We start from the raw sequence: 62,627 nt of genomic DNA, 5'->3' as shown, positions 1-62,627 counted from the left end.
CTTTCATCTCTTTCACTACTTGAAGCTGAATATTAACATAAGGCTTCGTAATTATTCTTTAAAAGTGTACGATATGTTTACTGGTGTAAAAAAGAACTCGAACACGAGATCGGATTTTCAATATTTTCTTCTAATTTTTTTTAAAAGATTCACAAATCACAGCATTGGCCGTAATTGGGTTTAATTTGTGATGTTAAAAACTCGTAAGAACTATTTTTACATGATTTTAATTATTAAACTAGGTTTTTTTTTTTTTTTTTTTTTTTTTTTTGGGATCAAAGATTAAACTAAGTTATAAAAATATGAATTCATTACCCATATTGGAAGGAAATTAAACATAAAATCTCGTACGCAGGTTCCCTTTTTTTTTTTTTTTAACAAACAATATCATTTACACTAAGGGAGTCGATCCACACTAAGGGAGAGGGATCGACTTAGCCTCATAATAGGTCAGCAATAATGTGGTTTAATCCGCATTTGATGAGAATATAACCTAAAAACCTCTATCTTACAAGTAAAAATGAATACAACTAGATTGTAGTATTAAGTGACTTCCATATCTGTCCAGTTTAGTTTTTATTTAAGATTAAACTACACAAATACAGATTACCATAATCGAGTAAGATTTGATAAGCTGGTTTATTTCAAATATACCCTTATGTTTTTCTCTATTTAAAATTGAATATAACAATTTATTTTCCTCTGTTGGGTTCACAATTCGAACTTCTGACCATAAAGCCCAGCCCACTGTTTCAAAGTTGGCACCGCCTGGCCCATAAAATTCTTAGCATTTGAAAGTAATTACGTGGTCTTCTCTCCAGGTATGGCCCGCTCACAGCCATCCATATTTTTTTCTTGGTCAAAAGTCAAACAAAAATGTTATTCTTATCATGTAATTGTATTATTTTTCTAATAGAGATAGAACTCATATGCGTTGGCGGACTTTATCTTTATTAGGAAGATGATACAATTAGACGGTAAGTATATCATTACTCAAAGCCAAAACCCTCTGTCATATCTGAATCAAAAAATTTATAATGAGTAATCCTGTAGAGATCATCTATTTAATTATATTTTGCTCTATATGACATGATTTTTATTAACGTATTATTTTCTGTGAGTGACACATCACATGATTTACAAATTTGGTCTAAAAAGTTAGTTTACCTAACATTACTCTTTCATAAAATATTTGCTTATACTATTTTCAGGTATTAATATGCATGGCTTGTTTGAAAGTATTTTCAAAATGACTAAAAACGATTTTGATGAGTGTTTTTGAACCAATCATTAGTAAAAATGCAAGTTAATTCTGAAAAAATACTTAAGTGTTTTCTATGAGAAGCACCAATTATGTATTTCTTTTATATTTATATATGTATATATGTGTATATATGTTCTTGTATCCATGCAAGCAGAATGAACTGAGATATCTGCATTCGGTTATATGTTAATTCATGATGGTGGGTATTGGGTAAGAATTAGATGAAAATGTACGTTTGCATGTGCATTTTATTGATCGATTTGGTTGGTTGTTGAGAAAAATATGATGGACAAATAATTACAAACATTTATTTTGATAGGTTTGAGTGCATTGTATTTTCCATTTTCCACAAACATGTATTGTATTAATTAGGGTTTAATGTGTTGGTTGTTTCACTGAAGTTGTATTTTAAATTTTTGGTCGAAATCGGCATTTTTTTTCCATTAAAATTTGTTGTAATTAACGTAATTATTATTGTAAATGGGATTTCAGAATTGAACTGTATCATTTTAGTGGTTTTAAAATGTACCCTAGCAAGGGCATAAGATATGTTCGATCTGATTCCCAGGTAAAAACCATACTCAAGGTCCATAGTGGGAGCTGTTAGACCAAGTCCGAGTTACAAGAATCCAGCTCATGTTTAAACTCTAAAGTCTGTTATTCAGGAATGCAATCCTTATCCTTATCCGATAGTTCTAGATTAGTTTTAAAGGTTTGAAAGTTTGTTTTCACATATGTATTATTCAAATTCAAATAGTACCGTGTAAATAGGGTTGATAAACCTCTGATGTAATCTCAAAATGATTATAAATACATGCAACCCATCAGTTGAAGGGTATGCAGATTCTAAGCTGAAACTGAGAGTTTTACAGTTTTACATGGTATTGAGCCTTTCTGTCTAACGACAAAAGATCCTTGTTTTTTTTTCTTCCCCATCACTGTTTCCATGGCTGTAACTAATAATGTCAACCCTATTCTTCCCCCTCTTGCAACTTCATCTGTCAATCCCTTCTCCTCTTCCATGACTACCATAGTGAATATTAAGCTTGATCGTGCCAACTATCCTCTATGGTTGGCGTAGATTTTGCCAATACTGAAGAGTCGTGACCTGATGGGTTACGTCGACGGCTCTCTGGATTGTCCTCCGAAACACTTGGCTGGACATACTGCTGTCAATCCGGAGTATGTTACATGGGTGCAACGCGATCAAATGGTTCTGAGTTGGATCAATGGCTCGCTGACTGCCTCCGTTCTAGCAACTGTTACCAGCAAACGCACGTCTCGTGCGACATGGGAGGCTCTTGAGCAGCGTTACACATCCACTTCTCAGAATCGCATTCTCTTTCTACGCAATGAATTGCTCCTGACCAAAAAATGCGATCTTTCAGTAGCTGATTACTTGGATCGTGTCAATGCTATTTCCGATAATCTTGCCTTCGCCGGACAACCAGTAAGTGATAATGAACTGGTTCAAATTATTCTTAATAACCTTGGTCCTGCATTCGAGATGACTGTCAATGCAGCTCAGGCACGTGATATCCGATCACGTACCCAACCCTTGAAGCCTTCCTTTTGACCACGGAGATGCGCATGATGGAACAAACTGTACCTGTGGTGGAAGCTACTCCAGTCAATGCTTTTGTAGCTACAAGAGGACGTGGTGGACGTTCTCGTGGAAATGGACGTGGTGGCTTTCCGTCCAATCGAGGTGGTGCTTCTAATATCAACCAGCGAAGTTTCTTTCCCCGCAACAATAATCAGCGTAATCCTGCCGTCAATGGGGAACGCTTCAATACAAGTGGAGAGAGAATCACTTGTCAAATTTGTGGTAAGCCTGGACATCCTACTTTAGATTGTTATCAGCGCATGAATGGTGCTTATGAAGGACGTATTCCAACCAAACGTCTTACTGCTATGGCCTCTTCACCAATTACTTTGAATCGACAACAAAATGGCACCTGGTTATTGGACACAGGAGCTAATGCCCATGTCACTCCTGATATTCAAAATCTGGCAAATCCAAAGGAGTACAATGGTAATGAGAATATTGGTGGTGTAGGTAATGATACTGGCTTTTCCATTACACATTCTGGTTCGAATAAAATCAGTACTAAGTCTTACTCATTTGAACTAAACAATATACTCCATTGTCCATCCGCCTCCACTAGCCTTATTTCTGCCCATAAATTCACTCTTGATAACCATTGCTACCTACTAATATTTCCTCATTTTTTCCTTGTCAAGGACCTCAAGAGCTAGAAGACGCTTTTCCGAGGGAGATGTGAGAATGGGTTATACCCATTTCCAGGTGGCGGTGGATTATCCAAGTATCCTATTTCAACGTTCTTAGGTGTTAGAGTCTCAGCCAAAAAATGGCACTCTCATCTTGGTTATCCTGCGTCTTCAATTATTAAGTTTTTAATTTCAAATAATCAAGTACCAAGTCATGGTACTGCCGATGTAATGTTTTGTGATTCTTGTCCTTTGGGCAAGAGTACCAAACTTCCCTTTAGCAAGTTCGAGTCTGTGTCTCAATCTTCTTTGGAACTTTAGCATTCCGATGTGTGGTGTTCACCAGTTATATCAATTGAAGGTTTTCGTTATTATGTTTTGTTTGTCGATGATTATTCTCGCTATTCTTGGATTTTTCCCCTGAAAAACAAATCTGAAGTATTTGGCATTTTTGTTACATTTAAGGCGCAGGTTGAAAAAATGTTTAACACATTCATTAAAACCCTTCAATGTGATGAAGGTGGTGAGTATAAGAGTCAAGCCTTTAAACAGTTTCTTACGACTCAAGGTATTTCCCAACGGTTTTCATGCCCTAAACACCCTGAGCAAAATGGAATGGCAGAACGAAAACATCGCCACATAGTCGAAACTAGTGTTGTCATGCTTTCCCATGCCCACATCCCTGACAAATATTGGTTTGATGCCTGTTTGACAGCCACATATCTCATTAATAGGTTACCAACTAAGGTTTTGTCAAACAAATCTCCATATGAAAAGCTATTTCATAGAACACCGATTTATGAATCCTTTAAAGTATTTGGGTGTAAATGTTTTCCTTGGTTGACACCCTATGCCAAACACAAACTTCAACCCAAGTCTAAGTCATGTGTTTTCTTAGGATATTCGTTGAATCACCAAGGATACAAGTGTTTGGATTTATCCACGAGACGAGTGTATTTGTCTCGCCATGTATTATTCGATGAGGACTCATTTCCCTTCCAGGAACTTACATTTCTTAAGGAAAACGTCTGCACAAAAGGTATCTCTCCAACCTCTGAGCTTATTTTTGATTTTCATATCATATCCCTGGTCCACCAACTAACCACAGTCTAGCCACACCCAATGTCCAACCCGCCACTACAAATAGGTTCCCAGATACTCAACCACTGAATGAACCACCTGCTCCTACTCCCAATCTTGCCCCCATTTCCAGTCCTAGTGAACCTCTCCCAAACCAAGATGAGCAAGAAATAGTTGCTGCTGTCCTTGTGAACCAGACTCAGTCACAACACTGTGATCCTGTGATGGTTCCTGACCCCCCTCTTATCCATCCTATGACCACTCGGTCTAAAGCTGGGATACAAAAGCCAAACCCGAAATATGCTTTGTATGTTAATACTAACACTATGGGTGACAGAACCAACATGTTTTAGTCAGGCCATAAAGCATAAAGAATGGAGGAATGCAATGGCTCAAGAATTCAGTGCCTTGCAGCGCTGTGGTACGTGGACTCTTGTGCCTTACCATCGTGCCATGAACTTATTGCCAAACAAGTGGGTTTTCAAGATAAAACGGCGTGCAGATGGCTCGATTGAGCGACATAAGGCTAGGCTTGTGGCTAATGGCTTTCATCAACAATCCGGGATCGACTATACGGAGACCTTTAGTCCAGTTGTCAAGCATAGTACCATTAGACTTGTGTTGAGTTTGGCAGTTTCAAAGATGTGGCATGTTCGACAATTGGACGTTCAGAATGCATTTCTACATGGGTATTTGAATGAGGATGTGTACATGAGGCAACCACCAGGTTTTGTTGATAACCAGTATCCTAACTATGTTTGTAAACTGCAACGTAGTTTATATGATTTAAAACAGGCGCCTAGGGCCTGGTTTCAACGATTTTCTGAGTTTCTCCTTCAGTTAGGGTTCCAAGAATCCATGTGTGACTATTCCTTGTTTGTTTTTAATCAAAGAGGAGTTTATTTGATTTTGCTTATTTATGTGGATGACATATTGCTCACAGGAAACAAAAATACTCAAATGGCATGGTTGATCACGAAGCTTAGCACTTTGTTTTCCATGAAAGACTTGGGTCCCCTTAGTTATTTCTAGGGCGTTGAAGCCACTTACGTTGGTCACAACATGCATTTGACTCAATCCAAGTATGCTCTGGACTTGCTTGAGCGAACGAAGTTTAAAGATGCCAAGCCAATTTCCACTCCAGTTTCTGCAGGCCAAAAATTGAGTGCTTATGTTGGTAAACCCTACAAGCATCCTGAACAATATCGCAGTGTCGTTGGTGCGTTGCAATATTTAACCGTCATGAGACCGGATCTCTCATATGCTGTTAACCAGGTGTGCCAATGTATGCACTCACCCAAGGACACTCATTGGATGGCAGTGAAACGTATCCTGCGATATTTAAAGGCCACGTATGATCATGGTCTTGTTTATAAACCTAGAGATATGCAACTGCATGCTTTTTCTGATGCCGACTATGCGGGCAATCCTGATACCCGTCACTCTACAGGAGGTTTTTGTATTTATTTGGGGTCCAATCTGGTGTCTTGGAGCTCAAAGAAACAGAAGACTGTCTCTCGGTCAAGTACAGAAGCTGAATATAGGCAACTAGCCTACACTGCTGCTGAGCTATCTTGGTTCAGGTCATTATTCAAAGACCTTCATCTGCATCTTCTCCTTCCCCACATATGGTGCGACAATGTCTCTTCCATAACCTTAGCTTCCAATCCAGTATTTCATTCGCGGACAAAACACTTGGAGGTCGATTATCACTATGTCCGTGAGAGGGTGGTTCGAAAGCAGCTTCTGGTACATTTTATTTGTTCTCAAGATTAGCTCGCTGATTTGTTTACAAAGGGCTTGTCTTCCTCGCGTTTCAAGCTTTTGGTGTCCAAGCTTCCAGTTGTTTCTCGGCCTGTCAGCTTGCGGGGGGCTGTTAGACCAAGTCCGAGTTACAAGAATCCAGCTCATGTTTAAACTCTAAAGTCTGTTATTCAGGAATGCAATCCTTATCCTTATCCGATAGTTCTAGATTAGTTTTAAAGGTTTGAAAGTGTGTTTTCACAGATGTATTATTCAAATTCAAATAGTGCCGTGTAAATAGGGTTGATAAACCTCTTATGTAATCTCAAAATGATTATAAATACATGCAACCCATCAGTTGAAGGGTATGCAAATTCTAAGCTGAAACTGAGAGTTTTACACTTTTACAGGAGCTACATTGGAGATCGATCATATATAAAAGAAGAAGCGAGAAACTTGAGGTTCGAGATGCTACTTTTAGGTAGGTATATATTTTCCATGTTAAATTATGTCATCGTTAATAAATTTTATAAACAACGCTAGGCTTAATTAAGAAGCAATGAGTAGTAGTTTATAATTATATATATATATATATATATATATATATATATATATATCACTTCATCATGTATGCATTGTGCAGTGAGATTAAGGAGAGAATTAAGGAAACCGAGGACGAAAAGAAGGCAAAGAAGGTAGAAGCAATGGCTAAGTCACAAACGTCTCAAGGCAAAGTGAACTTGCCAAAGGGTGCTGGACCCAAGGGCCCCAAGGCTGGTGGTAGTCGGGCCAAGGGCAGGCGCTGAACATGATCATCTCAGATTCTGCTCAATTTTTCTGTGAGTGGGTTGATGATTGATAATTGATTGTCCTGGATGTAATCTGGTTTGTTCTTTCATCGAACTTTTATCTTTGTTGCAGCTGAGTAAGTAAATAAAGGAGGATTGGCAATTTGTCTGCATTTTTAATTTTTTAGCAGTTTGTTAAAAAATGAATTCGCTTAAGAATGTCGGATAGCATGAAAGCCCTTCTCTTGATTTTAAGATTTGTCGATCTGCAAGTATTCCAGTACCATGAAAGTTCTTCTTATGCTTTAAAATTGTTGATCTTGAAATGATTTAAGGGGTAAAAATAAAAGTAAAAGTTGATGTACAATGATTGGCATGCTTGCAAAGTAAAATTAGTTGGTGATTAGTGTTTGGGACACTTAATTTAGATGCGGTTCCTAACTATCAATATTTTTTTACTGAAACCTTGTTAGTTTTTAGTTTTTTATCGAAATCTTTAACATTAATGTAATAATGTAAGTTACTATATTTTAAAAATTAAAATTTGAAATTTGAAATTGTTTATATTAATGAGATTTTAAATAAAACCCATAATTTGTGGAATTAAAAATAATAAAATATAAATTATACTCTCTATTATATTGTCACATCCCGACCCGGGCGGGACCACTTCTCGGGCTCGACTCCACCGTAGCACGATATTGTCCGTTTTGGGCCCTGTCCGTTTTGGGCCCTCAACACACCCTGATTTCGGACGGGGTGTGTCAGTTTGGTATCAGGGCCTAACCCTGGTCGTGGTGTGCCGATGAGGATGTCGGGCCCCTAAGGGGTGGATTATGACATCCCACATCACCCAGGGGTGTGATCCTTATATGTATATTCCCATCCCTACTTAGCACGAGACCTTTAGGGAGCTCACTAGCTTCGGGTTCCATGGGAACTCCGAAGTTAAGTGAGTAGCGCGCGAGAGCATTCCCAAGATGGGTGACCCATCGGGAAGTTCTCATGTGAGTTCCCAGAAACAAAACTGTGAGGGCGTAGTCGGGGCCCAAAGCGGACAATATAGTGCTACGGTGGTTGAGCGGGCCCGGGAAGTGGTCCGCCTCGGGCCGGGATGTGACAATATTGTGTGTGTGTGTGTGTGTGTGTGCGTGCGTGCGTGCGTGCGTGCGTGCGTGTGTGTGTGTACATACATATATATGGGTACATTCACCAAAATTAACAATCAAAACCATAGGAAAAAAAAAAGATATTAAGCTTAATAATATTAGTAAATTTTTTGGATCAAACTTGATATGGATACATTCTCAAATCAATGAAAAAGAATGTACCCATTTTATATTTTAAAAAATGATACATTTTACATATAACAAATGGTATATTTAAGAATGAGTACATTTAAGATTAAAAAAATGGAAAAATTATATGAAAGGGTACATTTAAGATTAAAAAATTGAGAATTTTTTATAAAAGAAAAAAACTAATAGGTACAAACTTAATCTAATTTTATTTTTTATTATTTTGGAAATATTTGAATTGAAAATTAATTATGAGTTTAACAGAGGTGTGAGTATTAAACCCTAAACTAATTAATAATTTTTATATTAAAAAATTATGTAATAAATATGTAAATTCATTATCACATTAATGCTATGGACTTCAATCAAAATTTAAAAACTAATAAGGTCTTAATCAATAAATATTAAGAACTAGGGCCTGATACTAATTTTTCCTTAGTGTTTCGATCTTAGGCTTAGGGTTTCTTTTGTTGTGGACCCTTTTACAGAAGTCTGTGGAAGAATCAAGAGAGACAGGAAGAATTTCCCAACTGTAGGTATAAAATGTGATGATGGTAGAAGTAGGGTATACATAAGCAAGCAAAGCAACAAAAGAACCTCAGACCAACCCAACAAACTCCACCAGCACATCATTCTGATCGACCAACACAAAATAAATGGTTAGCAGGATTCCTGCAGATTGATGTACCTGCTTCATCTTCCATCGTATGCTCTCGTTTTTAACAATCCTATTCTAATCGAGTTACTAAGATAACAGTACTATTCAAGAATTTTTTGATATATTATCAAGTAACTACGACAATAATACCATTAAATTTTTTTTTTCCTAATATATAACATAAGTATACTCGTACGTCATGAAACGAAAAGAGGAATCATGCAGCACTAGGTAGGGAATAAAGTGAAAAACTTTAGAACCGGCTAATTATAATGGTTTGATGAGATCATTTTCCAAGATAGAGCATATGTATAAGTTATAAATGGTAGGAAAATCATGAAACAACAAACAAGATTACTTTCTTTCCACAAATTTAGAGCATAAACTAATGTTTGAGACAAATATAAACAGAAGGTCTAGCTTGAGAAAATAATTCAGTCTTTTTCTAGAGTTGAAATCCTCTACGGATCACATTGTTTAGAGTTTAAGGACCAGCAAATCCGGACCATTCAAATTGAATCCGATGTACTTATTAACTCATTTCATTGGTCCACCTCACACAAATCAAGAGCCCGATCTCTCTTAAACGGTCCAGATTTGCTAGTCCTTAAGTTTCAAACAGTAAAGTCCAGAGAAGATCTCAATTCATTTTTCCAAATATTTTTCTTCTCTCTATTAAGTTTTTGCTTGGAATTGGACCCCTAGAGGTATATACCATATTCCTTTCCAGTTAAAATGCGTACAAGCAAGCCATCGCATTTAAAAGCAAAGATGAGCCACTTAATACTACTGTCTAGTGGTATTTCTCTTCATTTAGAAGCGAGAGGTCTTAAGTTCAAATCTCATGAACGACGAATTCGATACCAAATTAGACTGCCCATTCTGTGACTATGCTAAAGTCGTATTTCAAGAAAAAAAAGAAAAAGAAAAAAAGAAAGAGTATTCTGCGTCTGTTTCTTTTTTATATGAAAAAGCATAACGAAATGATAGGTGGAAAATTTTAATTTTTAAGTTATTAACATTTTAACACACATAACCTACTATTTATATAGGAACATGTTATGGTGTACCATCTTGTGTGACGGTCACACTGAAAAATTTCTCGATATCAACGTGAGAGGGCACGTGACTATTGACGTGGAGACCACCGATTGACCCCGAAACATGTGCATGCACAGGGCTCAACAGCTTATGTAACAGTAACACCCAACGATGGAGACTGTGGCAGTTAGATACCAGAAAATTGCGAGCCCACCGTTTTCTTCCACTCTCCCACTCCATTAAAACACCTTCCCACCAACTCCATTAAAATCCCAGTTCCCAGAGAGTTTCAGAGAACAAAAAACCACCATTTTTTGTCGCAAAAAACCAAACAAAATGCCTGCAGCTTGTGAAGATGTGGAAAACAGGCGAACGAAAAACAGAGCAAGACAGCAGAGCTACTCGTCGTCCTCGTACGGGGTCGATGATTCGGAAGCCCAGTGGACTTCTTGGTTGGTGCCAATGATTGTTGTCGCCAATCTTGGAGTCTTTCTGTTGGTCATGTACGTCAATAACTGTCCCAAGAACAATTATGCGGCCGCGCAGGGGAAGTGCACGGCGAGGTTTCTCGGGCGGTTGTCGTTTCAGCCTCTGAAGGAGAACCCTCTATTCGGTCCTTCTTCCTCCACGTAATTTTACTTTCTCTGGTTTTCTAATTTAGTAAATTCTTACCCACTTTCCAATTTTCTGTTTTTTGTCTGTTGGTGTTTCTGTTTTGGTGGTTGAAATTCTGGTATTTGCTCTTTTGAATCCACTTGAATTTTTGGTGATCAAATTTTGAATTTTTTGTGGCAATAAATTAGCTTGATTGGAAGAACAGCTTGTCAGCTTGAGAAAACTTTTGAACATCTGGGGCATTTTTTTAATGATTTTTGGTGAAAATTGGGATCGTTACATAGAGAGTTGCTATTAACTTGAGAAATGTTGTCCTGTGCTCTTGGAAGTACAATATGTTTTTATAAGATCGGAGTTCGGGACAACTTCTTTGTAGTGACAATAACAACTTCACCGGCCTTTGAAAAACTCCGATTTCTGAATTTAAGAAGCGGGAGGCCGGTGTTTGTGCAAATTTTTCTTTTTAGATTCAATGTCAAGAGTCCCCTATAGTATGCAAAATTCTTCAAGGGTTGTCGCAAGTTTTAGCAAATTGTATATAAGGTCAAGGTTCTTTTTATTATTTTGGTCTCAAATTAGTAGCCATTGGATGCTCAACCTAGAGCTTGAGAAAGCCAACGGATACAAGATTTCAAGCATAAAAAAATGTCAGTTTCTTACAACATGCATACTAATGTTGTCAGAAGTTTTTGGCTCTTCCAATAGAATTGAGATCCTCTGTGGATCTCTTGTTCGGTGTCAACGGATTCAGAGATTTGGAGCACTTATTTCAAATCATGCGGTCTTCATGAGTCTATTCTACTGATCACTTCACACAAACTAAGAGTCCGGATCTCTCTCTCTTTTCAGTGGCCCGAATCTCCAGGTCCTTTGGCTCCAGACTCCTTCCAATAGAGTTACTGACTAAGTTGCACATATTTTTAGAGCTTATTAGGTCTGTCTTGAATTTAATTTCATGGAACCAATTTACCTTATTATATATCTAATACGTGATCTGTCTTACTTTTAAATGAAGATTAGAGAAGTTAGGGGCTTTGGAGTGGACCAAAGTTGTGCATAAGCATCAGGGATGGAGGCTGGTCACTTGCATTTGGTTGCATGCTGGCATAATCCACCTGGTTGCTAACATGCTCAGCCTTGTCTTCATCGGAATCCGCCTTGAGCAGCAATTCGGATTTGGTATGGCTCGTTTGGGAGTGTTTCTATATAAGTGAATTACTCACCTTATCAATTACTTGATCCTGTATAATCTTAATTTGGCAGTAAGAGTTGGAATTATATATCTGCTGTGTGGATTTGGAGGGAGCATACTTTCCTCGCTTTTTATTCGAAAGAACATCTCCGTTGGTGCCTCTGGTGCGCTTTTCGGGCTTCTCGGAGCAATGCTTTCAGAACTAATTACAAATTGGACCATCTACACCAACAAGGTTTATATGGCCTTGATATTGAATAAGAACGGAAATTGTTATTAGCACTTTAAAATAGTCTTGACGTTTAACCTTCATGTTCGCTAATTTACTCTATTTCGCTTTTGCTTCCGCAGGTTGCAGCCCTTCTCACACTTTTAATCATCGTTGTCATAAACCTTGCCGTTGGAATTTTACCACACGTAGATAACTTTGCTCACATTGGCGGTTTTCTTACGGGTTTCCTCATCGGCTTTGTCTTGATGCCCCGCCCTCGCTTTGGGTGGTTGGAGAACCCGAATCTTCCTGCCGGAGTCAAAGTCGTCAAGTCCAAGTACAAGGGATACCAATATGTGCTATGGATACTCTCTCTCGTTCTGCTCATCGTCGGATTCACATTTGCATTGTTGATGCTCCACCGCGGAGAGAACGGAAATGACCGTTGTCATTGGTGTCACTACCTCAGCTGTGTTCCCACATCTAGATGGCATTGTGAAGAAAATTAACACCGTTATGTAAATTTTAGTTTTTATTTTTTTTTGTTTGAAGGGGAATTATGTACAATATTCATTAATAGTAGTTGAAAACGTACAAAGCTGAATAAGGGTCCATAACATGGGCCTCGATAAAGACATTGCTGGAAAAAAAATTTAGTTGTTTTAGGAAGTGAAAAACTGATTTTTTACATACAATGTATTTGTTGTGGATTTGGACATTCATTTTTTTTTTTTTCTTTCTTTTCATATGGTCCTGTTTGTAATTGCAATTTGTCTTCATTAAATTGTTCTGAATTAATATTTCTAAATGTTAGTATAACAATCACAGAGCTCCATTTTTGTTTGAATTTTGATTACCTAGAAATTGAGAGGGGTGGGACGGAGAATGATTCAGGCTAAAACAGAGCTTTGTGATCTTGCATGTAGCCATCTAGATACCAATGATCTTTAAAATGTTGTACACGTGTCAAACTTTTACTACGGAAATCCGTAGAAATTCTAATACCAAATATAGATGAGCAAAAAATTTGCATTTAAAAAACAACTGTTCTGAAAAAATGTCAAAAACATATAGAAATGGCTTCGCCCGGGTTCGAACCGGAGACCTTCAGTGTGTTAGACTGACGTGATAACCAACTACACCACGAAACCATGTTGTCAATAATCCTCTAACATTTTAGTTTTACAGGATCCCGGTTTAACTGTTTGACTTTTTATTTTTGGTCAACAGTTGTATGGCTCATTGAAAATTCATGAAGATTCTTTATTACACCAATCCAACGCTTACATCAATATAAAAACGCACATGATGCTTTTGGCTACTTCAAACCTAGTGGAGTGAGGTGTAGGTTGATGGAATTGTGCAAAATGGGAGGCCAAAAATTGATGATGATCTGGACGACGTTAACGCTGTTGTTTCCTTCAATGACATTGAAGTCTAGCACCGAAGAATGCACCTCCATGACGTCACTGGTTGCCATGTGCTACACGTTCATCACCTACGGGATGCCGTTTTTGGGGTCTCCGTGCTGCAATGCTATGGCCAGTCTCAAGGTTATTGCTGACACCATTGAAAATCGGAGATTTGCATGTAGATGCTTGATGGCCCTCATCGCCACTTACAACCCAAATGTGCCCATGTCATCTCCACTTTGCCTGACTTTTGTCAAGTCTCTTTGGGCTTCAACATCGATCCTAATACTGATTAATTGCAACTTGTAAGTGTCTCCTGCCTAATTGTCAAGAAGAAATTCCCTGCAACTGAAATGTTATTGTGACGGTATTTCAAGTTAGTCCAAATACTTCTATCCCTAGCTAATTAATTTGGTTGAGATGCCACCACCATGATATCCGGTGTATGCAAGTTTCTCTTCAACTTGTCGTTATGGTTTTGGTTTGTGATGGATGCCTAATGTGTTGGAAAAATTAAGGTCTAATTGCTATATTAAATCACATGAAAAATCAAGAAATAATTAATGCACTTATATATCAAAGTAATGCATGCACATGAGTAACCAATGTTAAATGAACATGATATAATGGATTAGAAAAACCTAGAAAATACAGTTGAGGCAAGTGTTGGACACTTTGTCCTTAAGAAAAGTTTACGCCCCATTACAATACTCATGGTTGTTCGGCGCATGTCTCCCAAGATACAACGACCACATCCTTATAATAGTAGCACTCCAAATCAAGGCTCCATGAACCACGATTGTGTTGAAAACTCTCTCATATGGACTCAATGAGACTCTCTAATATTTAGTGCACTCTATCTATGATTATGTAGATAATGATTTTTTTTTTTTTTTTTTGAGATTATAGGGGACTTCTCTATTTATAGAATGTGAAATATCTCTTTAGAAAGCATGTGACTATTCATAAAGAGTCAAAAGTTGCAACATTTCATTTAAATAGACATATCTTTCTACCAAAAAGCTCTGCTTCTAATTTCCATTCAATTAATAAATTTAATATAATAATAATATTATTAAATTTTCCAACATAATGATGTATACATGATGGTGCAGCATACTATGAGTCACAAATTTGCACCAGTAGGTTCCGGAAACTGTATAAATGGCAGACCAAAATAAAGAGTCGGGATTCAGCTGCAGAGGAGGGAGTTAGGTTCGATTTTTAGGTTGTCAAAGGAACACTTCTCCGTCATGGGGATATATCTTCACTCTCTCTACCTATCAAGTGATGAGTGACAGAGTGAGATGAGGAGAGCGTGATAAATCCCCGATGTAAGTTATTCTTTGGTGCAAGACAACCAAAATTGGTACGAGAAAACAAAAAGGTAATTGTTCTAAGGCTCAAGTGGTCTTACAAGCAATACTAGATTAAAAGTTTGATATGTATACAAGCACACAATCATAATTACATCGTAATGGAGTTTGAATCCGTGAAGGTACAGTCGCAGTTTCGGAAACTATGTTCATCTTTTGACATCCATAGTGCCAAAGTTTGATGGTAACAACAGTGTTTGTACATACAGAAATACGTATATAGGAAAAGAAGACACGCAACATCACCGTGGATTGGAGCTTCGGACTCTATTCAGGCGGCTAGGGCTGAAAAAGGCTCTATTTCGGAGGTCACCATCCTCAGCAAAACTCGTATCTGAATAAGTTCCTGCATCCCAAAACTCCGGAACAGACTTCTTGGACAAACCATATTTATCAAACTCAAGCCTTTGCCTAGGGGCACTTTGTGACCTGACCTTTGCGCGGAATGATTCCGTGTTAGCCATGTAGTTAGGGTAACCGGCATACCCATTAAAGAAACCCCACGAGCACTCACTCCTTGCCTGCGTGAAGGGATGACCTCTTCTACCACTGCTTCCAGGTCTAGAGGAGGCAGAAAATGCTTGTGGGCTGTTCTTGGTGGTCCTAAAAGCTGCTTCATCTGTTGCCAAGGGATATTTCAGAGATCGCAGTGAAACAACATCGATAGGAGCTTGAGGTGTGTTGAAGTTTGATCCTTTTGTCGAGCGTTTTGATGGAGAGTCATATGTCATAAAACCTGGGTTGTAACGATCTGAAGACAGAACGCGATGTGCTGTTTCACAGGTTTGGGGTCTACGCTGGGAGCCCAAGTGAGACTTCCAAGTATCTACTTCAAGAATTTTGTCAACCTTCACATCATCTGAATGCTCATATCTCAGTGAACCATCTCCGCGGTTGTCCCATGCACTTTCTTCCATCCACTGGTCTAACCAACCTGACGCCAGCCGTCGTCTGTCTAGATTTATGGCATCCCTTACAGTTGAATTTGAACCACATCTCTAAAAATAATGGCATGCGGTAATTTGATCAACATCCAAGTTTCATTTAAAGTTAACAAATGAAATCGAGATAAGTATCGAAGAAAGAAAGTTCAACAATGTCTCAAGATTGAATATCATTCAGAGGGGTTGGATTTGATAGAAGGGAATCCCAAAATTACATGAAAAACATCATGTAAGGTAGGAGGCCCGAATCAAATTCTACACAGCGATTGAAGTAAATACCTGCAGTATCGAGGGCCCGTCAACTTTGCTGCTATATACGCGGTGCTGGTATCCAATTTTGTCAGGGCTTTCTGGCAGCTGCAAGTAAACATCAAAGAAAATGAATACCAATTACGTCGCATTAAGCAAAGTTGGACTCGACATATAGTAATCAAATTTGCCCTTGGGATTATTCAATAAAACACTAAGCGCGGATTCATGATACGAGTATAAAATCTGAATCAAATTAAACTTGACAGTGCGGATTCATGATACGAGTATAAAATCTGAATCAAATTAAACTTGACAAAAAGAATCAGTAAATGGAATGTGGTAAAAGGAGAAGTAAGTCTGCTTACCGGGTGATACGATAGGGAGGATTTGCTGCTAGAATGTAGTGATTCAGACATGAGCGATCGAGTTGCACGCGCTCGGGCTTGGACTCGGACCAGTGTCTGCATACGCCTGAGCATGTCTGCCGATTGCTTTCTCACAATGTGGCCTCTCACCAAAGCTTGAAGCTTCACCAGTGATTTGAGTGCTCTTAGGGCCCTTCTTGCCTTTTCACAGTGCCACAAAGTTTCGGGCAATCAGACCATCGATATTGCAGCGTACTACTAATTAACAAAATACAGTACAAATCGAACGTATGAATGAAACAATTTCTTTAAGTTCTTAACCGTGACGTTATTTCCCGCTAATTTGAAAATTAGGTAGGACACACTGACAACTCAACTCTAGCATACAACTTTTACAAAGGGAGAGGCTTGTGGATGAAATCATGATCTCACTCACAAAGGTTCCCTACCAAACAATCAAACAAAATAAAGAACAAGAATATTAAAAAAAAACTCAATCGTTTAAGTACAATAAAGTCACATACTACAGGCATGTTTGATACTGATGCTAAAAAGTGTAAAAACGTTGCTTTCAGGTCCAACATTTCTCACAAATGTGCTTATTAGCAGAAGTGATTTAAACATACACCGTTCCAAACAGGCTCTGAGTAAAAGCATCCTATTGCAATTTCATCAAGTTAACCCATGCTACTTACTCTATTAATTAATGAAAGGTTAAGTTAAATAAATCCCAACTTGATCAAATTCCCACCAGTCGGTTTGAATTTGAACGCAAGTGGAAAAAGGAAAGCATGGGAGCAGTTTTTCTCCAAGTGAAAGCCATCATCATACCACCAGAAAGGGAAGAATATATAATATGGCCATCATATCACCAGAAAGGGTACAATGGGCCCACCAGCCTAGCTGGAAGACCGTACCAAGGTTAAATTTCTACAAAATGACAGTTTTGTCCTTCCGCATGCCATGTGGCAGTGGTAACATTAACAGCAGAATAGAATCGGGGATCGTTCGGAAGAAGAAATTTTTAAGACGGTCGGAATACCCAGTGGTATGTAATGAGTTATTATACAAGTAGACGAAGTTTTTATTTTTCTTCTTTTTTATTTCAAAGTATCTTGCTATTTGTATAATAACGTATGTACTCGTGTTCCAAGCATATGAGAAAATTTCTTGTTTGGAACTGCTTTTAAACTGATATAAATACCTTTCGGTGAATATATTTTTGCAACGATTCTCTATGCAAAAACAAATGAATTTCGAAAAAAAAAAAGAAAAAAAAACACTTCAAATAATTTTAAAATTTTAAAATATTTTTTCTAAAAATATTTTTATTTTTTAAATCTACTTTCAAACAAGCCTCAGATTGTTGACGAAGAAGGATGGTTCTAACTCTCTAATCAGCTGCGCCCACGTCATCTGGGACATTCTAAATACAAGTGGAACGGACGATAGTAACCCTTATGTGACAAAGAAAGAAGAATACTCCAGAACAAGGTAAATACGGATTACGCGTACATTCGGTAAATGTACAGTAAACAACTCTGTGGATACCACAGAGAATCACTGCTTGAACACTCCGACAGTGACCCAGCGAGTTGACACGTCAACTGCAGCAGTGTCGGCGGAAATCTAAATTTGTATTCTTTTTTTTTTGTTTGTGAAAATCTATGTTATGAAGCTTCAAACTTCGAAATTGGGTTGTATAAGAGGAAAGGAAGATCCTTGGAAAAATGAAAAATTGCCATTTCCAAGGTAATTTCAGCTACGGACAGGGGTAGAAACGGAAAAGAATTAAAAAAAAGGCGAAGTCACTAACCAGATATCGCCGGAAAGTGGACTGTATCTTCACCGCGGCGAGATGGCGGCGGAAGGTTGAAGGCGCCGCCACGGGAAGGCTGACTTGCGAGGAGGTCCCTGGTGGAGCGCCATTAGTGAGGCGGACGACCTCAGCCGCCGCATGAGCCGCCGCGAGAGCAGCCTCAGCGACGGCGGCAGTAGCGGCTGCTACGGCAATGGCATGCTCGTTGGCGTCCAGGCCCGCCCATTCCTGAGCAGCAGGTGATGACGTGGAGGCGCCGGGCTTGTGCTTGTTAGACCCAGAAGTAGTCTTCTGACTCTTTTCCTTGGTGGTGTGCTTGTTCGTCGGAGACGGGATGTTTTTGGGCCGTTTGGGGCCGAAGAGTCGCCGGAAAAATCCCATTTCTCATTGCGGTGGGAAGAATAAGCACATGGGACGACGGAGTTGGGGAATTTGTGCCGGGGGGGGTGCGTGAGGGAGAAGCCAAAAGCCAAAAGCAGAAATAAGGAGTGTTGGAGTGACAAGGGAGTGAGCGATAGAGATGAAAGCGAAGATTGTGGACGAGTGTTTGGAGTTTTGGAGAATTTTAAGAGTGGTGGAGGTGGACAAGGATGGGCTTTGTCGCACAGTTAGGTGGGCCCGGCGCATTTAAAATGCAAATGCAAAAAACCTTTGGGACTTGTTATATATTTGAAAGAAAAAAAATACAGTTGTAAGGAGTGTAGAATGAGATTTTTAGAGCGTCAATAACACTTTTCAAAACTTTTGGAGTATTTACAATTTGCATGTTGGGCTTTCCTCCTGGGTTTTACATCTCTAGTTGGGCTACAATATACACATTGATCCATTTGTTAAATGTTGAGCAAATTTCAACTCTGCCATCTAAAGGCAAAATGAGTTTTTAACAACAGAATTTTTACGATGCTTCGGAGTTTTTTTAATCATTATATCTTTGGTTAAAAATATAAAAATTAATATTTATTGGTTAAAATGTCCAAAATATCGGTTTGAGAGAATCGAGTGAGATCATGGGGGACGGGAGAAAAGGCAATACTAGGACATTCTCTCAGTGTTATCCAATAATCTGACACCACTTGATCACTTGCTTGACATGTAGGCTTTCTTTTTAAAAAATAGAGGGGATTGACTGATGGCTGAGTCACGACAGTTCACCTTTCTGGGGTCGGGATGACTCATAAAAGCATTTTAGCTGCCCTCTTATCACTATCGTATGATTCATTAGCACTAAAAATTGAACTCAGAACAAATCATGTGGAGGGACCACCCCATGGTGATTGCTTTACACAGACAAACATATCGACAACTATGTAGTTGAATTATGGTTAATCAATACAACGATAGTCAATGTACTTGTCGAAATTTGATGGTCAGACTAATCAGCTCTCAAGGTAGTCTGCCCCAAGTGTAATCTTCTGAAAACTTGCCGTTTTTAGTTGGAGAATTATGTTTTGCAGTTACCTTGGTTTGGAAAGGGAAAAACAAAAACAGAAAAATGAAAGGATAAATGGAGAAATGATCATATGATGGGTGCCCCTTCAAAATTACATTTAGAAACCAAAAATGGACATTTCAGACATTTGAGACTCTACACTATACAACAGACTTAGTTTAACAGAGGAAAGTCTGAAGTGCTCTATCTGCCATCATTAAAAAAAAAAAAAAAAAAAAAAAAAAGAGCCCAAAGAACGATGGAGTTTGGACATCGAGATCCATAGCCTACAGAAAACCTCCAAAAAAACACATGAACAGTTGAGTGTCAGCAAGATCTTAGGGCAGAGTCAGAATTTTATTCTTGAGTAGGCTAATTGAAATTAGTACCATAAAATTATATTTGCTTATATAAAATTGTATAATTATCAATATAAAAGAACAACACAGAATATAAACTATTCTCAAAATCATAACCCTAATCCAGAAATTCCAGGACCATATAAATAGCTAACCTACTAATTAAACCAAGAATAAGTAAATAAAGAGATTAAGAGCATACCAAATGTGACATTTATTAGAAAATCGCAAAGGAAAGTAAGGAAATACGGAGATAGGGATCTAATTCTGGATTTAAGAAAAAAAATATTTTTCTTTTCTTGAGTAAGAAGCATAGAGGTTAAATTGCATATGATAAATGATCATTTTCTTTTACGAATAGGAAAAAGGAGGACGGAAGATAGGACTAAATCATAACTTTCAGCATAAAACGTATTATTTATTACCTATCCTCTGCTATACATACATTAAATAATGACTTGTATTGAATAGTGCTATTCACACAAAAGAGTAGTGTTATTTACATTCATTTTTACCTCCAACACACCCTTACTAATTTTTTTTCATTGACTATCTTCAATTCATTGGATCCGACAGCCAAAAATTGAAAAACATATGTGAGAAGTAAAAATAAGTGTATGTAAAAATACGTGTACGAATAACACTATTTTTACAGAAAACCTCCCTGAATTACAGCCCACCTTAACCTTGTGGGTGGCTCTGCCATCATCTACGTGCAGTAGTTGAGAATGACCACGTGGATCGTGTTCGTTCGAGAAGAATATGTTAGGATCAGTTTGTTGGTTTATCACCCGGTTTAGCTTGTTCGTGCATGCACTGAACCACCCGGTTCGTTTCAAAGCTGTACAAACCCTGTGTAATGAACATCGAAAGATCCAAACTGGCTAACAAGACATGAACATAAAAGCTTGAGCATACGATGGCGGATTTTTGTAGGGATACATCTATATTCTGAATTCTTAGTGCACTAGAGTACTCGCCATTTGCAGTCAGTGCTACTTGAAGTGAAAGCTTGAGCATCCTCAGGCTTTAATGAGATGATGTAAAAGGGCGACACTGAGTCAACAAGGTTCCTCGCATTACGAGGGTCAGGGAAATGTCTATTGTACGCAGTCTTACTTTTACTTTGCAAATAGACTATTTCTATAACTCAAAGACCTTCCGATAACAAAAAAGTGATATTTCCGTTACGTAAAGGCTCGCCCTTAGTTTCAAAATGATATACCCATGTAAGTAGACCTATAGTCATATCTTCTCGATAAGGTCATATCTTGTTGTCATTATTATCCGTGAAGAATTCAAAAACTTCCTGTTCCCCAAAGTTGAAACATTTTTTCCATTTTATTCAACAACTTTAAGTTCTCTCTCTGATCCCCATATCATCACAGATCAGAGCATACATTCGAGGGAAGAAAAAAACGAAAAAAGACAGCATAAGCAAAATGATGAAACTTGAACATTATTCCCTTGGCAGCGTCGTAGTAGCGCATCAGTTGATATCTGCAAAAGGGATTAAATTATAAAACGATCTTAATTAATCCTACAAATTGTAATTAATGTACGATGATCAATTAAACATATACTTTTAGTTGACTAACCACAAGTGAGGGGGGAGAGATTGCACTGGGCGGGGAGGCGAGCGGCGACCCTGACAGCGTTGCAAATGCATTCAGGATGGACGGCTTGGAGCGCGCTACAACAATCAGAGCTCGGGTTGGTGTTGGTGGAGCCAGGCACCACAAAAGGTGCACACACATTTAGGCTGCTCAGCTCGGCCGAGCAACTGCTGCCCTGAGCATCAGCCTTCTGAGTATGCACTGAGATGCTCAGGGCAATAAACAACACAAGGATTGTAGCAGCTTCGAAGCAGCTGAAAGAGTTGATAAGATACTTGAAGGATGCCATGATTACCACTCCACCGTTTGTGTTAGAAGGTAATTACTACTATTTGTATGGATTAAGATTTCTGATTAACTATGGATTATCTTGTAGGATAATCAAGTCCATTTATAGGTGGCAATTGGGCAAGGAAGAGGTGGCTTCATGTATGAATCACCTAATTACTGCTGGTTAGATGAACAATTTCGTGTAGGGGAAAATCATGTAGGTCTCATGACCCAGTTAAATTTTGTTATTTTTTAAGATACAAACGGGTGTTAAGTACGAAATTCACAAATGATGCATCAGGTGTTATGTATTAGACCAATTAGATAGTGTAGTAAACACTTGAAATCGTGCTACACCGCTCAATGTGTAAATGTGCCGCTTAATGGTCGACATTGATAGTTTTTTCATGTGTACGTATTATGTGTTTGCACAACATCTGAATGGTTAGATTGTAATATAAAATCAGCTGCTGGTGTGAGAAAATTGAGATTTGGATAGAACCCTTTCATTATATGAAAAATCAGCTGCCTTCGGCTGGAAGAGCAAATGCCTTGAAAAAAGAAACATGAATTTGAAGTACCAAGCAGAGCAAAACAAAATGCCAATGCTAGGAGGAAGATTCATCCTCAGCTGCAGCAGGAGCTGTCCAATACTTTTTCACGGTGAACAGCAGTTTTTCCCTCTCGTGAGGACCGTCTTCGTGGTCTACAATCTGACTGTCCCATTCCATGCCGTTGATGATGCTCTTGATTTTTACCAACACATCTACGTCATCTCGAATGATCACGCTCCCCTCTGGCCTCAGAATTCTGTCCATCTCCAGCAAAATGTCATCCGCATTGCATCTGCAACTCGAATGTGACATACATTGGTACATGTTACTAATTGTCACACACAAATTACTAATGCACGTAAAGCGTAGCAAATGTTTTTTAAAATTTGAAGTATATTATGAGTTTCAGGTTTACCTATCCTGATACAGGCTAAACACTGAATCAGCATGAATGAAGCCATAAGTTCTTGGATATGTAGACATTGCTTCACACCTGCAAAATTAATACTACTCCGAGCGTGTTAGCCGGCCTTGAAATTTTTATATATGTCATAAAAAATGTATGATAAAATGTTACTGGATTTACCAATTCTGATATGTTCCAATCAGTCCTCGTTCGTAGATGATTCCTAGTGTGTTAACCTTAACTTCCACCGGAACGACATTCATGACCCAGACAGGTAGATCAACTAGGGCAGCAGCAAATCCACCCGGCTATGCATTCATGTCCAAAATGTTTCTGTACCTTCCAGGGTTTCCGAGCTGATTATTCACCGATTTATAGTACGAAACCCTCTTCTTCCACAGCTCCGAATCTTGCTTAAAAACGTCAGCCGTCACACCTTCCACAGTTCCCTTGCTAATCCTTAGCGGGATTGCATTGAGCCTATGTGGCCGGTTTGCCAATTTTCCTCCTGCAACTTCTTCATTGTCTGAAACTTCTGGCAATGGGGTCAAACGAGTCTCCAACTTTGTGTACCTGCAACATTTTGTACAAGAAAAAGAAGTAGATGAGTTTAAGGAAATAGTTCAGTTATGTTTTTCTTTCTAACCAAATCAACGAAATTCATTAAAAACGTGTGCACGACACTAATCTCAATAAGATCATAACATTTATGACTTTAAAAGGTAAAACTAAAGCGAACACATACCAAGCCGTATCAGGATCATTGGTGGGGCAGAAATTGCTAGCCTTACCGAGCTTACGGTTATTTTGGCAACTCAAATGGTTGGTTGGTTTTTGCCAAATGGCAATGTCGTCCTTCTTCACCAACTTTTTCCAGCAAAGGCTCTTGGCTACATCCTCTATGGAAGTCTGCTCCTCATTCAAATCCTCTTTGGTTCTTTCCCAACCCTTCCAATATTTTGCCCAGAGGATCGGTGGGCCCCATAGATTCCAGTACCTGTCCGGTCGTAGAACTTTGTCCACCTCTGTTAAGTAAACCCTGTCTGTACTTGTTCACCCTAAAAATTACAAAGCCTACGTGGCGCGCAGGTTGAGTAACTAACAAGCTAACTACGTCATTCGATTGAATGCGGGGCGTGCCAACTAGTTGGCCGAGCTTGGCCGAGGAGTAAAATTTGTTGATGTTGTGTTAAGCGCGTTGCTGACTTCTTTATCTTGCGACTGCAGCTGAGGAAGGAACAAATCTCGGCCTTTGGGTTCTCGAGCCTGAAGACAAGGCTGCTAGTTTTGCGAAGTTCACAAATCGTCGGCATCGAATTCGGTCACAGTGGTTATATTCGGGAGAGTATAAGCACGTCGAATCGACACCAGACTGTATGGACACAAGTATTCAAAGGTAATGTGTGTCTTGATGGTAAATGTGATTCGGCTCTCAGAATGCCGAACTCTGAAACTCACTTGGGAGTATCCAATCATAAAACCATTCGGCGTTTAATGTGTCGAATGTCGTAACTTGTAACACCTTACTTCGCCGAAAAGGCTAATAAGATGACCTCTGCTAATAAGGATTCGGAAACCCTTCTCGACCGAGACTTGGATAGGTAACCAGTCGGCCTCGACACAGTGCTGTTTATCCAAACTGAAGGTGCTCCTAGGTCGGCTGATTCTATGGCAACAATGCTGTTTATCCAAACTGAAGGTGTTCGCCGGTTACCTTTACAGTATTGTTTATCCAAACTGAAGATGTGTCGGCGGGAAAAAGAAAATAAAAAATCTCAAGATGTTTGAGAGGTTTTGCGCAGGGCAGTTGTGTGTTGAATTGGAGGTCCTTGAATTGCACCCTAATTTCTCTATTTATAGCAGCAAAACCCAGTCCTAACCATACTCGAACTAGGACTCCTTACCCCAATCCATCTTATCTCGGCCAATCCTACTTCTGTTAAGACTTTGAACTCATCCCCTTTCGAGGCCATATTCATTGTTGGTTGAGAATCCAAATTGCACTAGGACTTCTTTGACCCATTTGCTCATCCAAACTACTCCTTCTTGCAATAGGACTCGACCATCCTTGCTGAATGGCCCGGGACCACCTGGTAGCCCATAGTATGTTTGAAACAGCTTTGGGCCGAATATAAACCTACACTCGGCCCAATAATATTATTTTAGGCCCAAACAGTACCAATTTAGAATGTGCAAAATTACGCAAATATGTAATGACTAATTCACACGTTATGATATAAGCAGATGACAAATGTGAATTTTGGAGTTGATATGAAGTTTACCATGTTGGCCCCAAGGAATGAGGCAGCGAGAGCAATGGGCCATGTCAAAGGCTCTAGAAAGGTAGGGAAGTCTTTTCGACGCAAGGACTCCGATGAGGGCGGGCACTCCTCACTCCAGAGCAAATTGGACTTGCGACACGTGCGTGACCCTCAGCGCAAACGACATGGTGAAGATGTCGGGGGACAACGGGTACACTCCCCAACTTGTGAGAAATTTTTAGTTATGACGGGAATACGAGTGATACACCACGTATTTTTATGTAAGTGGTGGAAAATTTTATTTTTTAAGTTATTAACTTTTTAATACACATATCCCACTATTTATATAGCGACACGTGGTGTACCATATCGTGTGACGATCACACTAAAAAATCTCTCCCAACTTGCAACCTGCATTGCATGCATGTAGAGGAAATAATAAATTAACATCACATGGCTGCCACGTGGACTGTGACCAAGTCAACAGCGTTGACTTTGTTAAAAATAAAAAAAATTATTTTCAATGTGCAGAATGAGAAATAAAGTGTGAAAAATTGTTTCTCGATAAAATTTGTGGCATGAGATCAACTTCAAAATAAGGTGCAGAAAATTATTTCTCGAAAAATATTATAACACATGATCAACTTGATGTCATGATTTGATGTTACAATTAGGTTACAATTAGATTATGTAAAATATAAATGTCATCATGACATTTGATATACAAATTCGTAACTATAGACATTGAAATTTCAGTGAAATAAATGTTAACCAATGCATTAAAATTACAACCTTTATTCATTGCACCTACATCACACACTCATTTTACCTACAAACTCCACTCATTTCACCTACAACAACCACTCACTTCACCAAAAAAAAATGGATGGTGGTGATTCATTCTCAAAGCCTATAAATAGGCTTCTCCATCAAGGGATAAAAAAAAAAAAGGAGACCAATTCATTTCACACCAAAACCTTGAAGCTTTGAAACTCTAAAGCTCTCAAGCAAATCCCGAAGGATCAAGAAAGCCCTATTTGTTCTTCGTCAAATCCACCTTCAAGATCAAGCCTCAGCGGCCCTTGAAGAAACTTCCCTCAATCTTCAAGTTCAAGGCTCGACGGCCCTTGAAGAAAGTGTTCGTCGTTCATCCTAAGATCAAGCCCCAAAGGCCCTTTGGATCAACAACATCAACAAATCCACACACCCATTCTTCAAGATCAAGCCCAAAAGCTCTTGAAGATCTGTTCATCAATCGTTCATCCTAAGATCAAGCCCCAACGGCCCTTTGGATCAACAACATCAACAAATCCACACAACTGTTCATCCTAAGATCAAGCCCCAACGGCCCTTTGGATCAACAACATCAATAAATCCACACAACTGTTCATCCCTAGATCAAGCCCCAAGGGCACTTTGGATCAACAACCCATCCACAGATCTACACTTACGAAGATAGAATCAGATGATCAAATTGTAAAAGAGATTGTAACCCTAAAATCAATACAAAATATATTTTGTACACGTGTTCTTGTTTCAGGAAAATTCATGTTTACAGTAGCTTTCTCTTAAAAATTAACTTGCCGTAAATTACAGATCATCAACACGGTAATTAAGATTTGATGAAATTATTTTCCAAATCGAAATGTTTTATTTCGGATAGAGGAACCAATAATTTAGCCTTCATCGTTGACCAAAATATGCATAGTTAACAATGTATCGTAAAATATTTGCACTTGATATTTGTGCGAGACTCCTTTCTCAAGTTTTGGGGTTAATTCGTAAATTTAAAAAGCAAAAAATTAAGAGGGAGGAAATGTCTTATTTTGGGAAATTAAATCGCCCCTCCCCTTCCTATTTAGTTGTAATCATCAACTACCACGAATTCACCAAAATACTACTTTTATGATCTATTTGTATTATCATGTGTATCATTTCTTTAATGAAGATGAGACTCATATGTATTGGCAGACCCTACCTCTATTAGAAAGATGATACAAATAAGTGATAAGTGTAACATTACTCCTAATCCACGAGAGATTTTGTAGTGTAACTGGTACACCAGTTGGTACACTACATGTCACTATACAAATGGTAGGATATGTGTGTTAAAAAGTTAATAACTTAAAAAATACAATTTCTCACCACTTATATAAAAACACGTGGTGTACTACTCGTGTTCCGGTCATAATGAAAAATTTCTCCTAATCCACGCCTAAGTTCATATTATATCGAAATTTGTCCTAATTCACACGCGGCCACCAATTTTCTTCTAAGAAATAACCATTCAATAATTCGAGTTAAAACTGAATTATTTACCCAAGTGTATATTAATTTAGACTAAACCAGTAATAACTTAGTGCACGATGGGGCCAACTAAGAGTATTAAAAACTAATTATGTTAACGAAGGATAAAATCTGATTATAATTAATTAGTAAATAAACAAATAAGGAAAATGCAAGCTTGCTTACCCCATAGCCTGTATCAATGGCGGTCCGAATCGAGCCATCTTTGAGATTGATCAATTTGCCAATATCATCAATGTACGCGTCCGCACCGTGAGGGAACATGGTGCCTCCCCCAAGGAATTTGAACGTGTCTCCTTCGTATATGATCCAATTCTGTGCAGCCTTCTCCACCGTCAACTCCTTGTGCGGCACATTGGCGTACCACGCCAGATCCCGGCTTCTCGGCCAGGAGAACACGTTTTTGTGGCCGTACGGTGCCGGGATGCGGCACTTAAGGAACTCGCTCTTCTCGGGGCAGTGCCTCTCTCTGTATATGAGCCTGTCCCGGTCGAACTTCAGCGACCTCTTGGAGTCCTCGCACGGCGTGTACTCGCTGTATTTCGCGTTGCAGCACGGGTACTCGTTGGTGGCGGCGGAGTGGGAGGACGTGGTGGCGGTGAAGTTGGGGCTATGGTGGGAGTTGAAATCTAGGGGTAACGTGATTGTTGTTGTGTTGTTTGGATTTCGTTGGAGGATTTGCATGGGAGATTGAAGGTTGGCGAGGTGACGGTTTTGGTGACTGCGGTGGTGTCGTCGTGTTGCCAGAGGCCGAAGAAGTAAAAACAGATGCATAGGAAGAGGATGACGGGTAAGGTGTAGACGTTGCGTTTTATCCAAGGGAATAGTGAGGGTTTGGAGGGCTTGGAGGTTGGGTGGTACGGAAGGCGGTCGCCGTTGGAAGCCATGGATGTATGGTGTGTGGTGGAAGTGCATGATGACTTTCTTTCTATTCCCTGGGAATTTAAAGGGGTTTATTTGAGGGAGGTGGAGGCAGTGAGGGGTTTAAAGAAATAGGGTTATGACGCACGTTGGGGTGGTGTTGTTTGTCTAATTTATATAGACATTGGAATTAAATTTTGAAATAGATCTGCAGGAGTGCTTATTTTATATTGATAATACATTATTTAATTTGTAAATTAAATTTAAAATTTGGTATACCTAACAATTCCTACCTAGTAATGCTACCAAATAACTTGCCGAGTATAGATAGACAAGCTAACCTGCTCTTCTTTCTTTCTTTCTTGGTTAAGCCTTCACCTCTGCACACCAATTCAATTGATCAAAACACCCAAGACTCACCTAGAATCATCTCAACCATACATTGACAACAAGGCTTGGACAGATGTGCATAGATAAAGATGAGCAAGAAAATATTCTTCTAGGGTTTCAAATGCAGCCATGTATATAAACACTACTGTTTTCACTCTTCATGTTTTTAAGTTTTAGTTTTGCCGTTTCTCTTGCTTTTCTCACTCTCTAAAATTGGCTGCAAATTTTTGGTCGAAAAAAAGGTAACGTTCCGCTTGTACAGCTCCCGATTCTTGAGGTCATTTGCGGCCGTGTATTTTTGCTTAAAGTTTTGCAGCTAGTTAGGATTATTCGTTTTGGTTATGTATATATATTAAGCTCTGATCGATCGATCTCTGGAATGCAAAGTGCTCACTGATTTTTTGTTCTACTTGGTCTTCAAAATTTTGACTCTGCTGCTCGATCTTCTTGTTTTTCTGCTTGCTTAAGAGTTTGACTAGTTTAATTTCGTTAATATTTTGTTACTAGTCTGAAATCTCTGTCTCTCTGATAAGAATTTAGTTTATAATTTCTTTATTCCAGTTTTACTTTGTTAAAATTTCAGCTCAATTGAACTGGTTCTGTAGTAATTGGTGGGTTCAGGGTTGATAAGCTTATGTCATTTTTTCAAGCGTAGTTTGGTTACAAGTTAGGCCATCTCCAATGGGGAGGGCTAAAGGTCGTCCAAAAGCCAAACAATGACCTGATTTGCCAAAAAATTCATCTCAAACTAATAGCTGGGCTATAATTCTGTGGAGCCTTCCAGATCATTATTTGGCCAAAGCGGCATCATGCAGACCAAATGTAGCCCTCCACTTAGCCACTTTTTTAGGGGCCAACTTCTCCGTTGCAATAATTGATTCTAATTCAATGCTAGATTTGAAAACATCTGATTGTGTGTTTCGTGCTGGTTGTTAACGTTGAATTTACTTTCTGCCTAATGTTGGTTTGGAAACTAGTTCAATTTCTGTGTTTATTTTTTCTCGTTATGCTGCTGACAGTGTTGTTTCCTTCCTTTTATCTTAGATCCCCATCATAAATTGTTGAAAGCTCATACAGAATATAAACTCTCCACTTTCACGAATTCTCCATTTTCAGAAACGTGCTAGCATCAATACAGAGTTATACTTACGCTTACCAGCACCGGGCATGTAATGCTCTTCCAACAATATTAGCATGACCAGAACTCTCGACATATTCAGCAAAACCAGCAACACCAGAACCAATAGCGGCAAGGGGCATTCAGTGCTACTTCCTTAACAATGTCCCAGCCAGGTTTCATTTTTCTTCTCCTCGCTACATATTGATTTTTGTTTGTTTGTTAGTTATGTAAAACATATTGTAGAAGGATGATGTGTGTGATACAGTGGGCATTGTAGAGCCCTTGTTTCTATTACCTTTTTAACACGTCCTGTCTAGTACTATATCTGCCTCTGCTTACCGTTCAGTGTTCCTTTCATTAAAATTAATTAGTATAGCAGATCTACAATAAAACGCGAGGAAAATCTTGTTGATCCAAATTAATATACGGACTTCAACATGATTTAAGCTTATTGCATGAAATAGTAAACACAAGAGGGTTAATTAATCTTTCCATTTCGATAAAAAAAAATCTATGAATATCTTAACTTGTTAGAGATTAAGGAAAGTTTAGTTAAATAAGACTAATAGAGGGAAAGAGACATTATTTATTAGCTATTAGCTGTCATAAAGAGAGTGATTTCTACTGCTTTGTGTTGCATGCCTTTATTTATAAGAGGCAGCGGCAATTTATCTTTAGTTCGAAAAAAACTTTTGTTTGTGAGTAATTAATTTCCTTAATGCTATAGGAAATCCTGGTACTCCGAGCTATTTGTTTTGGGAAACAAGCATTAGGGACTTATTAGAGAATTGGGTAATTTATTGTTTCCTAGTCCTTAAAATCATCTTCTCCTACTCTTGCAGGGAGGGATTACGATGTTACCACTACCAGGAGGGAAAGAATTTAGTGTATATAAATAAACAGGAGGGGTACGGGTTTTGCTCACCCAAAAAAAAAAAAAAAAAACGAGACAAAGCAAATTCGTGCTTGAAAGTCGAAGCTATGGCTTCAGTAGTTTGGCAAAGTTTGCATAAGCATCTTTTAGATTCCGTCTTGGAGAGATTGGAGTCGCCAAAGGATTATTTGCATTTCAGCATTGTTTGTAAGTGGTGGTATTCTGTGGCAAAGGATAACTACAATCCGCGTGCTAAGGTGACAACTCCAGTGCTCTTGCTGATTCAGACTGCAAAAAGAGGCACATGGTCGTTGTGCGATGTCATGCAGAATAAGGTCCTTGATTTTCACGTACAGGTTCCAAACGTGCGATTCTGCGGCTCTTCAAAGGGATGGTTGATATATGTGGACAAGGATTCTGTAGTAACCCTGGTTAATCCATTCTTTAGGGTTAAAAGGACGAGAAAGAAAGAAAATTCCATCATTCGCCTTCCTCCACTCATCAGCGGTGTTCCACCATTGAAGACTTGGGATTCATCTATCAGCTACTATTTTGCCTACAAAGCCATACTTTCAGCAGACCCTGTATTATGTGCAGACAATTACATTGTTGTGGTGATATGCGAGGTATACTGTCAATTGGCTTTTATTAGACCCGGTAAAGACACAACATGGACCTTTGTTGCTGATAGTCGGCATATAATTGAAGATGTTGTTCCTGTTGAAGATGAATTTTACGGTGTTGATCAAGGAAGACGCAAGCTTGTAGCTTTTGATACTAGTGCTCAGTACAAGTGCAATGTAATATTGGATGTAGGCAACACGGAAGAAGTGCCAGCCAAGAGATACCTTGTGGATTTAAATGAGAAAAGATTTTTAATGGTTGAAAGGTATGGGAATGTTATAGATGGGAGACGAATGACTTATCAGTTCAGAATTTTTGAAATGAAGTCTCACAAGTGTGAGTGGACTGAAATATACGACTTGGGTGATGTTGCTCTCTTCGTTGGTGATAACTCTTCGATAGCTTTGGCGGCTTCGAAATATTCAGGATGTCAACCCAACTGCATATACTTCTACCACGACAACATTAGTCAAGGAGCCTTCCAACCCATGAAATCTCATGATTTTGGTGTGTACACCGTGAAGGATCAAAGCTTTTCGCAACCTTACCCAGAAGATATTATGACCCTTATGCAGATGACCAGTCGACCTCCAATTTGGGTTGAGCGACCTTTTAAGCTCTAAAAGGCTTTACTTTTTTTTCTCATGTTTGCCATATCTTAACTCATGTTCTATCTTGAAAATGTCGCTGCAATTTTCTTTTCCTATTGGCTGTTGGCTCCTCCAATTTTAATGAGAAATGGTATTTTTTTTTTTGTTTTCTTAAACTAATGAATATGGTCATTCAAATTAAAACAACACACACACACACACACACACACACACATATATATATATATATATATTAATTCTTGAGGATTTCACACACACACACACACACACACACACATATATATATATATATATTAATTCTTAAGGATTTCATACACACACACACACAGACACACAGACACAATATCTCTCAATGCATTTTCATATTTTAAAAGTGTTGCATAACAACTTTATTACCAATATCATCCAATCTCTCTGTTATCATTCATCTACTGATCTCCTATTCAATTTCTTAATCGATTCTTCAAAAAATTTTTGATCAAAAATGCTCTATCACATGGAGTTACGATATATATGCAATATGTACATTTTTCCACCCAAAAAGCTTGGGGTACGGAAAAATCTAGTACCCTTACCACACCAAATTTTTGGTATACTGAACTTCGTTGTGCCATAAAATCCGATTGACATGGCATGGGTAATTGTATCACTTTGGTATTAGGCTATTGTTTTTTGGTCCAAAACATTTTTGCTTTGCTAAGCAAGTCGCAAACATATTAAGACGAAACTTAATATCAACGCTAATGTATACTTATAATCTATAATCAAAATTCATCATTTATCATTATTTTATGACGCATTTAGTAAGTCAAACCAAATCAATAAAAAGTACAAAGACTTCAAGTTGCAACTAAATGAATATATCTTCTTGTTTTAGGCCGATTTAACTGAGTAATATAAAAGACAGAGAGAGAGAGGGGGTTATAATTGAGTTAATTGAAAACATAAATAAGAAAACAGACCAAATTGTAAAGTCATTACAATTTAGTTAAGTGCCACAAGCACAAGACTTAGCCTCTATATGTGCATGTTCATTCCACTACACTTGTGCAATCAAATTATTTTGGAAGACAAAGTGGGCTTTTGCATTGTCCAACAGATGATATTAAGATAAGAGAATCTAATATTAAAAACCAAGACCGTATTATCTAATATTAAAAACCAAGACCGTATTTCGTTCAAAAAAAAAAAAAAAAAAAAACCAAGACCATGTAGTCATACCATGTTGAATAAAAGAAACCACACCCCTTATTAATTACATGGAGATGATAAATACATACATTGTTATTCTTTCACACACCCTTGTAACCCTAGCTATTTGTTTTAGGAAACAAGCACTTATTAGAGAATTGGGTAATTTATTGTTTCCTAGTCCTTAAAATCATCATCTTCTCCTAGTCTTGCAGGGAGGGATTACGATGTTACCACTACCAGGAAGGAAGGAAGGAAAGAATTGTGTGTATATAAATAAACATGAAGGGTACGGGGTTTTTCTCACCAAAAAAAAAAAAAGTTATAAAAAAAAAACAAACAAACAAACAAATTCGTGCTTGAAAGTCGAAACTATGGCTTCTGTAGTTTGGCAGAATTTGCATAAGCACCTTTTAGATTCCGTCTTGGAGAGATTGGAGTCGCCAAAGGATTATTTCCGTTTCAGCATTGTTTGTAAGTGGTGGTATTCTGTAGCAAATCATAACTACGATGAACGTGCTAAGGTGACAACTCCAGTGCTCTTGATGATTCAGACTGCAAAAAGAGGAACATGGTCGTTGTGCGACGTCATGCAGAATAAGGTCCTTGCTTTTCACGTACAGGTTCCGAACGTGCGATTCTGCGGCTCTTCAAAGGGATGGTTGATATATGTGGACAAGGATTCTGTGGTAACCCTAGTCAATCCATTCTTTAGGGTTAAAGGGACGAGAAAGAAAGAAAATTCCATCATTCGCCTTCCTCCACTCATCGGCCCCGGCATTGTTCCAGGATTGAAAAAATGGAACTGGTCTTATAGCTACTATTTTGCCTACAAAGCTATAATTTCAGCAGACCCTGTATTATGTGCAGACAATTACATTGTTGCGGTGATATGCGAGGGATATTGTCACATGGCTTTTATTAGACCCAGCAAAGACACAACATGGACCTTTGTTGACGATAGTCGGCATATAATTGAAGTTGTTGTTCCTGTTAAAGATCAAGTTTATGGCGTTGATCAACGCAACCACAATCTTGTCGCTTTTGATACTACACTACAACAAAAATGGCCACTGCGCACAATAAATTATCAGTGCCCTTTGAGGCCAAAAAGCACCAATAATTTTGCCCATAGACCAATAGCAACAATGCAACAAATATATTTGTATCTGTGCCCTCTACGGGCGTCACCTTTGATTAGAGGGCACGATACGCGCATGTGTGCTCGAAAAGTTGAGCACAAATAAGGTTTATATTGTGCCCTGTTCTGACATCTGTGTCAGATGCCATTTCAGATTCATGTTAGCACAATTTTTGTAATTGTGCCCTATCAATTAAATATAAAAAAGAAATAAAAATAACAAATTCGAAATACCCTACAATCTGAAACAAAAATTTGAAAACGTATAATCATCCTTGAAAACGTATATTCACCCTTTCAGGCAGTCATCCTTTTGGTGGAGGCGCCTGTGCTCCACGCGCTATCCATAAAAATGCCACACACAGCGACAGTGCGACCTGTAGCCACGTCAGGGATTTCAGAGTCCATTTTGGTCCAAATCACAACCATTTTCAACAATTCAAAAGCTAAAACAAAGCTACAAAGGTAAGTATTCGAATTTTACCTTCTTCAGAGCCATTGGGTGGCCGATGATATCTTAAAATCAGCCTGAAAATCATAGCCCTCGCTAGAAATCTGGGGAATTTGTCCCCTGAGTTGAAACTGCATCCAAACTTAACCAAATCAAGCATGCAGTGCAAAACGTCTCTAAACAACTTAAAGAACCTAACTAAGGTGTTTTCGAGACTCACTCATACTGGATTCGACGGAAAATCTCGCCGGGGAGTCAAGCCGCGACGAAGCTTGTCATTTTGTCGCGTCGGTTTCGATTTCGAGAAAGTAAAAGGTAATGGGGAGTCTGCGGTGAGGAAAGGAAGGTGACGCTGGTGGTTGCCTCGCCGGAGATCGCCAGCTCCACCGCCGTCATTGCTTATGTGCTTCACTGTGTCAAGGAAGAAGCTGAGAGGGAGAGATAGAAAGATTGTGAGAGTGCGAGGGTGGCAGTGTAGTGTTTGGGTGGTGGCAAGGTTTGCCGGAGTGGCTAGTTAGATGGAGATGGATGCTGCGGTTTTCTGTGCAATGAGCACATAGATGGTGAGGGAGATAACAGAGAAAAATGTAAAGAAGTAAAGAGAGAGGATTGCGTGAAGGAGGGAGACGGAAGAGTGATGGCATGTAGAGAGGAATAGAAGCACAGGGAAGAGTGAAGACCCACGTGGGTGGGTCCCACGGTACACAAAAACCCATCAAAAAATTTATAAACTAATTATATACATAATTAGGAGGGAGATGGAAGAACAAATAATTATATATACATGACCAGGTGGGAAGCGTGAAGACCCACGTGGGTGGGTCCCTGCTACATCAGCTTGCTGGGAAAGTAAAATGGGAGAAGCCTTTGGCTTCTAGAATACTCCCTCCCAAAATTACCATTTTGCCTTCTAACTTTAAAAATTTGTAACTTACTCGTTCTAACTCCGAATTCACATCCGTTTGTGACCACGCGTTAATTAAGATAAATATTATTTAAATAAAATATAATATTTATCACCAAGTGTCTTGAACTTGAAGGTCCCACAAAAGACGAAATTGCCCACCATCTTATTTGTTTTCCAACGAGTTCCACATAATCATATAAAAATGAATAACCAAATCATACATCTAAAAATACGTAAGGTATTACAAATAAATTACGTACATTTGTTTTATAGGTACTATGGGTACATTTTCATAATTTTGTTGACATTTGTACATTGATTTATATGGTAGGATGTGAGAATAAAATTGAAAAAAAAAGAGAGAAAATTGCATGAACAATATGTGACAACTATTAACATGTATGTACAAAACCAAACAAAACGTTCGAAAATATCGATGACTTAAGTAGTTAATTTCCAGAAATATAGAAATATCAATCACTGTTTTTCAAGAATTGTGGTCCATTTATTTAAATGCAATGGCGCCTAATGTAATTTTATAAAAAAAAGGGCTTATGATAATCTAAATGGTGCCACATTTTAAGGAGCTAGTTTGATCAAAGGTCTAAAACACACAAATGTTTAATAAAAGAAATAGTAAAATGAGACATCTCAATCTAAATGCCTCACTAATAATTCAAGTTGATTGCAACTAGATATTTTCACAAATTGTGAATAGGGAAAAATAGTTGGGAATAGGAAAAAGTAAATGTAAAGAACACTAAAACATATTTTTTTTATTTAAATATATTAAAATAGAGGGCACAAAAGCCTTTATTGTGTCTGTGTAAATTAATAAAAAAAAATTTCATCTCTGACATGCAAGCTGGACACAATGTTTTGTGTTCAAATTTTAATAGGCACAAATACCCGACACAAACTAATGTGCTTTTATGTTAGAGGGCACATTTGAGGTATTTTGGTGCTCAATGAAATTTAAAAAGCACAAATATATATTTGTGCTCAATGAAAATGAGAAGGGCACAAATCAATTGTGTTCTTAGCCCATTTCTTGTAATGCTACTGCTCAATACAAGTGCAATCTGATATTGGATGAACGCGAAAAGAATGGACTGCCAGCCAAGAGGTTCCTTGTGGATTTAAACGAGAAAAGATTTTTAATGGTCGAAAGGTATACGGATGATATAGATGGCAAACGCGTGACTGTTCAATTCAGACTTTTTGAACTCAAGTCTCACAAGTGTAAGTGGACTGAAATAGACGAATTGGATAATGTTGCTCTCTTCGTTGGTGATAACTCTTCGATAGCTTTGGTTGCTTAAAAAATTCAGATGTCAACCTAACTGCATATACTTCAACCATGATTACATGAGTCAAGGAGCTTTCCAAACCTTGAAATCACATGATTTTTGTGTGTATAACGTCAAGGATCAAGGCTTCACGCAACCTTACCCAGAAGATATTACGACTCTAATACAAATGACCAACCGACCTCCAATTTGGATTGAGCGATCTTTTAAGCTCTAAAAAGGCTTTATGTTGTTTCTAATGTTTGTCATATTTAACTCATGTTCGATGCCAAAAAATGTCGCTGCATTTTCCTTTCCCTAGTGTCTCATTGTCTGTTGTCTCCTTCAATTTTAATGAGAAATTGTATTCTTTTTTTTTCGAACTAATGAAATATGGTTATTCAATTTATGGACAATCAAGCAAAACAAAAAATAGAAAAATTTGACCTACATTTTGTTCCAAAAATATTCTTATCATGTGCTTCAAATTTCAAATAAATCTAACCCATACTATTTCAATCTCCCTATGGGGGAGTCGGCAGAGAGGTAATCTTCCTCTCCCATCCCATATTTTTTCTTTGATTTTCTAACTTGGATTTGGTTTCCCGACTTGCTTTCATTGGTTTATCTTTGATCCCCATGATTAATTGTTAAAAGGTGGTGATGAATATAAACTACCGAGTAATGCTACCAAATAACTTGCCAAGTATTAGATAGACAAGTTAACCTGGCTCTTCTTTCTTTCTTTGTTGGTTAAGCCTTCACCTCCACACACCAATTCAATTGATCAACACACCCAAGACTCACCTAGAATCATCTCAACCGTGCATTGACAACAAGGTTTGGACAGATGTGCATAGATAAAGATGAGCAAGAAGAATATTATTCTAGGGTTTCAAATGCAACCATGTATATAAACACTACTGTTTTCACACTTCATGTTTTTAAGTTTTAGGTCTGCCGTTTCTCTTGCTTTTCTCACTCTCTCTAAAAGTTGTCTGCATATTTTTGGTCCAAAAAATGGTAACGTTCCGCTTGTACAGCTCCCGATTCTTGAGGTCATTTGCGGCCGGGTATTTTTGCTTAAATTTTTGCTGCTAGCTAAGATTATTCGTTTTGGTTATGTATATTACGCTCTGATCGATCGATCTCTGGAATGCAAAGAGCTCACTGATTTTTCGTTCTACTTGGTCTTCAAAATTTTGTCTCTGCTGCTCCATCTTCTTGTTTTTCTGCTTGCTTAAGAGTTTGACTAGTTTAATTTCGTTAATATTTTGTTACTAGTCTGAAATCTCTGTCTCTCTGATAAGGATTTAGTTTATAATTTCTTTATTCCAATTTTATTTTGTTAAATTTTCAGCTTAATTGAACTGGTTTTGTTTAGGTTCTCTAGTAATTGGTGGGTTCAGGGTTGATAAGCTTATGTCATTTTTTCAAGGGTAGTTTAGTTACAAGTTAGGCCATCTCCAATGGGGAGGGCTAAAGGTCATCCAAAAGGCAAACGATGACTTTATTTGTCAAAAAATCCATCTTCAACCGATAGCTCGGCTATAATTCTGTAGAGCTTACCAGACCATTATTTGGCCAAAAGGGTATGAGTGGCCAAATGTAGCCCTCCACTTAGCCCTTTTTTAGGGGTCAACTCCTCAATTGCAATAATTGGTTCAAATTTAATGACTAGATTTGAAAACATCCAACAATATTTTAATTAAATTAACAAATAAATTTAAAATATAAACTTAAAACTAATAAATTATTGAGAATGCTATGTTTAAATTTAGGCATTTGGTTAGAGATAGTATATAAGTATGACCTAATAATATTCATTTAAAAATAATATTTTACGAGACTATAATTCTGGACAAGACTATATTTAGCCATTTTTCAGCTGAAGATGACCTAAGGCTTAGGTTTGGGCCCGATTGTGTGTTTCGTGCTCGTTGTTAATGTTTAATTTACTTTCTGCCTGTTGTTGGTTTGGAAACTAGTTCAATTTCTGTTTTTTATTTTTTCTCGTTATGCTGCTGATAGTATTGTTTCCTTCCTTTTATCTTAGATCCCCATCATAAATTGTTGAAAGCTCATACAGAATATAAACTCTCTACTTTTACGAAGTCTTCATTTTCAGAAAAGTGCAAGCATCAATACAGTCATACTTACGCTTAGCAGCGCCGGCCATGTCATCCTCTTCCAGCAATATTAGCATGGGGCCATCGGATGGAGCATGACCAGAACTCTCAACAAATTCAGCAAAACCAGCAACACCAGAACCAATAGCGGCAAGGGGCATTCAGTGCTACTTCCTTAACAATGTCCCGGCCAGGTTTCCTTTTTCTTCTCTTCTCGCTATATATTGATTTTTGTTTGTTTGTTAGTTATGTAAAACAAGAGTGAGGAAAACCTTGTTCACCACAATACGGACTTCAACTTCTTTAAACGGGTAATGATTTAAGCTAATTGTATGAAGGAATAGTAAACAGAAAAGGGTTAATTGATCTCTCCATTTGGATGATATAAAGAGAGTGATTTCTACTGCATGCGGGAATGTATGAGAGGCAACGCGGGAATGTATCCTTAGTTCGAAAACTCTAAACACTTAAAGCTTATGTTTAGTCTAATCGAAATCCCACAAGTTAAGGTGTATTTATATTATCTGCATTTCTGATCTTAGATCTTTTCTTTCCCCTTTTTCTCCCATGCCCTTTGTTTTGTTTTTGATAGTTTTCTTGCATATGTCTAGGTGCAACATTTGCAACCTTGTTTTTTCTACTGAAGAGAAATTGGAGAAGGACGATCATCTTACCCATCAAGACTTTGACATAATTGTGTACTTCAATTGCGGAATTTTTTTTCGAAAATAAAGTGTAGTTGATCATGCAGAAAAGCTTCATAAGAAATGGTACGAAGGAAAGTTTGTTTGCCCCACTTACATCCACGTATTCATCACGACTTAGGATCGCGACGCCCACGGTTTTAGCAACGAAAGTGCCATGGTTGCTACGATCTGAAGTCGTGATAACATGTGTTTGCAGGTGTCTCAAACAAATTTGCCCTCGTACTCTTTTGTTGTGAAGCTTTTTTGCATTATCAACAACTCCATTTTTTTCCAAAAAAATCTTTCCACGGTTAAAGCGCACAAAAGCGTCGAAGTCTTGGTGGACAAGAGGATTGTGCTTAATCCAATTCCTCTTTGGTGGAAAAGGCAACGTCGCAAATGATGCACTCAGACATCTGCAACTTTAAGGAAAAAAATATCAGAAAAGAAACATAAAACAAAATGCATGAGGGAAAAGAAATGGAGATCATATAAAGACAAACCACCTTAAACTTGTGGGATTTCTACCGTAAGTAAAAATAAACTCAAGTGTTTGGAGTTTTGGAAATAAAGATATAACGGAAATCACTCTCTTTCTCATAGGTAACAAATAATGTCCTTTCCCCTCTTATTAAATTTGCTCAACTAAACTTTCCATATTGAGAGATTTTTATATATGAAAGGTGAAGAAAATATTAAAGCCAAAGACCGCTTATTATATACAGGGAAATGATAAATACATACATTTTTACTCTTTCACACAATCTTGTATAATCATGTTCATTGTATGCACTAGACTTGTTTAATCGATGGCCACATATAAAAAAGGGTGAGTGACTGGCAGCCGCCAGAAAAAAACTTAGGTTTGTGAGTAATTAATTTCCTTTATGTTATAGGAAATCCTTGTAATCCAAGCTATTTGTTTTACGAAACAAGCATTAGACTTAATGGAGAATTGGGTAATTTATTGTTTCCTAGTCCTTAAACTCATCTTCTCCCACTCTCAATAAGCTACGGGCATTGCATCATGGACTGAATAACCAAAAGAACAACCATCATCAGGTGGAACTACGAGTTCCTTGTTTAATGCACTTCATTGGGCTTCTTTTCTTTTTTTATTCAGTCCCTTCTCAGCTGGGATAATAGACATGGCTTCCTTTCTTTGATAAATATATATTGTTTAGACGTTCTTAATTATTATCTTTTACGTTACCTTTCTTGAACATGTCTTAGTACAATTATCTTAATTAGTATAGGTCTTTTATCTTAATTAGTATAGGTCTTTTAGACTAAATCACTAGAAGGAGAGAGAGAGTAAGGAAAGTTTAGTGACCACTATCAATAAGTGGAGAATGACATCTCAAATTTTACTTCAATGATTTTAAGCATTGCTGCAGCAAATCCCAACATAAAAGGGGATTAGTTAATCAGAACCTTGAACACTTCACTAGAGAGAGGGAGAGAAATGAAAGCTTAGGTGAATAAATTTAATAGATAGAAAGTGACTTTGTTTATTACCTCTTGGCTGATTTCATTATATTGGTAAAAAGATAATGATCTCTCAAAAACCTTGAACACTTCACTACTGGAGGGAGGATAGAGAGGGAAAGGAAAGCTTAGGTGAAGAAATTTAATAAATAGAAAGTGACTTTATTTATTAACTCTTGGCTGATTTCACTATACTGGTTTGCATGTCTGCCTATATAATATGCAAGGCAGCAACATATCATTTATCTTAGGTTCAAAACTCAAAACATCTAGTTTCTTTTTACTTGAATACAAATTCCAAAAGTTCAAGATTGTTTATATGATATGCATTTATTTTCTTTTCCCTCTCTCTCTCATGCATTTTATTTTGTTTTCCTTTTCTGATATTTACCTCTTTGAACTTGCAAATAGCTGAGTGCACTGCATGTGGTCTTATGTTTTGGACAAGCACAATCGGCTTGTCCACGAAGATTTCGAGAAATTTGTGTGTTTCCGTTGTGGAAAAAAAATTTAATAAAGGCTATGGAATTGTAACTCATGCAAAGATGGTTCACAGGGAGGAGTATGAAGGCAAGTTTGTTTGTAATAGTTGCAAACACATCTTCATCACTACTACGGATCGGAGTGACCACGGCTATTGCGGCAACCGTTCTAAGCCTCTCAAAGGTCACCTCCCTCACATCTAGTGACCGATCTAGCAACCGGCGAAACTGCCGCAACAGCCGTGGTCACTATGATCCGCAGTAGTGATGAAGATGTGTTTGCAACTTTTACAAACAAACTTTCCTTCATAGTCCTCCCAGTGAGCCATCTTTGCATGAGTTACAATTCCATCGTCTTTATTAATATTTTTTTTTTTCACAATGCAAACACACAAATTTCTCGAAATCTTCACGGACAAGCAAATTGTGCTCGTCCAAATCATCTTTGGTTGAAAACATAAGACCACAAGTAGTGCACTCAGCCATCTGTAACTTCAAAGAGACAAATATCAAAAAAGGAAAACAAAATAAAATGCATGAGAGAGAGGGAAAAGAAAATAAATGCATATCATATAAACAAAGAACCTTGAACTTTGGAATTTGTATTCAAGTAAAAGGAAACTAGATGTTTAAGTTTTGAACCTAAGGATAAATGATATGTTGCTGCCTTGCCTATTATATAGGCAGGCATACAAACCAATATAGTGAAACCAGTCAAGAGGTAATAAATAAAGTCACTTCCTATTTATTAAATTTCTTTACCTACACTTTCGTTTCTCTCCCCCTCCCTCCAGTGAAGTGTTCAAGGTTTATGAGAGATGTTTATCTTTTTACCAATATAGTGAAATCAGCCATGAGGTAATAAACAAAATCACTTTCTATCTATTAAATTTATTCACCTAAGCTTTCCTTTCTCCCTCTCCCTCCCTCTAGTGAAGTGTTCAAAGTTCTGATTAACTAATCTCTTTTATGTTTGTTGGGACTTGCTGCAGCAATGCTTAAAATCATTAACGTAAAATTTGAGATGTCATTTTCCACTTATTGATAGTGGTCACAAAAACTTTCCTCACTCTCTCTCCCTCTAGTGATTTAATCTAAAAGACCTATACTAATTAAGATAATTGTACTAAGTAAGACATGTTCAAGAAAGGTAATGCAAAGGATAATAACTAAGAACGTCTAAACAATATATATATTTCTCAAAGAAATGAAGCCATGTCTATTATCCCAGCTGAGAAGCGACTGAACAAAAAAAAGGAAAAGAAGCCCAATGAAGTGCATTAAACAAGGAACTCACATAGCTTGTAGTTTCATGACTGACCATCTGATGGTGGTTGTTCTTTTGGTTATTCAGACCATGATGCAATGCCCGTAGCTTATTGAGAGTGTTCGCGTCATTGGGCGAAGCAATCGCTGAGAACTTGCTAATTGATCCATTTCCTGCATCTTTTGCATTTGGAGCTTGCAGATAGTAGACTAAAATCATTGATGCATGAACGCACTGAAATCAGAAAGCACTACTTTATACAAATTTATGCGACATAACCTAATTCATATTTTAGGCATGCACAAGCAACACATTTACAGATCTGGCAAGTTCAGGCTCAAATAATTGCAGTGATGAATTTTACCTTCGAGGGAGTGAGGATCTATGAAATTTTTGGCCTCTGCATCGCTTCTGGGTTGAACCTGCAAGCACAGCATATACAAGTATTAGATCAGAGAATTTCGTCATATCAATGAGCCCATGCATCAAGATCAGAATGGAGTTCATGTGACTTCTGGTCATGAAATCTGTAAGAAAAATGGAGGTATTTACCTTGTTGTGCACTAGGAAATTGACTTGACGGATTGGATCTTCGATTTGCAGAGATGAAGGTTCTTGGCGCTGGGCTCGAGGTTTTGGAGCTTAATGACAAATGCAAGCTGAAACCTGGATTAAACATAGCTGCGAGGGTTTGACACACGTGTGGTCTTACAGGTGTTGGTCAATGAGTCATGATGCTTCCAGGTCTCGAGTTCGACTCCATGTTAGTTCGTTCTTTTTGTTTTTCTATTTTATTTGTTTTATTATATTTTCTGCTGTTTCGTTGCTTATTTTATGTTTTGGTTCATTTCGGTATTTCTTTTATTTATCTCGATTGATTTATGTTTGTGTCTTATTTTTATTTGTTTTCACACCTTGAGGATAATGTGTGAAATAAGTTTGGGAGTGGGAAATAGAAATTTTAGACTTTTAATTTTTGTGTCAGTTTAAAATTTTCATTATTTTTAAGTTAATATTTATAGATTATTTTAAACGTTATAACAAATGGACATGGTGAAGGTTAATCCCACATTAGAGTCTTTTCTGTTTATCGTTACTTAGACACTAATTCATAAGTTATACTTTAAAAATTTGCGCATTCACATCAACATGGTTTGTAGGGAGTGAGATTGAAACACTTACTTTTAGTCTAAGTAATTTTTAATTTTTGTTCTAAATAAAGTAAAGTTAGTTATTATCCTATAAAAAGTAATAATTGTTCCACCCGAGACTTTGCTTAGTAACCGGGCCAGTCATGTCTGATCAACAGTGATTCTCATGTAAAACAATAGAGTTTTGGCATGGAGCATAGTGGTTAGTTGGTTTCGTAGCCTTTTCAGCTCGAGTTAATAAGTCATTAGGGGTGTTCTACACCTGGTGACCTAAAGCCTTTTGTGGTTTGGGAGTCATTGACCTGAAGCTCGCTACATGGGTTGGATCGAAAATTTAAGTGAACTAACATTACACGACCACTACTATTACTAAAAAAAAAAAATGAAAAAGAGCAAAAACCGGAGAAAGAAAAAAAAAAGGTTATGTTTGAAGTTAGTATGTGTGAAATTAAAGGACGAGAGGTAAGAGTTTTAGTCGAGTCTCCTTAACTATGTTGGTCACTTTACACCAAAAGAAGTTTGTGAATTCTTTTCTAATTGATTCTAAATGGCTTAGACTCTATAGTGGGATTAGTTGGAACTTTGGAAAGATGTTCTAATTTTTAACGTTTTCTATGGATTGCAACTTCAAGATAAATTTTTTGTCTTAGTTGAGTTTTAATAAAGATTTTTTTTAGTTTGTTAGTTTTTAATTCGTTTTTGAGTTTTGTTTTGCTTTAGGACAAGCAAAAAGCTAAGTTTGAGGGTATTTGATGAGTCGATATTATATCATATATTTTACCCTAATCTTAGTATATTTTGGTAATTATCTTGGTAGAATTTTGATACTTTGCATTACAATTTCAACATAGGACATTCGACTTCCTCTGGAGCAAAAGATGATGAAACGGACGAATTTTGGAGTGATTCAAATTAGAGGACATTCATATGTCTCTCAACTTATTCATGTCAAAATTTCAGCAATTTCTACCAAGCGGAAGCGGTTTATTTATGGCGATGAAATAAAGGAGCATAGCGTGTTGCTGGAAAAGTAACATTTTTGCGCTTTAGTGCAGTTTTTGGAGGCCAAGATGATCTTAGATGGGTTCGTGGCCTTCTGGAGAAGTGTTCAAAATAGTTCAAGCTTTAAATACAGCTATTTTGGGCTAGTTTTGAAGCTGATATGGGTCCAAAACGTGGCTATGAAGGATTTTGGACGAATTTCCAAGTTAAATTAGGATTACGTTTCCTAATTTATTTCAATTTATTTGCTTTCCTAGTCTTATTCTAAGACCTTTTCTAGGTAGAGTTTTATTTTGTAGTAGTATAAATAAGGCTTTTTAGCCATTAGGGTTTAAGAGGGAGATAAGGAGGAGAACGCACACACTTTGGCTTTAGAGAGCTTTTGACGATTCAAGTTTATTTTCAAGATGTTTTCTATTCATGTTTTTAATAATATTTTGTTATATGATTGTTCTAACTAATTTCCATTTGCTAGGGCGAGGCCACGAGCCTTAGCAAGAATATGTAGTTTCTTTTTAATTTACTTATGATATTATGCATGCAAGTTTTGAATTATTAATCACCGGTTTAAACTATCTAATTGTCTTAATGATTGGCTACCATTAATATGTGTAACTTCTTAGGATGAACTACACGTCTTAAGGGTTATATGGTTTTTCATAAAGTTTTCACAAAACTTAATGAGTCTTGCATGTTTACATTCGATCTGGACACCACGGACGAGTTGCATGTTAGATATACGTTCTATATTGGAGGGTCCAAGTAGGGCATATTTTAGGAAAACCTAACCTTCAAAATATGCATGCGTAAGTCATATATAATTAGAAGAATTATATAGAATTGTTAGGGTGAAGGCGGAACCTTACTACTTTCTTACTTGGAATTCTAAAAAATTGTTTCTTTCTTCTTCTTTAAAGTTGCAAAGTAATCTTTTTAATTAAATTCGTTTTTCTTAATTTAGGTCATTAAACCACCTCTTTCAAAAACTTTGTTTTAATTAATTAGTTGAGAATTGATTTCGCTTTGATCTTTTTAAATTAATCACTGTGGAGAACGATCTTACTTGAGGCAATTATACTACAATAACCTTGTACTTTTGCAAGTATTTTTAAATGTTTTTATCCCTTAGGTGATAAAAATCCTATCAATTTGCATGCCTGATAAAAATCCTATCAGTTTGCATGCCTGCCTATATAATAGGCAAGGTAGCAACATATCATTTATGCTTAGGTTCAAAACTTAAAACATCTAGTTTCTTTTTACTTGAATACAAATTCCAAAAGTTCAAGGTCGTTTGTTTATATGATATGCATTTATTTTCTTTTCCCTCTCTCCCATGCATTTTATTTTGTTTTCCTTTTCTAATATTTGTCTCTTTGAACTTGGCTGAGTGCACTATCTGTGGTCTTCTATGTTCTCAACCAGAGATGATTTGGACAAACACAATCGGCTTGTCCACGAAGATTTTGAGAAATTAATATGTTTCCATTGTGGAAAAAAATTTAATAAAGACGGTGGAATTGCAAATCATGCAAAGGTGGCTCACAGGAAGGAGTACGTAGGCAAGTTTGTTTGTATCAGTTGCAAACACATCTTCATGGTCACTCCGATCCGTAGTAATGATGAAAATTTTCTTTTGAATTTTCAATTGTGTTTCTTTCTTGTAATTTGTCTTTTGTATGAATTTACCTGGTTTCATCAAATTAGCGAGAGAAAAATGTGAACGTTAGTATTTCTCATACTCATCTCACACTCATATTTCTCATACTCAATCTTATACTCACATTTTGATTTGGATCAATTAAAAGATGTTAGATGTTCTTGTTTTCTAAAGCCGAAACTATGGCTTCGGTAGTTTGGCAGAATTTGCATAAGCACCTTTTAGATCCCGTCTTAGAGAGATTGGAGTCGCCAGAAGATTATTTGCGTTTCAGCATTGTTTTTAAGTGGTGGTATTCAGTAGCAAAGCATAACTACGATGAACGCGCTAAGGTGACAACTCCAGTGCTCTTGATGATTCAGACTGCAAAAAGAGGCACACGATCGTTGTGCGATGCCATGCAGAATAAGGTCCTTGATTTTCACGTACAGGTTCCGAACGTGCCATTCTGCGGCTCTTCAAAGGGATGGTTGATATATGTGGACAAGGATTCTGTAGTAACCCTGGTTAATCCCTTCTTTAGGGGTAAGGGGACGAGAAAGAAAGAAAATTCCATCATTCGCCTTCCTCCACTCATCGGCGGTGTTCCACCATTGAAGAATTGGGTTTCGTCTATCAGCTACTATTTTGCCTACAAAGCTATACTTTCAGCAGACCCTGTATGATGTGCAGACAATTACATTGTTGTGGTGATACGCGAGGTATGCTGTCAATTGGCTTTTATTAGACCTGGTAAAGATACAACATGGACCTTTGTCCCCGATGGTATGCATACAATTGGCTTTATCAATTCAGAATTTTTGAACTCAAGTATCACGAGTGTGAGGTGAGCGGACTGAAATATACGACTTGGATGATGTTGCTCTCTTCGTTGGTGATAACTCTTCAATAGCTTTGGCGGCTTCGAAATATTCAAGATGTCAGCCCATATACTTCAACCATGATTACATGAGTCAAGGACCTTTCCAACCCTTGAAATCACATGATTTTGGTGTGTATAACGTCAAGGATCAAAGCTTTTCGCAACCTTACCAAGAAGATATTACGACCCTAATGCACATCGCCAATCGACCTACAATTTGGATTGAGCGACCTTTTAAGCTCTGAAAAGGCTTTATCCAATTTGTTTCTCATGTTTGCCATATTATGTTCTCCCGTCCACTGTATCTTAAGTCATGTTCTAGTCCTAAAAATGTCGCTGCAATTTTCTTTTCCTATTGTGGCTGTTGGCTTCTTCAATTTTAACGAGAAATGATATTCTTTTATTTTTTTTTTTCTAATGAAATATGGTTGTTCAATTTATGGAGAATCAACCAACACGAGAAACGTAGAAATTTGTTCCAAAAATATTCGTAGCTTGTGCTTCCGATTTCAAATATATTCAACATATGCTCTTTGAAGGAGGGTTCAAATTTTGCTTATACTATAACAAGTGATGTGATGTACCGGCTTGTTTTTCAAATAAAGATGAGTTTGTTACTGTTACAGTATCAAAACATTCGTACCAACTTTTGATACGAAAAAAATCTAGTATTGTTGTCATATACTATACCAAATATCTCTGGTTTGGTACAATTACCGTAGTATTATTGTTTGGCTAAAAAAAAAAGCACAAAATCAATATGGTACGGTATGATAATGGTACAGTACGATAGAATGACAAAAAATTTCACACCTTTGAAACTCATAAAAAATTTCTCCTTACATCAGATTGGGCTTTATAACCGATGATTAGATAATAAGAACAAGTAAAGTTTGTTGGGCTGATATTGGGCGCTAGTCTTGACTTTGTTGGGCCTTGAAAAAAGGACACCTCACCTACACTGTCTGGTTTCATTCTTTTTGCAATTACCATGATGTTATGCAATACTACTAAGTAATACGGTATAATAGTATTCTTTTTTATTAAGAAATAAGAGGTCTTATATTCAAATCTCGTGGATGATAAATTCAATACCAAATTAAGATGTCAATTGTGTGACTTAACTGAACTTCTCATTTCTTTAGTAAAAATATCTATGTAGTAAAAAAAATAATGATATTGTGCAAGAAACATCATCTTGAAACATCCTAAGATTTTTTGACAAAAAAAAAAAAAAAAAAAAAATCCTAGGATTCATCATCGCATGTATTTCTGTCCCCGGGGTTAAATTAGTCAATGCATAGTTTTTAACGAAATTAATCAGAACATAAGCCACACGAGGCCTTGTTCTATTGTGCGTGTCAGCCACACGTGGCAGAAGCAGACGGTCTGTCTCTATCCGTAGAAAAGTTTTTTGTTCTGATGAGAATACGAATGGTACAATACGTATTTTTATGTAAGTAGTGAGAAATTTTATTTTTTAAGTTATTAATTTTTTAACACACATATCTACTATTTATATAGTTATACATAGTAAATTACCCATGTAACGGTTACATTGAAAAATCTTTCCAATCCGTTAACCAATATGGTAAAATCACACACAACTGGAAAGGGAAAGATCCACCCAATTCGATTCGCATACGTGTCCCCAATTTCTTTAATTACCGTGCGAATTGTCGCATTTGCCCTCGTTTCCGTTACCGGGAAGGACAAAGACTGTAGACAAACTCACGCACAACCGGGTGCACCGCATCAGAGCTCAACAGGCTAATCCAGGTAATATCCTCATTGCCCTAGAAAACAACCAGTCGGGTTGCGCCACGTGTCTTAATCCTCGCGTTGACATCGCCCGATATCTCACCGACCACAATTCTCAACCGATCACGAAACACGTGTTCCTTGATTCACCGAGCGTAGCCGGTGATGTAGGGCAGGGCACCGATGCAGCCGGTCACTCGTCCTCTGCGATTCCCGCTAGGTATATAACCAGCGCCCTCCGACGCCTTTCCTCTCTCTTTCTCACTCTAAAATTTCTCTGCAAATTTCGGGTTTTTGTTTCCAAAGTAAGGCAGCGTTTCGGATTTTTACAGCTCCCGATTCCTGAGGTCCGTAGCTGCCGTGCATTTATCTAATTCGATTACTTGTTCAATTTTTTGGTTTGATTTTTGCTTCTAGTTCAGATTAATTAATTTGGTTAATTAAATTATGCTCTGATCGATCTCTGGACTGGAAAAAGTTCACTGATTTTTTGTTCTACTTGGTCTTCGAAATTTCGTTTCTGCTGCTCGATCTTCTGTTTTTCTGCTTAATTATGAGTTTTACTAGTTTAATTTTGTTCAAAAATTGAGCTGGAGCTGCTTTAAGTTCGATCTTTAGTCTGTAATTATCAGTTTAATTGATAAAGATTGAGCTAAATGTTTGATTGTTTCAATTGTGTTTTGTTAATTTTCGGTTCGGTTGAACTGGGTTGGGTTTAGATCATCTAGAAATTGCTGGGTTCGGGGCTGATAAGCTTATGTCATTGTTTCATGGGTAGCTTGGTTGGAAATTAGGGTTTTTGTGGGGCTCACTAGAAAATCAACATTTTGGAACCATAGGGGGCTTTAGTTTGGGTTGGATTTCGTGTTTCTTGCTCGTTGTAAGTGTTTAATTTACTTATCTGGATGGTATTGGTTTGGAATTTAGTTTGGTTTATGTTTTTAGTTCTTGTTCTACTGCTGATAGTGTTGTTTCCTCTTGTTTATCTTAGATCCCATGATAAATTGTTGAAAGGTCATACAGAAAATAAATATCGTGCACCTTTTTGGGTCACATATTTATCGGATAACTGGTGAAATTACTGACACAGTGAGGTGAGGGTTCTGAAATTGTATGTATTTGTATTGTTGACTCTGCCCATATTGTATTTTTGAGATATTTTTTTTAAGAGTTCCTTGTTTATTTTGTTTTTGTATCTATTGAGTGGGCTGAGCATATTAAGTATTGTAAAAATACTGTCAGGCCTGGCTCTGGAGAGCTACTTAGACTCTGGCCACCAAAGTGCAGTGCCTCCTATGGTGCCTTCTCGTGTGGCTGGAGGATTAGCTCAGTCTTCACCAAGTTCTGGAATTTTCTTCCAAGGGGATGGGCAGTCTCAGCTTGCAGTTAACTCACACTTGAGCTCATCTTTCGGGAACTCTTCTAATTCCATTCTTGGAACTGGGCGTTCAAATCTCGGTCCGGTTTCTGGGGACATGAATAATGCAGTTTTGAGCGGTGTGGCGAACTCAGGTCCGAGTGTTGGCGCAAGTTCTTTGGTCACAGATGCAAACTCTGTATTTTCTGGAGGTCCCCATTTGCAAAGAAGTGCAAGCATCAATAACGAGTCATACATGCGCTTACCAGCATCGCCCATGTCATTCTCTTCCAACAATATTAGCATGTCGGGGTCATCGATTATGGATGGGTCTTCTGTAGTGCAACAGAATTCTCAGCATGACCAGAATTCTCAACAAATGCAGCAGAATCAGCTGCACCAAAACCAACGGCAGCAAGGGGCTTCAAGTGCTACTTCTTTACCAACGTCCCAAACTGGCCAGGTTTCCCTTCCCATGGGAGCGCGAGTACCTGGAACTTTTATTCAGGATCCAAACAATTTGGCCCATGTCCAGAAAAAACCCCGTCTGGATATCAAGCAGGAAGATATTCTGCAGCAGCAAGTGATACAACAGTTACTGCAAAGACAGGATCCAATGCAATTCCAAGGCCGGAATCCCCAGCAGTTACAAGCCATGCTTCACCAGCAGAGATTACGGCAACAGCAACAGATTTTGCAGTCAATGCCTCAACTGCAGAGAGCCCAGTTGCAGCAGCAGCAACAGCAACAACAACAGCAGCAGTTGAGACAACAGCAATTTCAACAATCAATGCAGCCAGTATCTTCCATTAAGCGTCCCTATGATAGTGGTGTATGTGCTCGTAGGCTGATGCAATATTTATATCATCAGCGGCAACGGCCTGCTGTGAGTTCCCTTGTTTAATGCACTTCATTGTGCTGTTTCTTTTCTCTCTCTTCATTTCCATTTCAACTGGGTTTGTAGATATGCTTTTCTTTTCGTTACAAATATCTTATTTAGACGTTCCTATCCTGTTGAGTATCTATCCGTCAGCATTGTTTATCTAATGATGTGTGAATTTTGTTGACAGGACAATAGTATTGCTTATTGGAGGAAGTTTGTTACAGAGTATTACTCTCCTCGTGCTAAGAAAAGATGGTGCTTGTCATTATATGATAATGTTGGGCATCACGCACTTGGTGTTTTCCCTCAGGCTGCTATGGTTAGTATACGTGTTAATTAACTCTTCTGTCCAGTTATTTAAATTGTTTCTCATATAATCATAAGTGACTCTGTCCCTACAAATGATACTCCTATTTTTATAACTTCATAGTTAATTTGTGTTTGTATTATCTGCCTGATTGAACATATGTCAACGGTTCGCACATGAGAATATTTGCTTTCTTTTTGGTCAGGACGCGTGGCAATGCGACATTTGTGGTTCTAAATCTGGAAGGGGTTTTGGTAAGAAAATCTGAAGCTTTATTGATTTGTACTTAGTCAAGGGTTACAACACTAGACCAACGGTCTTAGGGGACAATTAGTTTTTGCTTTTTATTTGTCTTAAGGTGCTTCTTTCTCCAAGTTTTATGCTTTTTCCGTGTAGATGGACATTACCATCATTTTATTTTGAGGTTTCTACCCTCTAATGCCTCTTACAGTCTATCATTTTTTTATCAATAGTCTGCTGAAAAACTTTTTTGTGCCAAAGCAACTTAGAAATATATAGAAATCTCTGTGGCGTCACCTTCAATGTTTGATATATTTATAATTTGGTAAACTGAAACTAACCAACTAGTTCCTTTTCATGGTTACAGAGGCAACATTTGAAGTGCTTCCCAGACTTAATGAGATCAAATTTGGCAGTGGAGTCATTGATGAGCTTTTATTCTTGGACTTGCCACGTGAAGGTAGATTTCCTTCTGGTGTGATGATGTTGGAGTATGGGAAAGCTGTTCAAGAGAGTGTATATGAGCAACTTCGTGTTGTTCGGGAGGGTCAGCTTCGTATCATATTTACACAAGAGTTAAAGGTAAGAGAACAAATTCTTAATTTTGGCTTTTAGTTTCTGTGCCTTGGAAAATAACCTGCTTCTAACCTTTTACAGTATGCTTTTACTAGATATTGTCTTGGGAATTCTGTGCAAGACGACATGAAGAACTTCTTCCTCGTAGGTTGGTTGCTCCACAGGTACTGGTTTATGTGTGCCTTAATTTAAGTTTTCCTCTTATTTGGTTGGTTGACTTATGCATTAAACTGGATAGATGCATTAGCTAGAAGCAATTTTCTCATTCTAATCATTAATTTTGATTGTTACCTTACCTCTCAGTTTTGAGTTCGGTAATTGTGAGAATATGATGACTGGTAGTGATATCCAGTGATTTAATTCATGTGTTATGAGAAATGTGCCCTAGAAAGACAGTTTAACTCTTAGACTGTTATGTTTGTATAAAGGTTGCTTGGGAATCTTCTAAGACACGTTAAATTGGTTGTACTGGTGTTATTCCTTGATCTGATTGTTTTCCAGTGAACCATCTTAGTTTGATTTTGGTAATAGCGCTAACATTGCTAATATATTTGTGTTCTTTTGGTCAGTGATTCAATTTAATTAAACAGACCAAAATTTTACCAGAAAATAAAAGTAGGTTAAATTGGGCAGACTTTATGCCTTGCACTTATGAAGCATACTTTTTCTCCAGGTGAATCAGTTGGTTCAAGTTGCTCAGAAATGCCAAAGCACAATAGCTGAAAGTGGATCTGATGGGATTTCTCAGCAGGATCTACAAACAAACAGCAATATGTGAGTTTATGAATCTATCAGTGAACTGCTCTTGTTGAATTCTTGGGTATTAGACTTCGATTCTGAAGGGCTGCACTGATGTTGATTGCTTTCTCCAGGGTGCTGACAGCTGGACGGCAGCTCGCAAAGAGTTTGGAGTTGCAGTCGTTGAATGACCTGGGTTTTTCTAAAAGATATGTGAGGTGTTTGCAGGTATATGCTATTGCATTTATGGACATGAGTTTTGACCTAAGAAGTGAATTTAAGGTATATTCTCTTATTCCGAGTTCTGTCTTAGTTGCTGACCTTGAACTTTTGACAGATCTCAGAGGTTGTCAATAGCATGAAGGACTTGGTTGACTTCTGCAGGGAGAACAAAGTTGGGCCAATTGGTAAGTTTCCCTTTTTCCCATATTGTTATTTTCTAACTCTGTGCTGCTGCTTTGCATGGATAGTTGATTGTTGGTACCATCTTCCGACTTACATCCCAGCACCACCTTAAGACAGCTTCTTAAACAAACCATGACACGATTACCCAACTGATCTCCTACTTGCTACTGTTTGTATCTTTATCAAGTCATTCACTGAGTAAAGCATTATCTTGTGGAGGCTTCAGTTTTGGGCTAATATGCATTGAGTATTATGGCTGATTATATTCATGGAGATGCAGCCTCTAACATTCTCCTGTCACTGGACCTGTCTGCTCCTGCCTATTTTTCCTGTAGGAAGTAGTTTCGTCATTGTTTCTTTAGTTCATTATGGCCTTTATTTTTTTAATTCAAGTCAATCTTTAACGTGGTGAAGAATTGGGTACTTGGCTTGTTTTTTGTTTTCTCGGTTGTTTCTTATCCATCCATTGATGCATATTAAATTATCTAGCAACTATTACGACACAATTTTTATAATGATTTGTTTTCTTGGTGAATTTATGTTGACAATTGCAGAGGGCTTGAAGGTTTATCCTCGGCATGCCACCGCAGCCAAGCTCCAGATGCAAAAGATGCAGGAAATGGAGCAGTTAGCAAGTGCTCAGGGTTTGCCTACTGACAGGAACACACTCAATAAGCTAATGGCATTGCATCCTGGACTGAATAACCAAATGAACAACCACCATCAGATGGTCGGTCGTGGAGCTATGAGCGGTTCAGCGCAAGCCGCTTACCAGAATCTGCTTTTGAGACAGAATTCTATGAATTCAAATGCAAACTCTCTTCAACAGGAGGCATCTTCTTCCTTCAATAATTCCAACCACAGCCCATCATCAACATTCCAAGGTGCCGCCGCATTAATACCGGGATCCATGCAGAACTTACCTGGTAGTGCCTTGTCAAGTCCCCATCTACCCTCGCGACAGCCACAGCAGCTGCAGCAGCGGTCACTTAGTTCCAATAGCTTGCTACAACAAGCTCATTCAACTGGCTCCCAGGGTAATCAGGCCTTGCAGCAACAGATGATCCAGCAACTGCTACAGGAGATGTCCAATAACAGCGGGGGAGGAGGACAACAATCTCTTCCCAGTCCAAGTGCAAATGGGAGTGTTGGGAGGAATGGAGTGAGTTTTGGAGGCAACAATCCAGCGGCAGCACCATCCACCTCCAATGTGTCTGGTAGTCACGGCCCTGCTCCAAGCAGGAATAACAGCTTCAAAGCCACTGCAAACAGCGACAATTCCACAGGTGGTGGTGGTAACAACACATACAACCAAAGAGCTCCGGATTTACCCTCAAACCTTCACTTGCAAGAGGATCTGGTACAAGACATTGCCCGTGAATTCACAGAGAACGGTTTTTTTAACAGCAATCTTGACGATAACATGTATGGCTGGAAGGCATGACGGTAACATAATTTGGCCTAAATTGGCTCCCATTGGGTATGTGGCCGGGATTTATCTTTGTACAGGACAATTTAAAGGCTGTTTTCTACCCCCTTTCTTTTTCGCTTTGGTCTCAGTATCGTTGCGACATTGTGCACTTGTACTCTAGTAGTTCAGTTGAGTAGGAATTTTAGTGTTTCTTGAGGGTTTTATGTGTCTCCATGTCTTGCAAGTGTAATCTATTGGATTCAAAAGAAGTCTGAGAAGAGCTTTAAATTTCCCAGTTATATGATCTTTTACATGTTTTGTTTCTTGTTTCTTAAGTCTTCGACCATTTACGTTATGCTGAAGCGGTTTTTCTAGTGTATTCGTTGACCCCAAGTGCGATTACTCACAAATGACCCGTCACATTGTGCTACATCACTCCGGTAGACCGAATTGGTATTACTTTTAGGCATCCGTATGATCCTATTCAATACATAATTTGGTGGACTTTGACGTGATGCCAAAAGATAGGAGGATAACTTATATGAAATAGATTCACTGTTTATGTGTCAGTGTCTTTACGTGACATTATATTATTGATTTAGAGCATCATGTTAAAGGTCAAGAGAATATGAAAAAGACATTTCGATGCGTTATTTTGGGGAAGCCCTTCACATTTAAACACGAAAGAATGTGGAAAAGACAAATGCACACTACTTTGCTTCAAATGTAAACATGTTATCTGACCCACTTACCCACTAAATTAAGATGCCAAACACAACAAATTGCATGCTTTTGGTTAGGGTTGCTTCTCCAAATAAGATTTTTCAATGTGCTAGGAACACAGAGCGATTTGCCATACGTTATTATATAAGTGAACTTTTTATTTTTTTTAGGTACCCTCAATTTGTATAATGACATATAACGTATATGCCAATGTTCAAGGTACACTGAAAAATCTCTCCAAATAATAGTTATCACATGTATGTATGTCATTCTCTCGACTTGTTAGGGGTTATTAACACCGAGTCCAAGCAGAGACCACCTTTGGTGTGTGTACAATCAACCTGGACCTTCGAAAATTTGATCTTGATTGGCATTTTAGGCTTGTCGACAACAAAATCACCCACATGGTAATTAACCCAGCTGCCTTGTTCATGCAAATAACATTCCCATAAAGCGTGCTGGCCGTCCGTGGACTTGATCAACGGTGCATACTCGCTGGCCAAATCTTTTCGGACAAGTTTTGCCTAGCTGAAGTCGGAAGTAGAGGCTGTTGCTCGATGGCAGCCTTGACCCCAAAACAAAATCAGCTGGTCATTTTACTCTTTCACATATTGGGCATTGCCTCGTGGTACTACGGTATCACACTATAACATCTCCGTCGTTCCAACTAGTTTTTATTTTTCTTGTCGATTTTGGCTAGTTTATAACTTCTCCGTTAGTTGTTCATGCTGACAGTCCCCCGATTTCTATGAGCGATGGAGAATAACGCAAGAAAGATAGTTAACAAAATCGATCTTCATTCTTTTCTAAGTTACAAGGGAGTCGAAAGTATGTGGTTGAGTTTAACATCAATGAGACTGAAGGTTCATAAAAATTTCTCCAAGCCATACACCAGGTTCTGCAGTAAAGAAACAAAGACAGAAGAGATATTAATCGGTGATCCGGTTGAAGCAGGATATGTACTTGAAAATTTTTAAGAGATGCGATGCGATAGAAATGTATAAATTGGTTACCTTAATGCGCACAATCTTTCTGATTGCTAAGAGGAGGCCTGGCATCAGACATTGCACATCTGTGATGTCATGTTTCAGAGAGTAAACCTCCCCAAGACGAGAAAAATGGACTGTTGTGCTAGCCGGGAGCCCGGGAAGGACTAAGCTATGCACTCGAACTCCGTCGTCTCCCAGAACTTGGCCCCTTGCCTTATGCACGTACGATAAAAATATAGTAATGAGTTCCAGTCCATGGGATAAAACTAGAACCGATAGACTAAAAATTGTACTTGAGCTTACTCGAACATCGGTTGAAATATCTTCTCTGTTGTAGATTTGGCCAAGGTTAGACAGGTTGTTGGCTATTTGGGTTGCATCTGATGATGGAAAATCCTGTTTACCAAGGGCAACTTTAGCATATTATTTTCTTGTGTAGGATATCTAGGCTTCTGATGTTACATATTCAAGGGAAAACAGCGATCGGCACATTAAGATATATACATACATATATATATATGTAATATGGTTTCATACATATAAGATAGTGAGAGTTTGCCATTTTTAACGGATGAGGAACCAAATTTACCATTGCAGATGCTCTTGATTCCACAATTTCTACATTGTTGTAGTGGAAGGATGCTGAAATTGCAGCTTGTTGGAGGAGTATCGATCCAATGGACAGAGTTGGCGCAACAAGACAACCCTAAACACAGTTGCAGCTACACATCAGTGACAAATGTATGGTTTAATTCTGTGATAAAGGAGGAAGAAAAGCAAAAGAGCTTCTAAAAACTTATTGTATGAAGTACATCTCACCCTGTGCTCACCATGCTGGCTTTGTCACATAACGCAGATAATGCTGATACTGTATCTAATTTAATTTTCGGCACATAAACGACACTTCTCATGCCAAATGCTGTTGCCTGCTAGTAGGGAAATAATCAATCAAATTTGAAAACAGAATCAGGGATTTTAATGTATCATGTATACTACATGAATGTAGTTGAACATTACCTGTTTAACATTGTCATAGACTTTCGAAGGCTCAGTGAAATCAACAACTACTCCCAATGCTTTAGACTGCCAATTTTCACGCAAGATTGAGAAGCGTTGACAGAATAATCACACGCATGTATATGCTTATTAATATTCAACCGTTGAGTTTGTTACCTGTGAAATGGAACCTAAGACCATCGTGAGATCGTTAGTTATCGGTATTTCCAGAGGCTCTTCCATGTCACACACCTAATTTTGTTACAAGGAAAAATCAAATATCCTCATATGTTTAAAAAGTACAATGTAGTAAGAAATGAATGAAAATACCTTCCCAATATCTTCTCCTACTAGATAATTGTCCACTGCACCAGCCACCTCCATTCCTCTAGCTCTGGTCACTGCAACTACAGCCGCCCTTCCGATTTCCTTCGCTGCTCCGTTTATAATTACCTATTTCAAGACATGGAGATCAGGTATTAGCAAAAAAACATCGTTTAATTTTTAATATAATCCCGATTAATATATAATTAAACACCTTGATGTTGTTTTGCGACGGCTTCATTGAGCAAAAGATGGAGGGTTTTGCTTTGGCATGTCGATAATTCTTGCAGACCATAGGGTGATGAAATCTGCAGCTCAGCGCTGCCATGGCTACTTTCTCAGTTCAGCAATTCCCAAAGTAAAAGATAAGGATTTTGGCCTAGCCATTTTGTTTGGTTTCTCAAAGATAAGGTTTATGTTTTGTTGGATTGGTTTTGTCTGGAGGGAAATGTGTGACAAAAATTGCTACATTGACAGGCATGCAAGTTTTTTTTTTTTTCCGAAACAGGTATGCATGTTTCGATTTGTGCTTTTTTTTGGGGGCCATGCATGTTTGCGCATGTGTCTCTGGAACCAAGCAACATTTTATTTTTATGGTTCCCACGTGCTTCCGTTTTTATCTGCACATTTGCGGTATATTTGTCAAATTCTTTCCCCTATTATCATAGGGAAGATTTTTGTTTATGGTCCTATTTATCATCCTTTGACGAGTTTAAATTTTAAAATTTATATATAAATTTTAAAATTTAAATTTATCCAACAATGATAAATAGAAGTGGTAAGCATTATCCACCACTGGAGGACGGTGAGTAGAAATACACCCGTTATTATGTGTGCTGAGTTTTCCCAATTGCTCTCGCTAGCTTAGGATGAATATATTGGATGGGGAGTGCTGACCTGTAATAAACTAAGAATGCAACCATAGGGTCAATGATGTCACTATACATTATTTTTCAAACAGACTTATAAATTTGTAGGTTGAGTTGATTTAAGATTTTTTTAATAAATAAATAAATAAATAAAAATATATTATAACATTATGAAATTAACAACAATACGTAACATTATGACAGTTTTACAAAAATTTACATTGCTTTGCATGTTGGTTTTCTTAAAATATTAACCTAGACTTCCGAATTAATTTCTTAGCGTAGGATTAACTTATTAAGTTCTATTGATATTACTAGAAATTCTTGTGACCCACTCCCACTGTAATAAATTAAAGAAAAAAAAAAGGCTCATTTGGTAATTCTGACCAGCGACTAAAGATAGGGACAGGTAATTCTTTCTTTCTTTCTTTTATATTTTTTTACATTTTTGTGAGATATTTTAAAGTTTTGACTTTTTAACTAGAAACCAACACGTAGAATTGATTCGGGACGTGTGGATCAAAGATCCATCATAATTAACCTAATATTCAACCCAATTAAACAAAGAAGCAAATGATTTCCTAAAAGAGGTCTAATGAGGGACACAAGGCCTAAGCCCAATTGCACTTTCATTCTTCATTGATGATGTTCCTTAAAAAAAGATGACATTATACCAACATGATTATCTCCCACTTTACACTTTCCAAAAAAGTCAAATAAAATTATAGATATTTATTTTTATTTATAAATTACGAATGAGATATTTTAAGGTAATACTACTAAATGTGTAGATTAAATTTTGTAAACTAATAAAATATAGAAGTTGATAATTAAATTATTACTTAAGTGTTGATTAACATGCTTGTTTTTTATTAGTGACACATCATTTAGTTTACAAGTTTAGTCTACAAATTAATCTATGTAACATTACCCAAGATTTTAAGTTCAACTTTCATGAATAGTGAATTTGATACTAAATCTCATGTATGACTAACCTATCATATGACTTCACCCAAATCTCAAACTTGTGTATATATATCATTAAATTAAGAAAACACCCAAAAAAAATGAAAATGTAGTCTTGAATTTTGAGGTGTTAGAATTTGATAGCTCACCACAAAACTTAACTTTCACACCGTCAAAATCAGGCCAATATGAAAATTAGTCAAAACTGGCAACTCATTGCGTGTAGCATCTCCAACAATATTAGCAAATTTTTTATTATCGTAGCAGTAAATGGACCTAAATATTAATTTGGCTAGCCACCACTTCCGAAAATACTAACTATTTTAACTTAAGTTAAAAGATTTAATATTATTTTTTCTTAAACTTAATAATCCAAGCCCTTTTTCTTCCCTTGAAGCCTACAAACAATGCAATTTTATAATTTTTATTGTTTAGCAAAAAATTAACTTTCTCTCCTCCTAACTAAATTTAGCTAGTTGCTGTTTACAAAGTTAAAATAACTAATCATTTAGCTAGCATGTTGAAACTTGATTTATCAGCATTCTTTTGTTAAAGTAACCAAAATCCCTCATTTAACTAGACTTTTGGAGATGCTCAGTTGGCATGCAGGAAGGAGAGATTGCATTCTGTAGCAAGCATTTTAGGGCATGCCAATGCAAGCATTTTTGCTTGCTTGCGAGTGAGGTGCAAATCCAGTGCCCCATCATTTTCCAACACAATGCCATTATCCGGAACCAAAACCAAGGACGTTTCGAGCAGTCAATATAGAACAAGCCTGGCATTCAATTGTTTTATTTCTCAGTTGTTGGATTTCGTTTTCATATTGAGGCCTAACTAACCATTAAAGAGACCTTCCACCATCCTTTGATTTCCTGAAATCATCTCTCTTCATATATAACACAATTAGGGATCAGATGCTCTTTCTTTATACAAAAACTATGTTTTTATATTTAAAAAAATGAACCCTTTTGTTAGTAGTAGGAGAAAATTTTCAGTGAAACTTAGGGCGTACATCACATGTAATTATACGATTGGAGGAATTTTTTTAAAAAATATCCCTTTAATTATATAATAACATGTAGCGTACTGCTTCGTATCCAAAACACATTAAAAAATCTCTCAGGTAGTAGGGTTTAAGAAAAATGGAATTGCACTTAAAACGTAAGATTTACTTTAACTTCTCGTATTAGTAGGGTTTTATGAAACCCATATCATTCCAGTTAGTAAAAATGATGAGAGTTTAGACTTTAGACACATGCACTTTCCACGTGCCTCCATCTAATTTGGAACACCACCAACCTAGGGTTTCATGCGAGGCCTAATTTGGGCAGTTTGTTGCTGCTTGCACCTTGGTGTTTGAGTATGTCTCTTCGCGTCTTCATATTGAAGCTCTTGCGGCTCGTGAGGGGCTATTATTGTCAAAGCATATGGGTCCACAAAATTTTATACTGGAGAACGATTCACTCTTAAGATTATTTTAGCATCGCAAAAGGGTCCTACCAAAACGTCTCTGATCGGACGCACTGTGAAAGGCTCGAGGGCCTTGCTGTTTGATATCATTGAAGCTACTGCTGCCCAGGCATTGCCAGATTATGAGGCTGCTCACCGTCTCACACGCTAAACTTGTTGGAAATTAGTATTATGATTATTTGAGTTTGCTTGTTAATTTAATATATGGGCTCAGCCCATCCGAATTAGGGTTTCTAGGTTTTGATCTCTATAAGTATAACTTATAGTTTAGTATGAATAACAAATTAGTTATGATGTAGGCTTTTGATGTTCTATGGCCGTTTTGGCATTCTTATTTGTTTAATAATATTATTCGAGTCTTGTAATCTTATTCGTTACGTACTCTGATATTCAACTATACCCTTTCTTGTTCAATTGTGAGTGTGGTTTGAAGAACCTCATAACGACCGCTTGGTGTCTTGTTATCAGATTGTAGCATTTAAGTTTGCTGGTTCTGGCCCAGCCCTTTTGTGTACTGAGCTTTTGTTTATCTTTTCTCAATGAGTCTATGCTGTTGCTTTAAAAATGATTACTTGCTAGGTCATCCACGCCACAGATTTATACAGGTCGAAATATATATATAGCTACTTAATATGTTGCAAAAAGTAATTAATTACATAAATAATAAATAAAAAGTTTGTAGTTAAGTAAAATATTAAAGTAATTAATTGCATAAATAATAAATAATAAGTTTAATAACGAGAAATTTACTATTACTTCACGCTGATGTAAATTAAACACTCTTAGAAATAATAGTTTGATAACATTTTTGAATCTACAAGCTGACCAACTATTTCCTCAAGAAGATCCAAATGTGGCCTCCCCATATATCGAATTATTCTAGGGTTGGCTTCTGGTTACACATGTAACTGGGTGTTCTATGCTTTTAACTTTT

The 62,627-nt window shown here is 37.6% G+C and overlaps 6 protein-coding genes, 1 long non-coding RNA gene, 1 other non-coding gene and 3 pseudogenes across 15 annotated transcripts; 5 read left to right on the top strand and 6 right to left on the bottom strand.

Annotated features, from left to right (window-relative positions):
* Nucleotides 1–10,296: 10,296 nt before the first annotated feature.
* Nucleotides 10,297–12,844, top strand: LOC137733178 (RHOMBOID-like protein 2). Its single transcript, XM_068472337.2, has 4 exons — nucleotides 10,297–10,733; nucleotides 11,735–11,898; nucleotides 11,983–12,146; nucleotides 12,263–12,844. Exons 1-4 carry the CDS (start codon nucleotides 10,441–10,443, stop codon nucleotides 12,629–12,631), a joined length of 990 nt encoding a protein of 329 aa, XP_068328438.2. The 5' UTR covers nucleotides 10,297–10,440; the 3' UTR covers nucleotides 12,632–12,844.
* A 355-nt stretch (nucleotides 12,845–13,199) lies between these two features.
* Nucleotides 13,200–13,273, bottom strand: TRNAV-AAC (transfer RNA valine (anticodon AAC)). Its single transcript has one exon. It is a non-coding gene; the product is annotated as a tRNA-Val (tRNA).
* Nucleotides 13,274–13,474: 201 nt separating this feature from the next.
* On the top strand, nucleotides 13,475–13,830 carry LOC148696016 (putative non-specific lipid-transfer protein 14 pseudogene; annotated as a pseudogene).
* Nucleotides 13,831–14,942: 1,112 nt separating this feature from the next.
* On the bottom strand, nucleotides 14,943–18,831 carry LOC137735430 (protein IQ-DOMAIN 23). The gene is made up of 4 exons (XM_068474852.2): nucleotides 18,288–18,831; nucleotides 16,472–16,672; nucleotides 16,134–16,211; nucleotides 14,943–15,908 (listed from the first exon to the last, which is right to left on the bottom strand). The coding sequence occupies exons 1-4, from the start codon at nucleotides 18,669–18,671 to the stop codon at nucleotides 15,153–15,155; spliced, it is 1,419 nt and encodes a 472-aa protein (XP_068330953.2). The 5' UTR covers nucleotides 18,672–18,831; the 3' UTR covers nucleotides 14,943–15,152.
* Nucleotides 18,832–21,400: 2,569 nt separating this feature from the next.
* Nucleotides 21,401–22,062, bottom strand: LOC137734526 (protein MEN-8-like). Its single transcript, XM_088696943.1, has 2 exons — nucleotides 21,677–22,062; nucleotides 21,401–21,578 (listed from the first exon to the last, which is right to left on the bottom strand). Exons 1-2 carry the CDS (start codon nucleotides 21,981–21,983, stop codon nucleotides 21,568–21,570), a joined length of 318 nt encoding a protein of 105 aa, XP_088553069.1. The 5' UTR covers nucleotides 21,984–22,062; the 3' UTR covers nucleotides 21,401–21,567.
* Nucleotides 22,063–22,284: 222 nt separating this feature from the next.
* On the bottom strand, nucleotides 22,285–28,575 carry LOC137733217 (putative methyltransferase PMT16; annotated as a pseudogene). Its single transcript, XR_015964217.1, has 6 exons — nucleotides 27,650–28,575; nucleotides 25,207–25,409; nucleotides 23,670–23,967; nucleotides 23,105–23,497; nucleotides 22,934–23,011; nucleotides 22,285–22,810 (listed from the first exon to the last, which is right to left on the bottom strand). The product of XR_015964217.1 is annotated as a putative methyltransferase PMT16 (transcript).
* Nucleotides 28,576–28,722: 147 nt separating this feature from the next.
* Nucleotides 28,723–45,617, top strand: LOC137735201 (F-box protein SKIP23). 4 transcript variants are annotated; one of them, XM_068474603.2, is made up of 3 exons: nucleotides 28,723–28,985; nucleotides 29,788–30,036; nucleotides 30,706–32,112. In XM_068474603.2, the coding sequence occupies exon 3, from the start codon at nucleotides 30,845–30,847 to the stop codon at nucleotides 31,982–31,984; it is 1,140 nt and encodes a 379-aa protein (XP_068330704.1). In that variant the 5' UTR covers nucleotides 28,723–28,985; nucleotides 29,788–30,036; nucleotides 30,706–30,844; the 3' UTR covers nucleotides 31,985–32,112. The 4 variants fall into 4 exon arrangements, 3 of the variants coding, with proteins under 3 accessions (XP_068330704.1, XP_088553067.1, XP_068330705.1); XM_088696941.1 differs by having other exon boundaries at nucleotides 28,735–28,874; nucleotides 29,860–30,036; XR_015964218.1 differs by lacking the exon at nucleotides 30,706–32,112 and adding an exon at nucleotides 43,607–45,617 and having other exon boundaries at nucleotides 28,834–28,985.
* Nucleotides 33,180–43,673, bottom strand: LOC137735200 (uncharacterized). 2 transcript variants are annotated; one of them, XR_015964219.1, is made up of 4 exons: nucleotides 43,556–43,673; nucleotides 43,368–43,425; nucleotides 34,789–39,297; nucleotides 33,180–34,681 (listed from the first exon to the last, which is right to left on the bottom strand). It is a non-coding gene; the product is annotated as an uncharacterized LOC137735200 (long non-coding RNA). The 2 variants fall into 2 exon arrangements; XR_011068618.2 differs by lacking the exons at nucleotides 33,180–34,681; nucleotides 34,789–39,297 and adding an exon at nucleotides 40,462–43,237.
* A 1,381-nt stretch (nucleotides 45,618–46,998) lies between the features above and the next one.
* LOC137734524 (uncharacterized) lies at nucleotides 46,999–47,646 on the top strand (annotated as a pseudogene).
* Nucleotides 47,647–49,609: 1,963 nt separating this feature from the next.
* On the top strand, nucleotides 49,610–55,655 carry LOC137734066 (putative transcriptional regulator SLK2). 3 transcript variants are annotated; one of them, XM_068473329.2, is made up of 11 exons: nucleotides 49,610–49,786; nucleotides 50,431–50,533; nucleotides 50,682–51,682; nucleotides 51,867–51,998; nucleotides 52,192–52,240; nucleotides 52,594–52,808; nucleotides 52,898–52,966; nucleotides 53,476–53,576; nucleotides 53,675–53,768; nucleotides 53,878–53,947; nucleotides 54,500–55,655. In XM_068473329.2, the coding sequence occupies exons 3-11, from the start codon at nucleotides 50,735–50,737 to the stop codon at nucleotides 55,387–55,389; spliced, it is 2,568 nt and encodes an 855-aa protein (XP_068329430.2). In that variant the 5' UTR covers nucleotides 49,610–49,786; nucleotides 50,431–50,533; nucleotides 50,682–50,734; the 3' UTR covers nucleotides 55,390–55,655. The 3 variants fall into 3 exon arrangements, with proteins under 3 accessions (XP_068329430.2, XP_068329431.2, XP_088553066.1); XM_088696940.1 differs by having other exon boundaries at nucleotides 49,690–49,786; nucleotides 50,644–51,682; XM_068473330.2 differs by lacking the exon at nucleotides 50,431–50,533 and having other exon boundaries at nucleotides 49,685–49,786.
* Nucleotides 55,656–56,856: 1,201 nt separating this feature from the next.
* Nucleotides 56,857–58,817, bottom strand: CRR1 (Dihydrodipicolinate reductase, bacterial/plant). The gene is made up of 9 exons (XM_068475113.2): nucleotides 58,603–58,817; nucleotides 58,395–58,517; nucleotides 58,242–58,316; nucleotides 58,086–58,151; nucleotides 57,899–57,994; nucleotides 57,658–57,774; nucleotides 57,372–57,464; nucleotides 57,093–57,281; nucleotides 56,857–56,977 (listed from the first exon to the last, which is right to left on the bottom strand). The coding sequence occupies exons 1-9, from the start codon at nucleotides 58,714–58,716 to the stop codon at nucleotides 56,945–56,947; spliced, it is 906 nt and encodes a 301-aa protein (XP_068331214.2). The 5' UTR covers nucleotides 58,717–58,817; the 3' UTR covers nucleotides 56,857–56,944.
* Nucleotides 58,818–62,627: the final 3,810 nt, after the last annotated feature.

This window comes from Pyrus communis, chromosome 7, assembly GCF_041283825.1.
Source record: "Pyrus communis isolate YQ-2024b chromosome 7, ASM4128382v1, whole genome shotgun sequence".
Lineage (NCBI taxonomy): Eukaryota > Viridiplantae > Streptophyta > Magnoliopsida > Rosales > Rosaceae > Pyrus > Pyrus communis.
This window is presented reverse-complemented; position numbering and strand designations above follow the sequence as displayed.

Bases quoted from the DNA above. Each gene is read 5' to 3' on its own strand.
- LOC137733178 (XM_068472337.2), top strand. From the start codon at position 10,441: ATGCCTGCAGCTTGTGAAGATGTGGAAAACAGGCGAACGAAAAACAGA. The intron at 10,734-11,734 runs GTAATTTTACTT...TTTTAAATGAAG, and splicing joins TTCGGTCCTTCTTCCTCCAC to ATTAGAGAAGTTAGGGGCTT. The intron at 11,899-11,982 runs GTATGGCTCGTT...TTAATTTGGCAG, and splicing joins TGAGCAGCAATTCGGATTTG to TAAGAGTTGGAATTATATAT.
- LOC137735430 (XM_068474852.2), bottom strand. From the start codon at position 18,671: ATGGGATTTTTCCGGCGACTCTTCGGCCCCAAACGGCCCAAAAACATC. The intron at 16,673-18,287 runs GTTAGTGACTTC...CACTGTGAAAAG, and splicing joins CCACTTTCCGGCGATATCTG to GCAAGAAGGGCCCTAAGAGC. The intron at 15,909-16,133 runs GTATTTACTTCA...CATTATTTTTAG, and splicing joins ACGGGCCCTCGATACTGCAG to AGATGTGGTTCAAATTCAAC.
- LOC137734526 (XM_088696943.1), bottom strand. From the start codon at position 21,983: ATGGCATCCTTCAAGTATCTTATCAACTCTTTCAGCTGCTTCGAAGCT.
- LOC137735201 (XM_068474603.2), top strand. From the start codon at position 30,845: ATGGCTTCAGTAGTTTGGCAAAGTTTGCATAAGCATCTTTTAGATTCC.
- LOC137734066 (XM_068473329.2), top strand. From the start codon at position 50,735: ATGGTGCCTTCTCGTGTGGCTGGAGGATTAGCTCAGTCTTCACCAAGT. The intron at 51,683-51,866 runs GTGAGTTCCCTT...TTTTGTTGACAG, and splicing joins ATCAGCGGCAACGGCCTGCT to GACAATAGTATTGCTTATTG. The intron at 53,948-54,499 runs GTAAGTTTCCCT...TGACAATTGCAG, and splicing joins GAACAAAGTTGGGCCAATTG to AGGGCTTGAAGGTTTATCCT.
- CRR1 (XM_068475113.2), bottom strand. From the start codon at position 58,716: ATGGCAGCGCTGAGCTGCAGATTTCATCACCCTATGGTCTGCAAGAAT. The intron at 58,152-58,241 runs GTAACAAACTCA...GAAAATTGGCAG, and splicing joins TCTTAGGTTCCATTTCACAG to TCTAAAGCATTGGGAGTAGT. The intron at 57,282-57,371 runs GTAAGCTCAAGT...TACGTGCATAAG, and splicing joins ATATTTCAACCGATGTTCGA to GCAAGGGGCCAAGTTCTGGG.